We start from the raw sequence: 51,024 nt of genomic DNA, 5'->3' as shown, positions 1-51,024 counted from the left end.
ATGAACACTTGGAGAAGGCCTCTTTGTGAACTTGTATCCAGGAGGATAACCATGTAACTTGAAGCATTTATCAACTATGTGACTAGCAATGCCACAATTTGTACAAATTGGTCTTTCCTTTCAGTTGAACTGTTTAATAAACCTATTCTGTTGTACAGGTGCAGATTTGGTCATCAAGGCTGCAGTGTTGTGGATTGTAGATCCTATTGAAATCTCCCTTTTGACTTTCATCTTGGACAATGAACAAAAAAACTTTGTTGATTGGATGTAATGGATCTATCAAGAGGATTTGTCATTTGATATGTGAAAAAGACTCGTTGAACCCCATCAAGAATTAAAACACATATGGTTGATTAAAGTAACTGTTAACAGACTTCAGACTTCCACAAGAGCATGCAGGGACGCTAGTACATGTAGAAAAGGGCTTATAATTGCGCAATTCATCACTAAGAGATTTAAGGTGAGTAAAGTATGAGCATACCGATTGGCTATCCTGTGATAAAGTAGAGATGGATTTCTAAAGCTGAAAAGCATTTGGTCCATTTCTCTGTGAGAATCGTTCATTCAGATTCAACCACATATCTTGACAATTGGTGATGTAGATAATGTTCGTAGCAATCTCCTTTGACACCATATTGACAATCCATGAAAGTATCATATTCTTACACCTCATCCAAGACCAAAACTTAGGTCCATTCTAATTGGAAGGCTTAACGAGAGATCCATCGATAAACTGCAACTTGTTCTTTGCAATAAGAGCCATGATCATGGATCAGCTCCATGTGTTGTAGTTCTCACCAGCTAATGGTTAAGGAACTAACAACACACTTGGATTATCACCATTGTTTAAGAAGAAAGGGCTAGAAGTGTTATCTATAAGAAAATTGAAGGAGGATGAATAAGAGGAAGAAATGAGAATAGCTTCGGGAATCGCCAGTGATGAACCTTCAAAAAATAATGAAGAGCTCTGATACCATATCAGATCTAGTGTAAACAAGATGTAATGGGAGAAAAATCAACGTATTCTCATTGAATGAATCTAAATGTAAGCTTTATATACTCTATTTTCTTACACAAGAAACAAAGTATACAAATGTGTAAACAATTACAACCGTTAACTAACTTACTAACAAACTAACTTGAATACACGTGTTAATGGGAAAATACATTTTACCCCCTGAACTATCCACACATTTGCACTTTTACCTTCAATGTTTAAAACGTGACACTTGACCCCCTCTAAACTTTCAAATTGTTGCAATTCGATCATTCTTGCTTTTTTTTTTTTTCTTTTTTTTTTTCTTTTTTTTTCTTTTCCAAAATGCCCCATCCCAAGTTAAAAATAAAAAATTAAATTAAAATTAAAATTAAAATTAATTAATTTTTTTTTAAAACATATTTTATAAAAAAACAAAATCTTTAAAAAAAAAAAAAGAAGAAATATGCTGGGGTGGCCGAACCACCCCACAGGGTGGCTTGGGGGTGGTTCAGCCACCCCCAGACTGGCCGCTTAAGGGTGGCCCAACAACCCCCAAAGCCCAAGGGGGTGGTTCGGCCACCCCCAGATGGTCGGCCTGGGGGTGGCCAAACCACCACCAGGCCAAAGGGGTGGCCGGCCACCCCCTATGGGATGGTTCGACCACCCGAGCATATTTCTTCTTTTTGTTTTTGTTTTTTAAATAAAATATTTGATGGGGGCATTTTGAAAAAAATAAAAAATAAATAAATAAAAGCTAGAATGGTTGAATTGCAATAATTTGAAAGTTTAGGGGAGGGAGGAGGGGTCAAGTGTCACGTTTTAAACATTAGAGGTAAAAGTGCAAATGGGTAAATAGTTGAGGGGGGTAAAATGTATTTTCTCCCACGAGTTAATCTAGTCAGCATCATCAGTTAGGTATGTTAACCTGATGTTATGCTAACAAGCATTGTAATACCCAAGAAATTTATTAAGATGATAAAGAATACTTTGGTATAAATATTGGATTTAAGTTAAAGCAAATATATTCAAAAAAATATATTCGACATCTAATTTTATGTTCTCAGTTCAATTTGAGAAATAGTTGGTTCGAACTAGGCCCTGATTCGCATCATGAATGATTTATTATTTAAGATTTAATTAATTAAATTTGAAAGAAAAATGGATTAGTTAAATGAGATAATATATGTGTGTATATATATTACATATACACCAACTACACTAAGACATGGTTTAGAATAGTTTTATGGGAAAAATATAAAAAAGTCCCTTAACTAACAATTGTTTTTTAAAAAACCCATGAAGTGTAAAGTGTGGTGAAGTGGTACATCAAACTATCAAAATGTGCCAAAAATGTCACTTTTTTTTTTTTTTTTTTTTTTTTATTTTTTATTTATTTTTTTATTATATTATATTCCTATAATACTCTTATTCTCTTAAAACCTAAAATAAAATAAAAAACTAAACTAAACTATCTTTTTTTTTAAAAAAAAAGGGTGGATAAATAGAAAAAAAAAAGTTTTTTTTTTTTTCGGGGAAAAATAAAAAGTTAGTCATGATAGTTAGCTTAGATTACAAATTGTTTGTGCGATATAAAAAATAGGGATAAATGTAAAATTAAACCTAATTGTTGGCCTAAATTGCAAATCGCTTAATGTCGCATGAAAGTGACCTTCAAATGTCCATAGGATATGCAAAAAAAAAAAATTTTAGTCACTCGAGTCAAATTCCATTAAAACATTTGACGAATTATATTAAATGTTATGTCAATGCTAATAAAATGGCAACATTGACACGTGTCACTCTTAATAAAAAAATATATAAATATATTAAACTATAAAAAACTAAAAATTAATTTTCAAAATTTTTTTTTTTAAAAAGGGAAAAAGAAAAAAAAAAGGAAAGATGTGGCTTGCCACCACCCTTGGCCAGCACAAGCCACCCCAAAGGTGGGGGTGGCGAAGGCCACACCCTAGATCTGGCTTAGCCAATGAATGTGGTCAAACATCACCCTTGATCACACCAGATGTGGTCGATGAGCCACTCAGAGGTGGCCAGGGGTGGCGCGCGGCTACCCAACCAAATTTAGGGGGTGGCCTAGGCTAGTGGCAGTAGCCACCCCTTTCTTTTTTATTTTATTTCAATTTTTAAGAGAATAAGGGTATTATAAGAATATAATGAAAAAGTGACATTTTTGACAAACTTTAGTAGTTTGATATACCACTTTACCATCTTTTAAACTTCATGAGGTTCTTTTAAAAAGACGGTTTGTTGATGGGCTTTTTTATATTTTTTCCTTATACAAGTGTTTATTATTATTTTTAATTTATAACAAATACTGAATTGATAAATATAATTTCATTGAGACACATTATTAATCTTTCTTATTAGTCTCACAAATCTAATGATGAATTTGCAAAAATTGGACCGGAGGCGGAGAGGACCAATAATATTAAAAAAATGACTCCTCATTTTTCTCTTTTAAAGTTATCATATTAAATGTTATTCATGATTTTAAAAGAAAATGTAAAGAAAAGAAAAGAAAAAGAAATGGCAAAACCCGCCCGAAGAATCGGCAAGAAGCCCAGAAGTAGTGTCTAACGGATAAGATTCTTCCAATAAACATCAGACGCCACTCTCGGAGTCTGCAGCGTCTTCATACAGATATCCTTTCTCTCTCAATGCCTCAAACGCTATTTCTCAAGCCCTTTTTTTCTTCAGCTCCGCTTAATAATTGGGGGTTTGCTCTCTCTCTCTCTCTCTGTGTGCAATTTGATAAACCCCAATAAAACCCAGAAAAAGAAGTGAAAAAAGTAATAATAATTTTCAATATCGTATTGCTATCTAGGAATTCATTTGTGGGGGCTCTTTCTTTCAGGAAATCGAGTGTAAATGTGAATTCTTTGGACGCCAATGTTAAGATACGGGGAAGAGTTTCGGTGGTTAGCATGGGAATGTTGGCGCCGAGGAAGTTGTTGCAGAAGCGGAAGAAAACGGAGGTTTTCCGGGACGCGGCCGACGAAGCGGACCAGAAGAATTGGAGGAGACTGATGAACGAAATTGAGGAGACGGGCTCTGCGGTTTCGGTGCTGAGACGTGAGAGGGATGGAAAGCAGGCCATTTCTAGAGACGTTGTGCTTGGGACCTTGGTCAGATTTAAGCAGCTAAGAAAATGGAACCTTGTTGGGGAGGTATATGCACTGACGCTTGTTTTTATTTTTTATTTTTGTGTGCTTTTAGAGTGTCAAGTGTTAATCTTTTAGTAATTGGAATTGGAGTGTAATTGAAGAGATAGAAATGCACGAAATGGTAAATCAAATTTGTTTATCTTGCATCAAAATGCTGTGAAAAAGGATTCGGATACCTGCTTGAAGTCATTTGTAACTTTTCAGCAGCCGAAATGGTAATGATACTCTTTAACTTTATAATTCATTTTTGTATCAAGGGGTATTTTTTGTTCGCATCATTTGGATTTTTTTTTCCCATTCATTCTTTCTATAAAGGACAATGACTTATGCTGTTCTTAAGCTTGTTATTTTGGTGGTGATATCCTTTTGATGATCTAATAGCTTGTTAAATTTTCTAATTTTGCTTTTCTAGATCCTTGAATGGCTCAGGACTCAGAGCTGGTGGGAATTCAGTGAAATGGATTTCCTCATGCTTATTACAGCTTATGGAAAGCTAGGGAACTTCAACCGGGCAGAGAGAATTTTGGGCTTGATCAGTAAGAAAGGGTATGCACCGAGTGTGATAGCCCAGACTGCTCTTATGGAAGCGTATGGAAGAGGAGGCCGATGCAATAATGCAGAAGCAATATTTCGAAGGATGCAGTCTTCAGGTCCTGAACCTTCAGCTTTGACATATCAAATAATACTTAAGACATTTGTTGAGGTAATACTTTTTAGCCTATAGCTCTAAAACCTTCTTCAACTGAACTTCTTATCATCTCTAAAAATCTATAATTTAGGCTCTAACCTTAAATCTTTTATTCTGCACTAGATATCTTGATGATTCAGGCGCTAGATTCCTCAATTACCTTTTCCCCTTTTACACTTGAAGTGCCATTTCGGAGTATGGGTTGTGTTTATCATCAATTGAACTCTGTAATTGCAATAAGATAAATACAAGCGTTTGCTCTTATAAATAATAAACAAGATTTAATATTGTTTAACCTGTTCTATTCTATAAACTTTTTTCTACTCAAACAAAATAGCTTATGATCTAATTATGTTTTGCTAGATTGTTTGTGTGTCAGGGTGGGTGGGTGGCTCTGTGTGTGAGTATGCGTATAACATTCCTATGTGGTTTTTGTAACACCCCCAGCCCGTTAAGGGTAGGTTTGTTAACCCTAAAGCCTCAGAGGCGCAAATGTTACATATTAGGAAACTCAGAGCATTTAAATAACCACTAAAATGCATGATATGAAAAATTTATTTCGGAAGCATAAGGTCAAAACATATCAAATGTCATAATAAAAATTTAAATATTTAAAGGTGGTTTTCAACTGTGCCCTATGGCACTTATTAATAAGAGAAATGCTAGACCTCATTCTCCTAACCATCTCCTAACTATCTTTTTTTCAAATGGATTCAAGTCCACCATTGGTTTTGAAGGTCTATATGTGGGTCCTACATATTCAATGGTAAATTTAAAAAAGATATGCATAGAGATGGTTGAGAGATGGTTAGGAGAATGACGTTTAGCATTTCTCTATTAATAAGAAACATAACATGTGAATGCAATTCCCCCCAATTAAGCCTAAGCATCCCGGCTTCCTATCTCGCTCGTCTCATAACCTAAAAAGGGAGAAAAACAAAATATGAGTGAAAGGTTCAACAAGTAATACTCCCAACTGATTTCAAAACAGTTGGTTTAGAAAGATCATTTAACAAAATAAGACAAGAGTTCAGTTGACATAATACATATTGTTATAACAAAACATGAACTTAAAACATTTCCATTATAAATCTTTCTTAACAAAAACATAAGTTCAGAAAAATATTTCATAAAATTAACTTCCTTTCATCAAACTTGACATAAATCATCATTTTTAAACCAATAAAGTTTCTTCTTTCTCTTGTTAATTATGGCCTCACATGGTATTATGGCTGTATGCATGCGGTTGTGCGATCCAACCTTTGAGGATCGAATAACACCCATGGCTACGGATGCATCGTAGCCGGCTGATTAACTACTTGGTGCACTCAGCATGGCAAACATAGCATCTCAATGTACTTCAGTATGATGCACTCCATTCCAGCTCAGTATTGTGCTTCTTTCTTTCTCTTATGCCGATTTTTTTTTTTTAATTAATTAATTAATTTATTTTTTAAATATGGTTCCAACTTACACATGCTCATTCTTACTAATTTAAACTTTCAATAATCATATAAACTTAGCATGTGAAGAGGGGTACCATTTCCCTGCATAAAAATCTCCTTGTTTGGAAATCCTCTTTCATACTTGAGCATACCAACTCATTTATGAGTGACAAACTTATTTGTAAAACATTGTAACATTTGACAAGATCTTCAATCCATTGAAAGTTAAGATCCAAATTTGTCATAATAGGCATTTTTGAGACTTGACATAACCTGCTCTAGAAAGTAGTAGTATTCTTCTACTACTTTGAAAGTGAAAGTTGATGATAGTCCAAGATTTGACAGATACTGAGCCTACAAAGAATTTAATGACTGTAAATCTAGAACCGGAAGTTGATGGAACTCCAAGTTTTGACTAGATAAAGGCCTGACATGTTTGGGGTATGGCTAGTGTACACCCCAAAATGGTGACAACTTTTTCAAAACACACAAATTGAACGCCTGGGCATGTTGCATACCTGACACCCATGCTCAACTCCATGTAGTACAGATCACAGTATATTTATGGCACCACAATATATGCATAGATGGGATGAGTCTTTGTTTTTTGTTTGTTAAATTCCCTCTTTGTAAGTTGTTTTTGACAGTGGTAGTGACTCTGTAACCTGAATATAATTCAGAATTGGAACTATCTTTATATAAGCCACCAATATTTACAACTTAATATATGGATTTGTTTGTCTCATCTTGCAATTTCATGACTAACTGGAGCTACTACAGGCAAGTAAGTTCAAGGAAGCTGAAGAAATTTTTGAGACCCTTTTGAATGAAGAAAAATCACCTTTGAAGCCAGACCAAAAGATGTTTCACATGATGATTTATATGCATAAGAAGGCTGGGAGTTATGATAAAGCACGAAAAATATTTGCACTGATGGCTCAGCGAGGAGTTCAGCAATCGACAGTTACTTATAATAGCTTAATGTCATTTGAAACAAATTACAAAGAAGTTTCAAAGATATATGACAAGGTAAAGTTAAAATACTTTCTGACTTCATATAGCTGAAATATATCATGAAATAAGTGTCAATAATGAAATATAGTTCCCTCATACCTGCTTTAGTCTACTTGCTGATAACATGTTCTTTGTTGAAGTTCTCAAATAGGGCATATGAAAATTTGGGAGGAGATCCTCTCTGTTATTTTCATTCTAAACAAGATGGTTGGCATTTTCTTTCTTGATGGACACAATTAATATAGCAGACCAATATGGGAAAAATGGGTTTGACATCTATCTTTACGGTTTTTTCCTAAAATGCAGTGTGTAGATAAGTAATACAAAAAGGTTTGTATTGAGATTTGAGGGATTGGCAAGCCTTAGTAAGCTTAAATTTTTTTATGGCCTTTTTCATCGACTAGAATTAGCATCTTTATGTGGTAGACATGGAAACGTGATAAGTTATTCGTGGTTTTTCACTTATCATGAAAAGAGGAAAAGGCTTATCATAATTCTATGTAAATAACCCCAAGGGGTTGGCCCAAGTGGTAGAGGCCTTGGTCTTGGGGTTTGCTCCTTTCAAGGCCCAAGGTTCAACACCTCATGGGTGCAAACAATTCATTAGGGCCACAGCCCCTGGTGAAAAGCCAGCGATTTAACCAGCCTCGTGTAGGGAAACTTTTGAGGGTGTGGTGCACGGGACTTGGGTTTACTCTGTAGGGATGGGTCCAAAGGGCCTTGCCTTGGAGAGGTTCCCCTACATAAAAAAAAAAAAAAAAAATTCTATGTAAATAGATGCAGAAACACATTCAGGTGAAGAGAACTAGTTTTTAATGGTCATCAAGTTGATATTTTTTGTGGAAATTGATACAAAATTCCTACCATAATTTTAAAGCACTGAATCTCTTATCCTGTGGCATTAGTGAATGACTTCATGTAGTCACAAGTCATAAGGGACGCACATGCTAATATCACATGACAAGGTTGTAACTATGAAAGAGCCGTTCTTGAATGTTTTCTGAGCTTTCTAAGGGTAGTTTTATTTTTATTTTTTAATACTCTTTGATTTTTTATCTTTCTGCCCTCCCCATCTTTTAATTTTTTGTTAATATTAAATTCATCAGATTTTTGAAGTATATGCCTGAATTTTAGATGCAAAGAGCTGGTCTTCGACCTGATGTTGTCAGTTATGCCTTACTTATTAATGCTTATGGGAAAGCAAGAAGGGAGGAAGAAGCACTAGCTGTTTTTGAGGAGATGCTTGATGCTGGTGTCAGGTGTGTAGGCACGTTCATAACTTTTCTTCTATTACAAGGACCGAGGTTTTGAAAGTTAAATCTCAGCAGAATGGGTTGTATATTTCTGCTGTATCAGTTAAACTCATATAACCCAATTTCACTGAACCTAGTGAAGCTAAATTGGTCGGTTGGCTCCTCTGCACATATTTTGCAGCGTGGCAATTTGGGTTCATGGGTCCGGTTTGTGTCATATTTAGTCATGATTATAGGACTATATGAGTCAATCTGAACTCGACCCATTTAATTAATTGTGTTAAACCCCTCAACCTTGACACAATCCATTTAATTAAATGGATTTCACGACACAACTCACATAACTCGTTTAATAAACAAATTGTGTTGAGCTGACTTGTTTCAAACTGTTTAATATAAATGGGTTGAATTGACACAAATATTTGATCTGACCTAATTAACACAAGTTCATATCTTATAGGCATAATTTTTTTATTAATGATACACCTTTACAATTGGATTCATGACAATCAATTTGATAATCGATATTCATTACTATAATTAATAATCAATTTGTAATTTAATTATACGGGTTAGTTTCGGGTTGACATGAATTTGACCTGTTTATTAATCGGGTCCACTGTCCAGCAAGTTGACCTGTCTTGACCTGAACCCAATAACACTAAAACCCTAACCCTCTAATTTTGTTTTGGGTGCACGAATCATGTTTGCTTTCTGAATTTGAAGGAATAAACTTGGCTTATCATCTCTGTTTTGTATCTTTTGGCGCTCTAGAAAGTCTATGAAATCCAATCCCCCCAAATGAGGTCAATGAAACAGAACCCAGTCTATAATCGCGTTATGAACTCTGGTTAAAACTTTATATTACAAACTTTATCTTGAAATTGGGTTAGGAGTGGTGGCCTTGTTTCTTGTCAATATTTGTTGTACAAAATTCTGAGCTTTTAGTTTCTGGGTTGTGGTTACATTATTCTAATTACTTTGCCGAGTCAAGCTGATGGAAACTGACTAGCCAATTAATGGCTAACTAAAATTTGTTATTAGAGATCACCATTGGTTTTTGAAGATTACAATACCTGTCATTGTGTCTTTTCCACAGACCGAGCCGCAAAGCTTATAATATCCTGCTTGATGCATTTGCTATTTCTGGGATGGTGGAGCAAGCTCGCACCGTGTTTAAGAGTATGAGAAGGGACAGGTGAAGTTTTCATTACCTGCATTGTGGTCACTCTCTATTTTCTAACCCATGTTGCTGTATACACTTTTACAAGTAAAGAATTCATTGGAAAATGTCGAGGCTTATTGTGGTTGATTTCTCAGAGACAAGACTCTTTCCATTGTGCTCAGTAATGTTCAATAGAATGATAACCTATGCTGCATCACCATGACTCTTTTTAGGAGATGACCTGTTTCAGAAATTAGATAAAAAAATTTAACTAGATATTTCAACTGTATCTTTCTTTCTTTCTTTCTGTCAAGCTCTGTCCAGATAAATTAAGTATATAGGTTGATGTCTGTAAACAATATTCTTTACAAAAGAAAAGGGCCTTAGGCAACTCTGACGTTAGTTGCTTGCTGACGTTGGAAAATGTTGAACCTCTCTTTCAGCGAGTGCTACAGAACCGGGTCACTCAAGGTCGACCGTCTCTCATCTGTCCACTCGTTGCATTGGCTGTACGCATTTATGCTACCAAGGCAGCCGAGGCCTTTTTCTTTTGTCGTGACGGGAAGTATCCGTGTGCTGGGCTAGTATACCCTACATTGATGATACGAACAACCCGTATACCCTATTTATCAAAAAAAAAAAAAAAAAAAAAAACGATATTCTGGGTAGGGCCTAGCAGATGTTTGGTAATAAGTGTCCTCCATGAGGCCATCCATGTTTAGGCATTACTGCCTCGGTCTTAAGTCTCAAACTTCTTGTGATAATTTTTTAATTTTTAATAGATGTTTGATATCAGCCAGGAAATTGCATTAGTGAATCATTTCAAAAAGACAGGTTTTACCACTCAAATGTCACCTGTCACAGCACATTTGCATGCATGTCTATGAGTGATAGGTTGATGGAAGCAATAACACATGGACAGGACAGTATTTCGGTCTTCCCTTGGGAGCTTTCTATGAGGCTACATCTATTTGGAATGGTATTATTGAAAAAAAATTGAATGTCGTTTGGCTGGTTGGTAGAGACTTTATTTGTCTAAGCCAGGCAGGTTGACTTTGATAAAAAAACTCTTTCCAATTTCCTACTTATTATTTGCCCCTCTTCCCTATTCCTGTAGGTGTGGCTAATAGGCTTAAAAAACTTCAAAGGGATTTTTTACGGGGAGGAATTGGTGATGAGTTTAAGTTTCATTTAGTTAAATGGTTGAGAATTTGTACTTCAATGAAGTCAGCTCGATTTGGGGTAAGAAACCTAATTCAGTGTAACTGAGCTCTTATGGCGGGGGGGAGTTTTCTCAAGTTTTGTTAGATATGAGGTGGGAGATGGGTCAAAGGTTAGGTTTTGGCATGATCTGTAGTGTGGGGAACAGCTTCTGAAGATTTCTTTTCTAGACTTGTTTGGTACTGCACGTGGGTGGTGGATCATATGCAGTTTCGAAATGGAAATCTTCAATGAAATATATTTTTTTAACAGACCAGTGCATGATAGGGAGGTAGATTTGGCCTCTTCTTCCCTTGAGTTGTTGTATCCTATCAGATTGAAGCAAGGAGGTGAAGATAGAATATGTTTGGATCCCTTCCAAAAGGCAAAAGTTTGAAGTGAGGTCCTATTATCATGTGTTATCCATTGCTGCTAGTTTCCCTTTTCCTTGGAAGAGTATTAAGAGAGTTAAGGATCCTTCAAGAGTGGTGTTCTTTGTGACGGTGGCATTAGGGAGAATCTTGACTTTGGATAACTAAGGAAGATGAACGTCATGATGGTGGATTGGTGTTGTATGGAGTTCGCTTTTCCATATTTTTGGTGTTGGTTGAGTTATACCTAGAAGGGTAAGAGAGTTGTGGTGGGTTGGAGAGGTTAGGTGGAAAGCTGTAAGATTTTGGAAGTTTGGAGGTTGGCTCCTTTGTGTTTAATGTGATGTATTTGAAGAGAACAGGAGCTTTGAAGATCAAGAGACTTCAGTGGTAGAAGTAAAAAGTATTATGTTTAAACCCCATTATACATGGATAGTGGTGTTTAATAGTCTACAATGTTCTAGCGTATCTAATTTTTTGAACTTTTTTTTCATCTTTAATAGGTAGTTCTCTTGTATACTTCATGTGTACTAGGGTACTAGGGTTGCTTCTGTGCTTTTCTAATAAGATTGAATTACTTGTTTAAAAAAAATGTAGTGAACTGATTCATTTTGTTATTCTCCTTTATGCTTCGATTTAGTCAACTATTTGTAACTTCTCTTTCAAGCACAAGGATTCCCTGTAAAAGTTCATTCAAAACGTTGATTAGTTAGATAAGTCCAATCACCCCTATATATAGTTGGTAAGTAGAAAGCCTCGAAAAATGTTCTTTGTTGTAATCCTTTCAAATGTGTGATGAAGCGAAGGATCATACAATATGATTATTATTTTTTTGTTAAGAATGAGGAAGTATTGATGCAAATCACCAAATGCATGTGCATCTAGATGGAAAATAATGTCAAGGAGTCTGGATATTATGATATTAATAGCAGTAATATATACCCCTGTAGATTTGCTCTGTTTTACAATGAGAAGGGTGCACTACTCTTATCGTTGTTTCTTATTTGCAGATTTACACCAGATCTTTGCTCTTATACGACTATGTTATCGGCTTATGTCAATGCTTCTGACATGGAGGGTGCTGAAAAATTCTTTAGAAGACTGAAACAAGATGGATTTGAACCCAATGTTGTGACGTACGGGACATTGATCAAAGGGTATGCAAAGATAAATAATCTTGAGAAGATGATGGAGAAATATGAGGAAATGCGGGCATGTGGTATCAAAGCAAATCAAACGGTCTTGACCACGATCATGGATGCATATGGCAAGAACATGGATTTTGGCAGTGCTGTTGTTTGGTATAAGGAAATGGAATCTTGTGGGTTTCCTCCTGATCAGAAAGCAAAGAATATTCTGTTGTCTTTGGCTAAAACAGCAGAAGAACAAGAGGAAGCTGACCAACTTGCAAGAAATTTGGATCAATCTGGCAACAAACAAAGAGTAAACAGGGTTTCCAGGTTTATCGATGAGAATTACGATGACGATCATGAGGATGTATATGATGCAGAAGAGACCATCAATGGTGATCATAGAAAAAGCTTAGAAGATCTACATACTTTAGATTCTTTACATTTGTGAAGTTGAAATTGTTGTATTTTGTATTACAGTTGTATTACTCACCCTTGAAAATTATATCAGCAATGTCATGATGCATTTGAAGGAGAGTCCATTCTGCTCTTCATGATACAAAAACAAAGTCATTTCTCATGGCCAGTGGATATCTTTAAAAACTACACTGCTTATTGCACATCTTTGGTCCAACTGCAGAACATCTTTGCTCCAACTGCAGCAGGTAAATTTGAGCGTTCTCAACTTCTAGGGCAAGTTGATAAATTGTGCCTTCAGTAACTAGGTGACTTGAAACTATTTTAATTTGGTAATTAATGCACCTGTAGAAAGGTGATCCGGAACCCCAGCAATTTGTTGCCTGGCCAGGATTTTGATCTTGTCTGGGCAACAAATTGTTGAGGATCCGGATCCAATGAGTATAACTATTATTGTTTATGTGCTGAAGTATGAATGATAAAGTAGAAAAATTACAATAATATGAGCCGAAGCAGAAAGGGAAAGGCAAAAGGCAAGGATTTTAGGTTGTTCAGCATTAGATGCCTATGCCTACTGTTGTAATATCCAACTCCGCACCATTTACGTCCCCAAGGAGTAGCTTAATCGGTTGGAGACTATGCTTCATGAAGCGAAGGTCACTAGTTTGAATTCTTCCTCCCTTTATTGTGTGGATATGTCAAAAAAAAAAAAAAAAAAAAACTCTGCACCATTCAATTGAGACACCTCTATGTCTTGTCTAGCAAGGGAAGAGAGAGAAATAATAAAAAGTTAAGCATTGAGCTACGGTCTCAATTCAGGTGGTGAGCCATTGTAACATAAATGCATTTTTGCATTTGCTTTACATATGTCAATGGAGGTGTTTATTGGACTTTTAATTAGCCATTTTAAATACAAACCCCAAATACATTACCCATTGGGAATGCCCAATGAGTCAATGGTGGTATTTAGACTCTAGAGTAGAATGGTAGGTGAATGTGCTAAGATAGGCAAGAAAATCCTCAATGATAATAATGGGGACAAATATAAAAAATAATCCTATAGATTTAGCACTCCCCTCAAATTTAAAAAGTAGCTTTGAGTTTTAGAAGGAAAATTAATTGGGATTTTAATTTGAACAATGGGTTTTATCATTATAGCCCTCTCTTAATTAGACATTCCTTTCTTCAATATATGTTCAAGTTTTTGCACAATGTTCTGGATAATAATAAAACACTCACACAGCTCATTAGGGATACCTCAACATGTTTCTAGAATAGGAAGACATCACATTCAAAAAAAAAAAAGAATGGAATAGGAAGACATCACAATATCCCTTCTAGAAAAATATACATCTAACAGTTTGTTTGGCATTTGTTGAGACCCAATTATGATGGATTTGGCTTAGGTACTTTAATTTTTTTTTTTTTTACAGCACTTATGTTGTAGTTCTTTTAAGGGCCAGGATTCAATTTGGCTTTCTCTCTCTCCTTTTCATAAAATAATGAAAATTGAATCCAAGCCCTTAAAAGAACTAAAGCATAGGTGCTGTAAAAAAAAAAACATAACAGCACCTAAGCCTGATCCAATTCTGATACGTTTCAATTCAAAAATTTCCTAAACCACTCTTACAATAATTGTTTCAAACCATACAAAGCCTTTTTCATACTCATCCTTACTTTCTCTGATGAATAAACCATAGGGCTCACTAGATAAGGATATTATGTGGTTTTACACAAAAGGGAAAAAAGTATCCAACTTTTCGTTTTTCTTTTTCCCCTGATTGTATCATCATTGATTCTGTATGCCTAGATGTTTTTCCCTTGGAGTCGATTATATGCCACCATTAATGAAATAAATTGGAAAATTTCGTGAAAACATTTGTTTTGTCAAAGTGAAAAAAAAAAAGGTAATGAATGCTTGCAAATAATGCTCACCATCGGTAGCCTAATCACATGAGAATTGCCTTGATATCAATGAACCACTGCCACCGATGGTAAGCATTTTTTTTTTTTTACCATCGGTGGCAGTGGTTCATTGATATCAAGGCAATTCCCATGTGATTAGGCATGCATCAGGGAATGAGTTCGAAACCTGACATGGAAATCATTTACTCTTGATTAGTGTTAGCCACCTAACCTACAGTTCTTCACCGTTTATGCCTTTAGGTCTTCCTAAGCAACTTTCATAGGTAGAATAACCACAATTGGTCGTCCTCTCATATTCTTTAATTAGAAAAAAAAAAAAAAATACATTAAAAACATGTTTGTCTTGAGAGTAGTAGTAGAACCTCGACCCAATCAAATCGGTAGGGTGGGCCATTTTTCAGAATTTTTTACACCACCCTAGGGATATCTGTGACAGTTGACATTTGTGTGTTCATTGTTTTAATCGTTATCATAGGGTTGTATATTAACGGATTGATGAGATGGCATAATCTTGATCCTTCATTTTGCTTAGGAACTCCAGAGGACCTTGGTCCTTGTAAATGATCTTAATCCTTGTAAGATATATTTGACACAAGTTGACCTTTTTTTCTTTCGTAAGTAACTCATAAAAAAAAATTGTGCAAAAAGAGGAAACCCTAAAACTAATTTCGAAAAGAACAGAATTTCCTACGATTAGCTTTGCCTAAAACTCATCTCTCTACTTTTGCTCAGCACATGCTCTTTGCCTTTTGGTGTCTCCTCCCAGTGCTGTTGCTTTATATGTCAACCACCAAGTCTAAATTCTCTTCATCTGCAGATTTCTTCAATCTTTCAGCAGCTCTTACAACCTACAAAAACATTATAGAAAAACATGTCAAATGCAATCCAAATCTGATATTTGCATTCTTTTTATAGGGAATGTAGGTTCATTGAAATAGCGCAATGGGCGCAACCGAAGCACTCAAGAACTATATAAGAGAAAACACCCGGTAAAGTCAAGAACAAAACTCTGATATATATAGTTACGTTACAGATACCTAAATGAAAATAAATTAATTACCTCAGCATTCCAATTTGTTCTGGCGGTAAGAATAATTAGAGTTACCGTTTGCAAAAGAACTCCAATGATCATGCCCCACCAAATTCCCTGACAAATCCCGCCACCATTCCGTCGTTAGATATTGATTAAATAATTAAATTTATTTATTTTTATCCGTGTTTTTGGAACAAGTGGTGATTTAACACCCATCCCATTACGATTTAAGTGATAGTGAGAGAGAGAGAGAGGAAGCTAGAGATTGGACTTACTGCCACTCCTAGACTGGTTTTGAAGCCAAGAACACATCCAATTGGAAGACCAATAATATAGTAAGTGGCAAGGTTAACATAAGCCACCACACCTTGCCATCCGCTCCCAATCGCCACACCTGAAATTTCAAAGCAAATGTAAATAAATAATAATTTTTACTGTCACGTCATTTCAGTCTACTAAATAACATTTTCTCTTATTTCATTTCATCTGCTGCGAGAGAGGATAGCATGTTATTAAATAATACCTGAGAGTATAGGTTGAATGCCATTCAAGAAAACAGAAACGGCAAGCAATGGAGTCAAACTAGAGACTGCCGCAATAACCTCAGTGTCACTTGTAAAGAGTTTGCTCAATCCAACTTGGAAGATGAGAACAATTGCACTGAAAACTATGCTAATCAGGATGCTGGTTGCATTCACCACCACTACTGAAAATTTTGCAACCCTTGGATGCCCTGCCCCAAGCTCATTACTCACTCGAACACTGCCAGATCCAACAGAAACCCATTATTTTTTACTTTGTAATTGTATTACTTATGTTCAATAGAACAAGCAAAAGAGCAATATATATATATATATGGAAATTCTATATATTGTGTCACAAACCTGGCTGCAGCACTAAGGCCCAACATAAATTGCATGTCCCAGTTCAAGTAATTCATGCTGAATTATATGCACATTACAACTTTGTCAAGTTAGTTTACAATGTTTGCAAAAAGGAAAGCAAAACAAAAACATGAGTAATGTAATTTAGTAGACTGTTATACAAGGTAAAGCTAATTTTTGCTGCCACGTCATTCTAGTTGTATGGCAATCGTATAACGGTCTGTTAAATATGATTACTCAAAACAAAAAACAGAGGAGAGATAAGATTTGACATACCAAATAGAAATGGAGTCTAGTGAGATTGTGGGGTTAGGGAGGAGCCCTGATATGAGTACTAATCCTTGGTTGTACCATATCTCCAAACTATATTAAAACACATCATGATAACTATTAGAATCTACAGAGAAAAAGAGAGAGAGAGAGAGAGAGAGAAAGAGAGGCAAATTAAATGTTTGTAACATACCACAACATGACAGCAGAAGCTACAGTGAGCTTGAAATAAGGCCAAATTCCTTTGAAGGCTTTCATGGAGAAACCAGTCCATGTTTCCTTGCAAGAGGGGCTCAAAAGAATGTAAAGTCCATTGAGAACGACAAGAATCCACCAAGAGAAGCTTAGTGTGAGAGCAGCCCCCAAAAGGCCATAATCCAAAACATAAACAACCAGCCATGTGAGCAGAGTGTGCAGCAAGAACACTCCCACAGACATGTATGCCAGAGGATTCACAATGTTCTGTGCTTGCAGAAACCTCTGCATTGGGCAGCTTATTGCAAATGCATAAAGCTGGGGTATCAAGCCGCGTGCAAAAATCTCTCCTTGCTCAGCTATGCTCTCCGACTGCCCAATGGCCACAAGGATTGGGCCAGAGAACCAATAGAGGAAGGTGAGGATCACTGCTGCTCCCAGGTGCAGAATGATTGCTCTCTGGCATATGATGCCCATTGCCGCTAGCTTCTTCGCCCCGTATGCTTGTCCGCACACTGTCTGCACAGCACTGGCCATGCCCAACTGTCGACGCGTGGCAATGAAAATCAGTTTTTAACTTTTTACTGTCATGTTATTCCAATTTATATCACAGTTGTATAATAGTGTACAGAGTAGAAAGCATACCATAATCCCGTAAGCAAGACCTTGAATTCCGACGCTGGCTATTGATGCCCCAGCTAGCTCGAGCGCGCCCAAATGGCCAGTGAACATGAGGGTGACAAAGCTAAGCATGTAATTGAAGATGGAGACAATAATGGATGAGCCTGATAGAAGCCAGAGGAGCCTGGACTCCCACCCGACTAAACGCGGCCACCATCGGACGGCCACCGGCTGGTGCTCCAAGAACTCTTCAATTGCGATGGACGACAAGTCGGGAATCCGGGAATGCGAGTCGAGGCCGAGTAGCAGCGGCTGGTACTCTGCGGCGCCCATTTTTGTTAACCCAACGGCCTTGCCCCCACTACTTGAGCAGTCTAATTTGGTGTAGGAAACAAGTAGAGCGGATAATTTTGAATCTCTGAGAGCTGAAATGGGATATGGTATTATTAATATACATCCCCAATGAAGGATTGAAGAATTGAACTACTCTTCCCATTACTCAGGTCAGCTACCAACCAGTTTTATTCATGTGCATGTGTGGGGGTTTGACTTGTAGCTAAAACTAACCTCTATATTAAGACTTAAAGATGTGCAAGTTTTTGAATCTTTATTATTATTTTTATTATAAATAATGTTCCTAACCCCTATATTAAGACTTAAAGGTGTGACAGTTTTTGAATCTTTTATTATTATTATAAGCAGTGTTCCTAACCCCATTTCATTGGCTTTATGGGAACGAGACCTCGTGTTCCTCATTTTCTTATTCGTCTCTTTTTCAAATGAGAAAATGCTATAGTGTAATAAAAAGATTAGTTTTTGCCTATTAAAGTCTAAGATGGCAAGAAGTCATAGACCCCATTATAGTTGTTGTGGCCTCACTCACTGATGGACCTATGACCTTTTGCCACTTAAGACTTTTATGAGTAAAAAATGATCTTTTTATTGCATTATAACATATATCTTTTCAAATTATGAGAGTTTTACAGATCTAATAATGGGTTTGCAAAAAAAAGAGATAGATGAGAGATAGAGAAATAGCATTTCAAGATGGTAATGGCAATGTCCATCATTTTTTTTTTAAAATTTTTTTTTTTTACTAATGCTATATAGTACACTTTTATCTTATTGAGCTAATGTAACAGTTTTTATTAGCTCTTGAATTTTTATTTTTATTTTTATTTTAACAAGACTTGATCTAAAACTGATAGGCACTAAGATATTAATCCAATGAAATGTGGGTAAAATAAAAGTGGAATATGTAGCATTACTGTGTCTTTTTTTTTTTTTTTTTTTTTTGACAACAATTTCTTCTAAACTAATTTAGAGGAAATTCCTCTCCAGTCTAAACTGATTTTTGATGGGACAAAAATACTTCTCCACTATAACTAACTGGATATTCTTCAGTTCAAATGAAATGGAGAGGATCCTAATTCTCAAATGCCATATCTTATATGTTTTATTTAATATTTTTAACAGTCATTAACCTAGAAACTCAAACATTGAGATTTTTGAAAAATCCAAACACATTGAATTTATATTTGTCACTTATTAGAATAGATTAAAGAAAATTTCCTTCACACCAATTTAAGGGGTAGCTCAATCAATTGAAGATCACGCTTTATGAAATAAAGGTTACTAGATCGAATCTCCTATCCATTATTATCTGAACATGTGAAAAAAAAAAAAAAAAAAAAAAATTGTTGAATTTTTTTTTTTCTTTTCTTTCAAAGTGCATTGATTTGGTAAACAGAGTCAGAGAGTATTCAGCATTTTAATATTATTAGCATTAATTAGTAGTATATTATTATTATTTTTTTGGTCCCGAAAAACAGGGAATGATGTGGAAATTCAATTGAAAAGGGAACTTTCCTTCCGAGCAAGCCGCTACTGTTTCCGAGGCAACAAGCGACATGGGCATTCTCGGAGGAGACATGAAGATGCGGGGCCCACATAAAGATGTTTCTTTTAACTGACTGCTGTCCGTGCGGTACAGTCAACAGTGTACAGTTGGGATTCATGTTTCCACCTGCTGAGTTAGATTAGCACGTGCAACCTACCTCATCACTGGACCTTTGTCTTTTCTTCCCTTTCTTTTTTTCTTCTTGGATTGGATTCGCATGACCTTTTTATATATATATATATATATATATATACACGCATGCGGTGGCAGACGCGGGAAAAAAAAAAAAAGAAAAAAGAAAAGAAAAGATTGTCTAGTCTACTAGTTTTGACATATCATAAAATATATGAAGATTCGAATTTCTAATTTTAACAATAAGAGCTGCTATGAGTTTTGGTACCTATTATAACAAATAAGTTTTTTCCTCTAGCTTTTAACTAAAAAAATATTAATGTTATTTTATTTTATAAAAATAATGTGACTTTTAAAATTATTATTTAATTAAAATTTAATAATAATTTTAAAAATTACGGTCACTCTAGGATAATAAAAAAAGTGACAGATCCTACTAGTAGCATTTTTCAACAAAAAAATTTGTCAATTGTCTAGAGAGAGAGTGTGTGTGAAAATGGGTTACTTGTAGTGGGCCGTTGGAAGAAGAAATCATTAGTAAATCATGCTTACATAGGTAGGGCAGGGTGATGCGGTCACCTTCAACTAATTTCGAAGGCAGTGTTCAGTGGAGGAGGCGGATGTATGTGGATCTGGTGGTTTTTGTTGAATGAGCAACAATGCCACTTTTTTTCAATGATAAACAATGGGTTTAGTTTGTTCCAAACATCCGGTGTTTTCATGTTTATTCTATTTGGTGTCTCAAGTTGACACGTCAAACTCCTATTAGAGGTTGTAAAAGAGTGAGTTTATGATAGAAGTTATTTTCTTTAAAAAAATTGGTATTTCTTAATGGTCAGAGTAATGTTATATATAATACTAAAATGACAGTCTCAACTAACCATGATTTTTTTTTTTTACACGAACTGATCCAAGAGTTGATTTGGACGGACACTTCAACATTAAAAGATAAAATGTGATTTCTAACCGTACTCAAATAGTTGACTCAAGTTATTGTAGTATGCGAGCGAGAGAAACTAAAAAAAAAAAAAAAAAAAAGTGATTTTATATCGAGCATGCGTTGAATTTTGGGTCGATATAATTGGTGACAAGGCCCTGTAATGGTTCCTTTGTTCAAATAAAAGAGAAATTAAACAAATTGAATTGAAGTCCTTGGAGAATTTTTCATTTTATGATCTTATATTTGGAGCACTCGTATACCTCGCCACAAGAAAATCCATCAAAGGCCTAGCCGCGGGCCCAAAGACACATTTCAAAATTCTCATGGATGAAATTACTAATCATTCAAGAGAATTGGGAGACTCCTGGAGGATCCAGTAAATACCCATCTAAGAAGAAGGCCCACACCCCAGATCAAGCCTTGCCGTTCTATGACTCGATCCGAAACACTATGACTTCCCCAGCAAACTCTAGAGGACTCTAGAAGGCTCTATATGTCGGTATATAAAGCCCGTACACAAATCTTAGACCTACCACACTGTCAATAATATTTTATCCTCACCACAGAGCTCTCCATCACAACACCCCATACGAACTTGAGTGTCGGAGTCCCTTCAGCCCTTTAGGGCCAGCGGGCTTCTAATGCCTTCTACCTTTCTTCCCAGAAAGGCAGCTTGAGGCCATTGCTGATTTCATCCACCAAACAATATTATTCATTTCTTCCATGCTGCTGCTTTTCAGTAATGGAATTTGGGTTCCTGGGTCATGTTTGACCAAAGATGGAAGTGGCGTTTTGCTGTGGTTAGGCGACGAGGGTGAGGTGAGAGGTGTGTTGCTGTACGGTGTACGGTGTACCCTGTAGCAGATGGAGGTTGGTGGTGTTTTAGGTCTTGCCAGTCTGACCATGAATTCATAGTTGTCGGCAAGGAAATTTTCATAATTTGTAGGTACACAATCCACCTCGACACCAATCAAATTTAAAATTATAAAAATTTTAAATTCAAGCTCTCAAATAAGATAGTAAAATTTACCAGTAGTTAGGCGGTGTAATATTTTTTCTGGAGAGATTTGGCTCAAATGAAAAATGAGCGATGGTAAAAAAACAGTCAACAAGTTCAGAAAACCTTCAGCGGACGTTCAACAAACTACAGTGACCAGGCGATTTGAGAAAAAAAAACTCAAAACTCGAAAAATAGTTTACAAAATTTAAAAATATAAACCTTTTTTCAAAACTAAAGAAACTTTTTGGTCAACCCAAAAATATTTTCAGTGCCACCAAACACCGAAAAATACAAAAAAAAAAAAAAAAAACATTTTTTAGAAAATATTTTAAGCTGAATCAATCAGAAATGAGCCTAAGAGTCTATTTGAAATTGCGTTTGAGAAATAAAACTTTTAAGTCAAAAAGAGCTTTAAGGCAAAAGTTTCATTTTCAAACTTTTGCCAAAAGTGGTTTTTTTTTTTTTTTTGTCATTTTTAGACTTTTTGAACCCTTAAAAGCATTTTTAAATTTGTTTACCAAACGAATACTTTTTTCTTTAAATTGACTTTTTGAGTGTTAAAAGCACTTTTAGGCATTTCAAACGCAATCCCAAACATGCCCTAAGTAAGTTTTGCACTCAGTTAAATGCTATGGTGTCATTAATCTTATCTTATACAAGGGCTTTAATGCATGTGATAAACCAACAGATTCAAAAGAATGATGTAAAACATTAAATAATATCCGGATGTATAAAACTCAATTTGAAATAAGAGAAATGAAACTCACCATGTTACTTTCAGTCTTCAAAGTTAACTTCAAAATGTATAACAAATCAAATGAGACAAAACTAAATGCTTAGCTCTTCCTTAAATGTCATGATGTCTTTAATCTCCTCTAATAAACTACAACATAATATAGCAAGCAATCTGCTACCATTAAGATTTGATCCACCTAAACAATACATCTTGTACTAAGCACTATCGTGGTTGACACAGAAACAAAGTGTCCTATTATGTAATATACAACAATAACTGATATACAAGTTTTAATACACTTCTCAGAAGAAACAGTACCTGATATTTTTAAAATTTCATTAGCCGCTAATTCTTGACTCTATTTTCAAAGCATTTGCCTTAGTAGTCAAGAGGCCCCATAGATGCAATCCCATTGCTTGAATTCCTCAAGCCCTGTCGGCTCACAAAGTCATCACAATGATTGCTGCCATTAGAGAGTTTAGCAGAACTTCCAGGGTTGATGCCTTCTCTGCCCATTTGTTGCACTTCAAGTGGAGAGAGTATTTTTATATACCATACATTGTTTACAAACTCCCTGCAGGCAAAAAAAGTAAATATTAACTAAATCAAAACCAAAAATAAGTTAGAACAGCACTAACATTTAAATGTTGTATCAAGGTTTTTCACAGAAAAATGTTTTAACCAATCGGTTTTAAATTGGTTGAGAATATTATTCATTGAGCTTTTTTGCTCATTCGTTTTGTTTCCAGGTCAGGTTGAGACGTAGTAAGAGGTCGGACGCAGCTTAGATGGGGGATTTCATTTCATGTCATGATTTAAGATTCACTTATGTTCAATAAGTGCCCAAGGACATGAAGAGGAAACTTTTCAAACACTTATTATGCTATGTTTAGACCTTTAACTTTCCGCATATATGTTTAATAAAGGCTTTTAAACTCATGCATTTAGTGTTTTGTTGTCCTATGTGCCTCTGAGGTGTCTTACAACCCCACCCCCCCCCCCCAAAAAAAAAAAAAAAAAAACTTTTTTCTGCACACTACACATCAATTTATGCACAAGAAATTGGAAGCAAGTGTAATGCCAACCAATCATCGAGCCATAGATTTGCTTATTCCACTTACTGGAATAAGCAGATAACTGATTTTTTAATCAGATACCACCAAATATGCATGTAGTCATAACAAAATGTATTCATTCGGTCAAATAAATCCAGCCAAGGAAAATTGATCAAACCGCAAACTTGAATTGGCTAGTTAATTTGTGTCATGATAGCACTCCAACAAACAAGATGATATAAGTTATCCTACATTCTCCAATTAGCAAAATACATGCCCCCAGTCATCAAAGATGTATGATTCGTCAAAGCATCATATAAAAAGAGAGCTAGAAACTAAGAATTTCATATGTAAGCTGTCCCTAATATTTCGTTTTGACAACAAAGAAGAATATCCTTTAAATGGTTCAAGCACCATACTCACAGGCAGTTATCAACAATTAATGTGTAACAATCATAAGAACAACAATTCAAGAAAATCAGAGAGAATGAAAAAATAGATAGCTTTGTATTAGAATTATGAAAACATAAGAAAATGAGAGTATAGTTTGTGACTTACTGCCAAGGGTCATCACCCAGGAGAAGAACATCATTCTCCCGGTCAACGAATACAAGCTGCCAGCCTGATCTCTGTGGGTCCTCTAATTGGCCTTCAAGGCCAAACATGCGAGCGAGCTCACTGCGCAGCTCATCATAGCTGCTGAATTTGGAAATATCCAGTGACCTCCCAAAGGACCCTGACTTGTGAACCTGTTGAAATTACACCACTTATGAACGACCAAAAACTATTTGCCTTAATCCAGCATTGCATAATAGAACCACAGTAAAAAGTAATGGCCACTATAATTTGGACAAAAAATTTATGACATCAATGAGCACACAGACAATCATCCATTTGGCAGTAAATTATGCACATCACGGTACAAATAGACTTTTCAGTTGAAAGAAATAACTGAGCTAGGTCATGTTTCAATAGAAGATATCATAAATATTGCAATCAGCTGGTACAGGTACCATCCTCTAGAAAAATTTTATTTGTAAAGAAAGCAGATAATTTATTACATTGGAAGCATTTAGAAGCCAAGAAATTGATGTCAGAAATTAAGGGCAACCCTAACGAAAAGCTTCTGGAAGACACAAGGAGACAAACCCAGAAGAAAGTTTAAGGGGAAAAGATTGCCATAGGATCTGCATCTGCAACAACTTCTACAGCGAGAAAACTTAATAAGTAGACAATAAGTCACCCATTACCAACAGGAAGACTCCCAGATACATGACCTATGTATAATATAATAGGCTACGACAAATGCTTGCAAAAGAAGATGAACATTCCGTTACCTTCACAAAGGTTCCGGTAGATGGATTTACTTGGTCCACATTTTCTGAAGACTGCAAGAAACCTGATTCATCTATACAACTTGAAGTTGTCATGTCCGAATTTAGTGGAAAATCAGTGCCTGCAGCACTTGTAAAATTTGAAGCAGCAAATGGCATAGACAATGAATCATTTTCACTGCCAATATTTCTCAGGTTTGGCATCCCATTTTGCAGCATCGAGGAATCAATATTGACCCCAAACAAAAGATTGCTTTGTGGATCAGTAGCACCTTGGTATGCAGAGTACTCCCTCCCAGGAAATGGAGGCAAAGTAGCAAGTTCAGAGACATGTGACTGAGAAGTTCCCAACTGTCCCACCTGAGGCACTACACACTCGGCAGCTCCAGATGGAAGGCGAGGCTCAACTACAATTTGCTTGGGTAACATGGAAGAAGAAGAGATTGCAGTGTTGGATACATTAAAGTTAAGTAAATGGGATGCTCCATCTTGGGATAATGAACCTAATATACTGTGCATAGGAGATACACCAGATGTGGAAATAGGGTTCCCAACAGGGTCAGGAAAGCTCTGCTGCTGGCATTGTGAAGAGATGGGCTGCAGAGATGAAGCATGTGACTGGGTGGGTGCAAAATTAGATAGAGCAGAGATGACATTTGGGATCTGCTGCTGGACAGACAAATGGTGCAATTGCTGGGACTGTTGAAGTTGCTGCTGCTGCCGCTGATCATTATATGGGTGGTACCGCTGCAATGGTTGTTGCAGAAGCTGACCTTGGGTGGGGGCCTGATTTTCTTGGAAGCTCTGAAGAAAGTTATTTTGTGATTGGGAGTGCTGTAACATCTGCCTCTGAGTCAAGGCAGGCCCATTGGAGACATTCTGAGATTGCTGGAGCTGCAGGAAAGATTGAGAAGAACATTTGGAAGGATCCACTGTCCTCAAATCCTGAAGTGCAGCAGCTGCTACGGCTTGGTATAGATCTGGTTGTAGACCTGGCGCAGAAGTATCAAGCCTTGGCTGCATCCAGGGTGTAACACCAAACCCTTGGAAGTTCAAAGATTGAATTCCCTGATCTCCAATCCCACCTTGGAGCCACATTAGTTGAGAATTAATGTTCATATCACCGTCTTTGAGACCTGTAAGTACACATGCTAAAGAGATTCAGGATAAACACTAAAAGAATCAGAGATATAAGTCAAGAATATATCATGTGTCTTTTCCAGCTTCAAATAAGTAACCCAATCAAACCGTGGAAAGGGGGTAGCCCTGACGGCCATGGTCGCTTCAGTCTCAGGGGAAATGGGGAAGGGTACATTGGGAATGTTGTTAATGGTTCAATCTCCCACAATGAGACTCTCGGCTGCCTCTCCCCTGCAGTAGATTCATCCCATCCAACCTGCATTCGGAAGAAAAAAAGTGGAAAACACACTTCTATTACAATGTTGAAAATAGAACCAAATTTTGTGCAAAAATTCAGAAAATATATAAGCAATATTTCACAGTTATGATCATCCAAATCACCAAATGCTTCAACCAACCTTCACAGAGCGCCAATGTGAATTTGGCCAGCGAACAGGGTCTAAATCACTGATTCCGGTTATAGTACCCATATACCTGAACAAAACTATAGTCGAGTGAGTAGAAGGACCTACCAAGTTAAATTTGCAACTGGAACTTCAGAGTACGTGAATTTAATGGAATGAAAGAAAAGAGGACAAAAGTAAAAAAGCCAATCCTATAGCGCACAATATCCAATGATATTTAGTTTGTTCATATAGATTTAAAATTTATATTTACATAAAATTTGAACTGAGTGAAAGCATCTAGCAGGTACAGGAAGCATCTGCCACTAACATTAACAAAATTATTGAAAGGAAAGCCAAAGGGAGGAAGAAAAATAAAAATAATCCAACAGAACAATACACTACAGCATTACATTACCAACAGAAGACAACGAAAAAAAATCTTATTTACCTCAAACCATAGTTTTCTCCAGGCACAGCCAAACCAGAAATTAGATGAACAACGTATCAGATTGGTAAGTGTAACAGGAGCATTAACTGGAACTTGGAAAGTGATGCATACTCCCATGGTATAGTGACATTAAGAGCAATTATTAAAAGAACCAATTGGAATCTAATCATTAGAAATTTGAAAAAAAAAAATTAAAAAAAAAAAACCAATACTTCATCCCACAAGATAGGAACCTGTCAGTTTCGTTACCCTCTTACTTGATAAGCCAGTATTTATGCTTAAAAAGAGTTCATAGAAGAAAAAAAATTGAACCAGAATAATAAGTAACATCAGTATTCCAGGCTACCAAAAACCATTCTAAAATAAATTAGCCTGGGATTGCAAACAGAAAAGGAACTCTATTTCTTAATGAAACAATAGCACTTTGTAAGAAGGATGTGATTATTATATATCCAAGCAATTCGATGACTTACTCCTAAAAGATTACATCAAAATAGTGCTAGTACCACGTCATGTAACATCAAGAAGCTTTTTGTTTACTCTGTAAAATTTAAAGTAAATATATTTCCCGACTTCGTCAACCACAGGAGAAGTTAAACAGAGAAGGGTAGCACCATGAGAGAGACCACCACAACTTAAAAAGTGTAAAGAAAAGTAGAGCACTCAATTATTGGATCCAATGCCAGCACAATACTTTCAGGATGCATTAAAATCTTTAGAGTCTATTCGAAGGCTAACTTTGTTCTTTACATGTCAAAAGCCAAAAAACCAAAAAGGAACCATTATAGAAAGTTATCCTGGCTCCTTTTTCACTAGTATGGAAGAACATTGATTATTGCTTCATATAACTTCGAAGGCTAACTTTGTTCTTTACATGTCAAAAGCCAAAAAACCAAAAAGGAACCATTATAGAAAGTTATCCTGGCTCCTTTTTCACTAGTATGTAAGAACATTGATTATTGCTTCATATAACATCAATACGCTTCATCGTTTGCTCTGTCAAATTTCAAGTAAATAAATTTCCTGGACTTCCATCAACCATAGGGGCAGTTGTGGAAGATTGGTCAGGATAACAAAGTCACAAAACAGAGGACACCCCAACTCAAAAATAGAGTCAGAAAAGTGGAATGCCCAAATTAATGGATTCAATGTCTCGCACTACATTCTGAATGCATTAACATCTTCAATACTTTGCTGTCTATATGAAGACTAACTTTTTTTGTTCAAGTATCTCTATGACAGCTACCTTGAATTACATTTATCAATAAGCATTATGTAAATCAAAAAGAGAATTGAGACCTACCGTCGCACACTTGACTCTTCTGTTTCAAACAGCATTCTAAATCGCATGCCCACAGAAACCCTTGTGTGGTAGACTGCTTTTACATACTTGGCCAGGGGTATGACAAACTCTGATGGACTAGCCCTGCAATAAAGGCAATGAGAATCAATAAGATGAATATAGTAACCTATCTAACCTGTAAGATTCACAAATACTCCACCTTGGGTTATAAAATATAGTAAAGCGGCTATTTGTGGCAGCTGCATGAGCTGCAGCAGCAAGAAGACCAATATGCATGCTATCACTTGACAAAACTGATGAAGGCATGAAAGTCTGTGGACGATTCGCTCGCCGGATGCCCAGTAGCAGTTGATTTTTTTCATTCCTGATGGAAGTGAACACATTTACAGAATTTCATCTTATAATTACTCTTTCAATACATCAAAAATGGGACAATAAGAGAAGATGGCCACTCTGGGAGCACCACATACATGGCACATGCAGTGATTGAATTACAAAAGAGATCTAATTACATTCTCTAATCAGATTTGGGTAATTGCTCTGAATGAACTTTTATATTCAGATCTCTCTCACAACAATCATCGTTTTTTTCTAGTTTTCTAGAATTTATAGTTCTCCCCAATTCTCTCTTGTATACTTTTAGCATACTTAAGTTATGTCCCTTTGTGCTTTTTAATAAGACCGTGTACTTAGGGGCGCCTTATGCATTTTTGATATATACAACATTACTTATCAAAAAAAAAAAAAGAGACTGAATTACTTTAAAAAAATTACATTCTTATAACATGCACAATACTTCTAACCCAAACCCTCATAATAATGTTTTTTTTTTTTTTTTTTTTTTTTTTTTTCTACCAGGTAAAATGCAGATTTCATACCCAGCACCATTTCTAGCAAGGACTGTACAGTTATTGAATCACCTCACACTGCTTGACTCAACAGAAGTCTCGATTACCAAAAAAAATTGAAAACAAAAACACAAAAGAACAAATCAATGGCGGATCAGTGATATTTTTACCAGATGAAAAGGACTGAATCGCCAGCAACAAGTCTCTTTGCACTCACAAACACACTCCATCCCGTGGTAAGAAGATGCCTCTTGGGCTGCCCTGCAATAGTAAACAAGAAAGACTAATTAGAAGCTGGAACTATATCTTTCGAAGATAATTATCTGCTTAATTTGGGCAGAGAATGCACACTTTCCTCATAATAACATAAAAATTGATCAGTTAGCTTTGAAGTCATTATCCAACTGAAACAAAGAATCTCTAGCAACATCCCATCGCTTTTTAAGCATTCGCACTGGCGCAGTCATATCCAAGTATAATTGAAAGAAAGTCTTATTCAGTCAAGATCGACAACAGAAACATCTCTCACCTTTCTACCATGATAGTAAAAAAATCCAGTAGAATGTGAAGATTGCAAACAATTCATTTGGGCACCAAAGAAACCTCTGATCCATCAAACAGATATTTAAATAAGAAAAGCCACCTCTTTTCATCTTGTGTGCAAGAACATAGCAAGAGAAGAGACTGCAGGAAGAGTGGAGTAATTTACTAGCTATGAATGTGGTTCAGTTGCTTCATCACTGCTATCAGTTTCCTTTTTTCTTTTTTTCTTTTTTCTCTCTGCTAGATTTGTAACCCAACTTCTCCACATCTTTGACAATAGACATCACTTTATGACTCCCTATATGCAGTGACACGAGGGAGAGACAAAGAGACGGAGAGAGATATAGATTGAACAGGAATAGAAGGAAAGGATTCATTCCCCTTTTAGTTTGGTCTAGCTGTTAATAGGATTTTGCAACACAAACAAGCAACCCAAAGTCAACCATCCAAGACCTGACTCAGTTATTGGATTTAACTGTTTGGAGGTAAGTGTAAGAATTCATCAACCAAAGGCATATGTAACTGTACCCAACGGGTAGCTTAATCGGCTAGGGACCATGCCTCATGAAGCGGAGATCACTTTAAATCTCCCCTTCCCCCTCCCCTTTGGGACAAAAAATTACTTTTAACCCAAAAAAAAAAATAGGTCATTGAAGAAGGGTGATAGCCTGTTCTTTGCTATTAGATTTTTCTTTTTGTTAAAAGGGAAAAAGCACAGAAACTGTTTTTGTAAATCAAATGGCACATTAATTCAGGAAGAATGTTGAGCATGGTAGAACCAGAAGTTTTTTTTTATAAATAATTCAATTTCATTAAAAGTGCAAAGGGGAACAACTCTAGTACAGGAAGTATAAATGAGATAGGAACATCTAAGCCCACATGATGGATTCGAAGCCAACAATAGGATTTGATACCTGTGAAGAAAGTTAACTATTTCACCATGTTCTCCTCTCGTTAACTATTTCACAAAAGAAGTATACTCAATAATATAATTATAACCATAGATGAAGGTACTCACAAATTCTAGGTTTCTAGCTAATAACCAAGGTTGACTAGGATTCAACGAACCAAGGGTAGGACAACTACGTTGAAAAAAAGAAAAAGAAAAAAACAATACAAACAAGCCAATGCAGCCACACTTCAAATGATGCCAATTGAACACAGCAATCAGAATGGTAAAAGAAGTAGAATGGCCGTTACTTCATAATTTCAAATCCCAAAAACATTATTGTAGACAGTAAAACCAATGGATAGTGCTCATACCAGTAAAAAGATTACTCTTTGTACTTATCAAAAAAAAAAAAAAAGATTATTCTTTGTAAATTTTTTGTTGTTAGAACCTTAGAACACAATTTATGGAACACAACAGCTGTCACTGATAATAATCCCCTTTCATAGCCAGAGAAATGATATCATGAAACTTAGGAAAAACGAATGTGGAAAGGAAGCAGCATAAACAATAATAAAGTGAGACGATAGACAAACAATGCAAGTTTGAACATATATAATTCAGGGAACACTAATAGATTTTTGAACAAAGGCATATTTGAGAAAACTACCTCGAAATATATGTCTGAACTTCCATTCATTATCATGAAGATCCCTTGCAATTAATTCTTGAGCTGGAGGCTGCAGCGTGTAGTCCTGAAGGAAAAAAAAAAGAAAAAAAAAATAATGAATAAAAACAATTGGTACATGAAAATCAGAGAAGGGGGAAATGTCACCTACAAGAGGAGGAAAAACTTTTTCAGCAGCCCGACGAGGAACAGAGAATCCTCCATGAGTGCTAGTATCACTTGCAGTTAATGTTTTACAGAAATAGTTGCTTGGCTGTTTGCTGGGAGTACCCAATTCTGCAGGCAGTAGGTATACTTCTTTTTGCTCTTGCTACAAAATAGTTTATGTTACAACATGAAAGATAGAACAAAACTAGTACTCTCATAATTCCAGATAAGGAGAAGTGTAGTACCGGACTCAGCGGTTGCAAGGTCATTTGAGCATATACTTCATCTGTCTCCACATCAGCCTGTACATCACACAGTTGAAGGAGCAGCCCACAAAAATGTTTAAAGCAGATGTAACGAACAGATCTAGACTTACATGCATGGTCACATTGTGAAGCTGACAAATAAGTTGTGGGGGCAAGTTAGGGTAATTGGGAATATGTGCATCCACTTCTTTGTTGGTTGAGGCAGCAACCTGCTCAGGCAACAGACAGAACAATGGAAAATTAGGAATGAAGAAAATATGGAATATTTAAGAGATATCTTCTTCTTTTTTTATATATAAGTAATCAAGATCATATTAAAAGCGTAAAGCACCCTAGGTATACAGGAAATATACAAAAGAAAGCACCTAACTAAAAGAGATACAAATGCAGCTGTCCAAAGAAAGAGCATTGAAGAAAAAAGATTCAAGCTCCTTTAGGGACGCCTTACGCTTTTAATGTGATTGGTTTATTACTTATCCAAAAAAAAAAAAAAAAAAAAAAAGATTCAAGCTCCTTCAATGTCCTCTCACGGTTCTCAAAACATATCATTCATTTCCCTACAAAGACACCACAAAAGGCATGAAGGCAGCATCTTCCACTCACAGTAGCAATCCAAGTGCTACCAACAGTCCACCAGCAAGCAAACCAGTCAACTACTCGTCTACACATAACCCAAGAGAGCCCAAAGTGACTGAAAAAAGCATTTTATAACGCATAAAATACCTCACAATGGAGAAGAAGATAGTCCACGGACTCTCCATTATTCTTACACAAACAACACCTATCGGCCACAATAACATGCCGCTTCCTAAGCTGTCCATGGTAAGGATATTTCCTAGAGCCATCAACCAATCAAAAATAGCGTCCTTCAAAGGAACCTTAGCCCACCAAATATTCTTAGCCCGCCATATTTAAGAGATATCTATGTGCTGGGAGCGTTAGTTGTTGAAGCAACCACATTCATATTCACAAGTTTTATAAGATATATAAGCAGCAAGACAATGACTTTAAAGGCAATACCTAAAAGTTAGACGCTAACTGAAACTTACAACAGAACATATATACATAAGCAATTCATTGGAAACAGCAACCCACATAATGTTGGATTGGGGTAGACAAAGGAAACAAAAGGAAGAGGGTGGAGGGGAAAAAGTTGTGAGGAATGGGTGTTTCCTCCCTTTGTTCGGGGTGGAAAAATAAATGCAGGGATTCCCTTTCCCTCCAAGCCCACCATCATGTTTCTTCCCAAATTGGGAAGAATTCCCCTCGTTCTACTTATGAGGTGGGTGAATCGTTGAAGGGGAGTGTTTTGATTGGGACAGGAGATGGAGAGAATGGAGAGGTGGGGGAGGATGGCTACTCCGAGGCTGTTGTTAGTGCAATGGGAGCCACTCCCACTCTAGGGTTGTCTTTTGGGGGTGATGAGAAAAGGCTTCTGGAGCTGTTTTCTGCTACTGATCTTCTAAACCAAAGAGGAAAAGGGAACTTAAAAATTTAAAATGATCCATTAACTTTGATGCTAGAGGCAGCGGCTCAAGCTGGGGTAAAGGCAGGGTTATGTTGAGAGTTTAGGGTTTTGTTGTGGGTGTCTTGGCATTTCTCTTTCTTGGGGTTTCTCTTTTTGTTTTTTTGGCGTTCTATTGTATACTTCAGGTATATTGGGGTTTCGCCCCTCTGTGCTTTTTGATATGCATAACAATACTTATCAAAAAAATGAAGGGAAGAGTTGAGAGAACGAGTGTTCACATTGTACAATCATCATGGGACCCACTACATCTTTTTCCTTCCTCTCCAATATTCCCTAATCAACCAAACTTCAAAGTAAGGTACCTTTCCCTTCGCTTTCCTCTCCTTCCCCCTCCCCCTTCATATTACCAAACATAGCTAAAAACTATAATAAATTATAGATCATTCACATCATAAGTCAATAAATTTGGAATTCAACGAATGAATTCCTTCTTAAGATATTTTTTTTTTAATTTTTTGCTTTACTTATCAAAAAAAAGATATTTTTTTTAAGTAAATCAATCTTATTAAAGTGCATAAGGACACAACCCAAGAAAAATGGAGTATATAAGAGAAACACCCGCTCAGGGAAAGGGAAAGGGAAAGGAGTACATATCTAGAAACTTAACAAAGCTTGCAAAGTGAGAATTATTAACTATTGATAGCAACCATCCACCTATAGAAAGTCTTTAAGAATAAATCTTTTAAAGCTATCACCATTCTCCCACAGTCTTCAAAGTTACGGGAATTGTGTCCATTCTAGATGCACCACATCACGCAATGGGGGGGCCATCCTCCAAGCTTCTAAGTAACAATGACTACCAAACCGGCCACTCCAACTAGCCAATAACTCCACCACTTGATTGGGCATTACCCACTCTACCCCAAAAAGGCGAAAAACCCATACCCATAACTCTCTAGTAACTATGCAATGGTGCAAAAGATGATCGATGGATTTCTCGTTGTTCCTGCACATGCAACACCAATCCATCACTATTAAGTGCCTCTTTCTTAGATTATTCAAGGTCAGAATCCTTCCTAATGTTGTTGTCAATACAAAGAAAGCCACTCTTGTAGGTGCCTTATTTTTCCATATACTCCTCCAAGGGAAAGAAACACTAGCAGGGGGCTAAGAGCATGATAAAAATATCTTGAATGTCAGCCTTTTAGATGGGAACCAATGGATTCTATCCTCACCCCCTCTGTTCAACCTGATAGAGTACAAGAAGTTGAAGAAATAGTGACCACCAAACTCTCAATCATGTATGGGGTTTGATAAAGGTGATATTTCACTAACAAATGTTGTTCGCCAACAAAATATGGTTTGCCACCAAGGCCTCCTTAAAACGGGCAATAGTATATAAAATCGGAAAAGCTTCCATTAGGGTTTGATCTCCACACAATACGTCATACCAAAATCGAATCTTAAGCCCATTCTCACAGATCTGGAAAAATCCCCCCATCCCCTCCTACTGTTTTTCCACACCCACACCCCATAGGACCCGTTCACTGCATTGGAGTACCACCCTCCCACATGCTCTCATATTTAGCTTCCACCACCAATCTCCACAAACCCCCAACCCACAAAGCATCCCTCTTTGTGCTCTTACTATCCTTTTAAGAAAACTACCTCGAGTTTGAATTGAATTTCAGTATCTCACCAGCTCTACATGCTCTGCTGCCCACTCCTTGGTGCTACATGGTGTACAATTGAGCCATTACGGGCATAATTAGATAATGGTAACAAGACCAGTTCCTTAAAAAAAACAGAGGCTCCTATATATATATATAAGTACATCAATTTCAATAGAAAGCAGAAGGGGTGCAACCCAAGTACAAAGGAAGCATACGAGAAATAAGAAGTATACAAGACAGACCCCCAATTAGAGAGAAAAGAAGGTAACAAACCCAACATATATCCTATTTTCTGGACTAGCAAACCCAACATATATCTATCAGAAGGTAATAATGCATACCCTAGTTCAACAGCATATAACACATTGGTCCCCGTGCACTAACCTGCTCACTGTGACCCTGTGTAAAGTAGACCACCCGGCTTCCTACAGGAGGCAGTGACACCAAAGGGCCTGCACATGCATGCCATAGCTCCGAATTCAAACATTTCTTCTCTCCTGCACAAATTTTCCATGCTTGCATCAATACGCATGACATAACATTTGTAGCATCAAATTTTATACATCTCAAATGGACAAGCTAAGAACACAGCACTGGAAGTCAAGGCTACAAAAATAGAGTATCTGTGATAAAGACATGGAACTATTTGGTTCTTCCATGGTTCATGCCTCAAGTTTATCCACCCGTTTATTCCCAAACTCCAGCATACAGATTGGCAGGAAAATATTAATAATAAACAGATGGAATGTGGCTTCAATCAGCACAAGCTTTCCCCTCATTCTCAATTGGTAAGTAACATATATACACAGAAACTAAACTCAATCGCTTCCAACTAAACCATAAACAAGCAGGAAAATGCACACGCACATGAAATACTTTAGCATGACCAATGTGAAAGAACATACAAATGCCTCAAGAACTACCAAAAATATATCACTAAGAACTATGACAAATGGATGAAGCTCATTTGCTCTTTTCTAATTGTTCAAACGCCTCAAGTGCATATACCCATTTCAACCCAAACCCCAACATACAAGTTGGCAAGGAAAATGGTAATGGATAAGTGGAAAGTGGGCTCACTAACGATTGCAACCAATACAAAGAATGTGGGCTCGATCACTTTCAATCTTAACAATGAAGAAAGACACAAGATACAAACGCTTACAGAAATTACAAAATTCAGCCGAAAAAAATAAACCAAAGTTGCGGAAAATGAAGAGCTCACCTTCCTGAGTCTGTTGATTAAGCCCCGACGAAGAAGAGTGTCTCATTCTTCAAAACCCAAAAAAAAAACAACAAAAAATGCACTTCTTTTCACCTACTAAAACCCGCCCTTATCCCCAACAAGATTTCAACTATCCACTATCCAAACCACATTCGTCATGCAAACATAAAAAAACATCAAACCCCCCTCTCTCCCCCCCACCTCCCCCCCACCCACCCACCCACCCACCGAACCACCCAAAAAGAAACCAGAGAATCTCACCAACACCCTCCCCAAATATCATCCGAAGTCAGTGCCAATACAGAACACAGCCACTCTCAGCCTCATGCGCACCAGATCTTCTTCTCCCACCAACCCCTCCAAAAAACCTCCCAGAAATCCCTAATCCACAAGCTCCAACTTCAAGAACCCCCCATACAAACCCTAACCCACCAACAGATCTCGAAGCACAGTACCCCCGAAGAAGAAGCTGCACCACCCCAGCTCACTGAAAGCTTCACTGAGAGAAAGACGAAGTCCAGCTTCTCCCCCCTCGTTTTCCTTGCTGCGGAAGAGAGAGAGAAAGAGGGATTGGACGCCGAGCTCTTTCGGGTCTTCGGGGGAGGGCGTGTTTGGTCTACGGGTTATGAATAAATGGAGAGGTAATAATTGCGATGGATTGAGACTTTTTTATATTGGAAAATGAGAGTGAAAGAGATTGGGGATGTGGGCCCCCGTATTTGTAGAGAAGCAAGCAAATACAATACAAACAACTGTGAATCTATGATGCCCCAAATCTAGCACTTCTTCTTCTTCTTCTTTTTCGTTAGATTTTTATTCCAAAAACGACAGCACATCATCGACTTCCCCGTCGCTTGTTATTTTTGGACATGAGCGGCCGAAGAAAAGTGAAGGTGACAAAACGGTTTTCCCTTATCATGGTAAAGGAAACTTCAGATCAGATCTGTTGTTTGTTTGTTTCACAATTTATGGGAGGAAGGATTCATCATTCATTATCCTTTATATCTTTAAGGGTGTGTTTGTCAAAAACGACTTGACTTAAAAAAGAGAGTTGACTAGAACTGTAGCAGATTTGATTGATATGAGAAAAAAAATAAATAAATAAGAATGTTTTGTATGAAAAAATACAAAATAAAAAGTAATGATTTTTTTTATTTGAATAGTAATAAAAAGTGATTGATGTGATGTAAAAAGTCAGAATGTTGAAGTTGATTTTGAGATGAATTTTTTGAATCTGTGTCTGGTCCGGTCCAGTCAAATTGCTTGTAAAGAGTAAGAATGAAGTGTTCCAAGTGCTAAAGAAATCAATATAAAAGGCCTTCTAGCATCTTTTTTAATTGCTTGTGAAATCAGGAAATTGGTTAGTTTGACCATCAAATTGCTTGTGCATCTTTTTATGGACACAAATTCAGCTCAATTTGCTTGGTTGATAATCAACTCTCTTGTCAAAGGAGGCCAAATAGCTCATGAAAGCTCAGTTTGTGTGGTGGCACTTTGTCATAGTTGAAGTAAATCGTGCTTTCCACCAAAATTGCCAAGCTGAAGAAACTGTAAAAGGCTTGAGAATGCTCATGTGTGAATTAGATACCAATGCTCAAGAGAATTTTCCAAATGGGTATAGATTTTCTCTCCACAAACTCACACAATTCCATTGCTAGCTTGTAAAGAGCCCTATCTACAAACAATATGTGGATGGGCAAGACAACACTTTAATATGTCCATATAATGGAAGGTGTTGCATCATCATTTGTACCCCTCATATCTCTTATGATTTTGAACTTGTCAACTTTTAATTATCTTATAATTAAGATGTGTGTTTAATTTGTTTACAGTTATGGCTCCAATAAGTTCGGCCACAAGAAACGGGATAAAGAAGAGGAAGTTGACTTCAGTGTTGATGTTTTTATCCATTGTTAATATGACTTTTCTAATTATTATGCTTTATGGTAGAATACCTTATTTGAAAGAAATCTTTGAGAGCTACGTACATTAATGATTTTTATTCAAGGTAAGGGGATCTTCTTCATTTAGAACATGTATGGGTTGTATTAAGAATGGTAAAAAAAAATACTTTTAATACCTAAACAACTGTGCCAAACAAAAAGCAAGCATATTTGGTAAAAAAATTCAAAAATATTTCTTTGACTTTTTTACTCTAAAAATGTCAAAAACACACTTTTAGGAAAAAGCTTAAAAATAAGGGTTAAATACTTTTTTGCCCCCCATGTTTTAACAACTTTATTTTTTGCTTATTTGGTTTTTGTTTTTATCATAGCGGATACCTTGGTTATGAATAAAGACGAAAATGGTACCTCCGTCTAACTTTCGTCCAAAATTTGATGGAAATACATTTCAGCGTCCCTAAAAACACAACAAGTGTCTATATACGTAATTAAAAATTAAATTAAAATAACTAAATAAATAAGTGTGGCCGGCCACCCCTAAGTTGCAAAATGGGGGTGGCCGAAACCACCCCCCAAGTCTGTTGAGGGTGGCTCGGCCACCCCCATTTGGCTTCGGGTTGTTTCGGCCGGTCTAGGGGTGGTCGAACCACCCCCAAGGACCAACCTTAATTTTTTTTTTTTTCATTGGCCTTCTTGGTGGTTCAGCCACCCCATATCGGCCGGTATGAGTTTCTTTTTCTTTTCTTTTTTTTTCTTTTTTTTAAAAAAAAATTAAAGGATTTTTAATCATTTTTATTTTTAATTAGGTATATGGACACATGTCAAATTTTTAGGAGAGCTGAAGTAGATTTCCATCAAATTTGGATGGAAGTTAGACAGGAGTATTATCTCTGTCTTTATCCATAACCGAGGTACCAGTAATGATAAAAACCAAAACCGAATGGGCAAAATAAAGTTGTTAAAACATAAAGGCAAAAAAGTATTTAACCCTAAAAATAAATATTTTTCTAAAAATATCTATTTCCACTTTAAAAGCTCTACTTTTCAATGTAATTTCAAACATGATCTTAATATATGAGAGTGATGAAACTTGCATTACCATATTAGAATGAATAGAAATGCATTCAATAGTTTATGCAATATGCTTGAAATGTATATTGTTGTTGCATTGTACTTTGCAGAGAGAGAGAGACTAATAAAAGTTTCTTATTAATTTGATTTAACTTAAGATCACATACAACAGAAGGTTCTGTTGATCCCACATATCTCTCATGACAACCATAACATTCAAGCTACATATAACTGCTGATGGAAAGGGCAACATCCATTGCTCCTCTTTATTCTTGAATCTATACCCTTTATTCTAAGAAATGCTGCCAAGTAAACAAAAAAACAAAAACAAAAAATGTATATTAATATCCATTGAAGAAAGTTTGACGAGAAATTTCACTTACCCTCGAAATATTAGCATTTTTGCAATCATAACTTCAAACTAATAATTTTTGCAATGTCAATATCCTACTAATTTTTCCTTTTAATTTCATCCACTTTTTGTTAAAATGTTCAAAAAATGCCCGCTTTTTTATTTTTTATAAACAATAAATGGGTGAATGAGTAATGCTTAAAAAGAAGACCCATGTCTTCCCTGTGTCCTCCCAAAATTGATCTATCACAAATTTAATGGTACTTTTAAAAGTCACATTAATTTGGAAGAACATAAGGAGAACATGAGGATGTCAGTTAGCATGACTCGGAATTAAAAGGAGGAATTTTTTGAGAATAATGATAGATGTCACCCTTGTGCCCACCTAAAATTGATGTGATTTTTAAAATTACCATTGGATCAAGGGAGACATAAGGGTGCCGTCTATCATTACTCATTTTTTAGATACCAACATTGCAAAAATTAAAAGTCTAAGGCTATGATAGCAAAAACACTAATACTTCCCTGAGTAAATGAACTTTTCCAAAGCTTTGGAAACGAGAAAAAAGAAAAAGAAAAAAAAAAGGGTTAGTAAATTGAAGGGAAATTAGTCAAGAACTCACTCGTTGCAGTCGACGTCCCTAGAGATGGGGAACCTTGTTTCGATACCACATATAGCCAGGAGCGCGGAGGCTGTATCATCTCTTATGTTCGGGTACTGACTTGCATTTTGCTTCAGGCAATAACAAGTTGCTCGTCGGTCAGCAGATGTCTTCGCCATCGCTTGTAGATTCCTCAACCCACTACAGCATCTGTCTGTTGGGTAATCACTCCCAGTTGTCAGATAAGATATGCAGGGGACGAGGTACGAGTGCACTTGTGAGCAATTGATGGCTGCCTCCCCTGGCATTGCCGCAAAAAGCACCATTACTAGCATCGCCATGGCAGCAATAACTACACCCACCTTCATTTTTGGATATCTTTTGCTCCGGTTTTTGTGAGCTACTCTGTTTATGGTTTTGGTAGGGAAGATGCGAATGCGGGTATTTATAGATAGTTGGGATTGTGTGATATATGCATTCAAAAGGAGCCGTTAGAAATTCATTTTCTTTGGCTTCAAATGTCTCTCTTTTTCTGAATTTGGTTTACCGTTTGCTGCCTCTTCTCTTGTTGAATAAAATTTGGAGACGTTACAAATTTCTGTTGAACAAATAGTGGAGAGAGAGAGAGAGAGAGAGAGAGAGAGAATGTTCAAAATGTTCTTTGTGCCTCCGGACACTTACAATTAATAAAATAAAATGCACTAACCATGATCCCCTTTACTAGGGTCTCTAACCTCCTAACTCGCTTCCTTGTTGCATGAAAAAAGGGGAGAAACAAAATGAGTGAGCGGAATCACTCAATTCAGAGCACTAGCAGTAACTTTTTTATAATCTCTTCCCTTCCTTAAATATAGGAAAAATCAATAAAAACACAACAAGTCACATGCAACAGCTTTTGTATTGCTTCCCTAAGTTTTGAGCAAAAAATTGTCTTTTCATTTTTAAAGAAATGTCTCTTCAAAAGTGAAGAAAAAACATTCTAGGATGAAATTTTTTTATTGGTTGGATTGGTAACATGTCACATTTTTAATAGGTAACATTTTCAAGCCGCTCAATGCAGTAAATAGCCTTAATTTGCATAATTTGAGAATCTGCAATTTCTTTGAAATTGTAGTTGTAATACCTCAATAAAAACATCAGTTTTAAAAGGTTAATGACTAACTACGAACACAGTTAATAATTTCATAAAACATAGTTTTAAAACAAAGAGACCTAAGCCCTTATGTGTAATCCAACTCCTGAAGCCTTTTGACGCAAAACCCAAGTCTCACCCCTTTCTAACTGAACGTACACCAAGGGGACCACTCGAATGTACGCACCTGGCCCTTAGTGAGAACATACGCTAGGGCACCACCTGAACGTATGTTGACCAATCCTTGGTCCAATGGGCAATACCCCAGAATGTACGCTTAAACATTTTTATTCAATGTGTACTAGTACTCGAACGTTCGCTGACACCTTGAAAAACAGTTTTAACCCATTCTCCACTTTTACAGAGCAAGGCACTCCCCAGGCTCTTATATAAACCCTGCCTTCGACCCTTAGCCTCTCCTAACCTAGAGAAACCCTAACACTAGTGTGAGAAGTGACTTGGAGAGAGAGAAGAAGAAAGCTTGGTGCTCTTGCCATCTTCTAAGGTAATCCCCTTATCCATTCCATAATCTCCTTTTTAATGTTGTTACTGGTATTTCATGTTTGAAGATATTTTGACAAACCCTCACACCCATTTCTTTATAACAGATAAGTGTGTTTTGAAAGAGCCTTAAATCCTTCTTCCATTGCTTTGAGTTACATGATAACGTGTTATGTACTATGCATGTGCCTACTTAGTAGCCTAGGATGAGATATATCAGCTCTTAGATTGGATAGAAGCCTCAAAACATAGTTTTGAGCTTTTGGCCTAAACACCTAACTCACTAGCCAAATGTACGCCCTCGAGGCTGAACGTTCGACTAAGAAGCAAGGCCTTTGTCCCTTAGCTCCAAATGTGCAATATTAAGGTTCAACGACCCTTTTTGTTAGATAAGACTTCAGTGCCATAACTCGTAGGTCTTCTCTAGTGCTGTGCATAACGATATGTCATATTTCGTTATAGTAGAGTTTTGTGATGTCGGAAGACTCAAGCGAGTGTGCAAGGTAAGTAAACACTTATGAACAATTTCCTTAAAAACGTGGGATATGTCAGTTGACTGACCACGAGTATGATATGAGTACGTCTACATTTTTGTAATAACTTGTTAACTGCTTTAATAATTGGTTGATAAGATGCATCACATGTCATGGTACACTGGTACGTGCAGTATAATGGCCATGGGCTTATTATATAGACTTTATTCTATGGTCAAATGTGTGTGTGTGTTATATGGGCCTTGAATCCAATGGTTAATCATGATCGGAGAAATCATTGCCTGATGGTTGGTCACTACATGACGTACATCATTAGTAGCGTAGGCCACCCGAGGTCTGACTTGGTCGGGCTGCTAGTGCTATGGATGGTAGCGTACAATGGTCGAGGCACTAACATTGTATTACAGGTCCTTCGGGGTAGCGCCAACCCTGTTGAGAAGGGGTAATATCTCGGATAGACCATATATGATAGTTATGACCTATAAGCATTAGTTTTCTGCATTAATATACTTAGACGATTGCCGATGGGAGTACACCACTCTTTTATTAGTCAAACAATACTTTTATGATATATTAATAGAGACATCACCTCCCTTCAATGTTTACCAAAACTGCACGTTCACTTCTATTTAATAATAATGATCTCATATCATACCCGATTGTGAGGTTTACTTACTAAGTCGTTAGACTTACGCGGTTATTACTCTTATAGGGAGCTTGTTCCTAGAATCCAAGAGTGGAATGGTTGCCACTACAGAATTTATTTTAAGATCTTCATGCTGCAATTAATTTATTCTTATTGAATGTTCTCTCTCTCTCTCTCTCTCTAGAGCAAGCATGTTCTGAATCAACAGAGGCGCGTGCAGGCACGTTTCCGCTAGTCTGTTCTTGAAGCTGTAGGATGCGCTTGGTTTGGTTTGGATGGAGCGATGATTTTCTGTAGAAGCTAAATCGTTCTCATTTTCTGCGAACGCAGGTAAGTCAAAGCTGCGTTTGGAGGAAAGAAGAAAAGGGTTCGTTGGATCTTTAGATCTGAGTCCCCAGTGCTCGGATTGGCTGGCGGACGCGGTGGAAGCGGCATTACGATCTCCAGGGAAGGAGGAGTTCCTCAAATCCTATAGGGAGAAGGGGAAGGACTTGAAGGTCCATAAGGGTTTCAATAAGGCGGGCCGTTTCTTAGTGGTCGTTGTATTTGCTGAGGGTGTTCGGAGAGGAGGGATTTGTTTCCCTGAGGGTCGTGAAGGAGAGGGTTGGCGTTGCATCGTGGGTGAGTTGCGGAAGATCTTGGTTTTCCTTGCAGCAAAGGAGTGGCTCTCGGTCTATGATGTTTACGCCGAGGGAGGTGTCTTGTGTTCAGATCGTTCCTTCGCAGCTGTGGCATCCTCGAAGTCGGGTTGTTCAAAACAGCAGTCGCTGTCTGACTGCCATTTGGACATGTTCCCTGCAGCGTCTTGGTCCGAGCCGATTAGCGGTGGGGAGGCAAGTTCGCCGGTGAATTGTTTTGAGTTTGAGAAGGGCAGAGGTGGTCGGTCTAGTCCAATATGCGACAGTGGGCGATCTGGTCTTGGGGGTGGCGACTTTCCTTGGACGAAGGGCGCTAGGGTTTCTCGTCTCTGGAAGAAGCTTCTTGAGAGGCTTGGGTCGGGCCTGGACCAGGTTTGTTCCAGGATGGGCCTGAAGCCCAAACTTCTTATTGGGTTTAGGTTGAGGGCTGGTCGCAAATCCGCTTTTTGGCCTCGTGCGAAGCCTTGCGCTGGGCTGTCAAGTTCTGTTGCGGGTCTTGGGTCAGCCCACCCGGAGCCTTTTTCAGGGGATTTGGAGCCGCCATCTAGGTCTCCTTCGGATTAGATTGTTAAGTCTGTGCCGGCGAGTTCTCCTGTGTTGGTTTTTGGGTTTGCAGGGCCGACGGGTTCTAGGTCTGCAACTTCGGTGTCTTCTCTGGCGATTCCTTCATCTTCAGAGGTTCTTCCTAGGTCTGTTGCGTCGATGCCTTCCGAACCTGAGTTTGCTTTTCCGGCGGGTTCTCAAAGCATGGCGAGTGCGGACCCAGGGCAAATGGAGGTTGTGGTGGATTCTGTTTCCCCAGCGATGGGGGAAGCCTCCGTTAAGACCGATTGGAAACCCTCTCCGGCAAAAAGTATGCTTTGGCGGGGGTTTTTTGGGTCTAGATCTGTGGCTCCTCCTCTGACTAAGGTGAATGAAGTGTCCTCGTCGACCCTTGTTGGTTCAGAATCTAGATCGGAACCAGCTTCTGCTTTGGTTCAACCTCCTAATTCTAGTCGCTGTATGGTTCCCGGTTCGAATTCCTTGTCGGCGTTAGAGTTTCCAAAGACTACTGGAATGAACAGGTTCATTTAGCGAAAACTTCTATCCCTTCTCATTCTTTTTCTTTGATACCCATGGCTGCCCATTCGTTAGAGGCGCTAGCTTTGGGAGATAGATTACGCTCAATTTCTGGGTTATCGGAAAATGGGACTCCCATAGTTCTGAACAAGCAGATGTTATGCTACTATCGGAGAGCTAAGAAAGAACGAGGAAGCCGGGTGAATGATTATCTTCTTCTTGAGACAATGGAATCCCTTAGTGCTCCGCTAGCGCAATATCGTTCTGACCCAGTCGTTGAGTTCGCTGGCTTTGCTACTTACAATGCTCAAGGGAAGTTTGTTCCTAAGAACACTAATCCGATTAGGGGCATAAGTTCAATGGAGAAGGGGAACTTTGTAACATCTCGATATTTCTTTTCTTTTATCTTGTAAATAAATCGAGTGTTACGCTGAAATAATCTTACACAGCGAAAAATCTAAAATTTATCAATACAAAATAATACTCTTAAAATACTTTTCTTTATACAAAATACCCACAATTATGCCAAACAAGGCATTTATACAAATCTATCTGACTCTATAAACTCTAGACAAACTCCACCAACTTAGAATCTTTGTACATCTCAAATATGAAGCTCTAATCACAACTGCATAATTACCTTGACTTTCTATTCCTGCAAGCACTACAAAAACTGTAAAGTAATGAGTCAATTAATTCACGATAATATAAATCATTGTCTAAGTAATTATATCAAAAGAACAGATATTTAATAAAACTACAAAGATCTGTATTATTGAATATCAATATCACTCTCAGTAAGTAAGAATACTTACAGTGAATTACATGAATGGATCGTCAAAGGTAATTACTTGTTGAAACCATTCTGCTGCAATTGAACATTACCCATAACTTTCTCAATGGCTGACTTTCTCTCTCTGTCGCCCAAACTCTTTTTCTTCTTCCTCAGCTCTCTGTCTCAATCCTCCCTTCTCACTCTTGGTTTCCCTCATTTCTAAAAATTCTCTCTCTCCAGCTCTCTCTCTTTCTCACGTATATTCTATGATTATGCAATATGTTGAGTAGGGGAGAGGAATTAAATAGGCAAAATAAAGTAAGATGGAATGAAGAAAGAAGAAGGAAAAATTAAATAAAGGAAAAGTAGGTGTGTTGTCGGCAAGAGTGGGTTGGTGGAAGTAAAGAAAAGAAAAATGAATAACTTAAAAGGTAAAGAAGAAAGAATATGCATGATTGAAGGGAAGAGAGAGAAAAATAAAGGAAAAGAGTGTTGGTAATGTCAAAAATGGACAAAGAAGAAAAGTGGACTAATTTTGGTACATATTTTCCAAAATCTGAACCCATCATAATCTGTCTAATGTCCTCACTTAATCAATCACCAAATATTATAATCATACTCCAAAATATATTAATCAGTCTTCAATTATCATATCTCTTAAATCACCAAATAAAATAGCCAGATAAAATCAATATCATATGATCTAATAAATTCCTCAAGAATAAATATCATTACTTAATCATCATCATCAAATAAATATCTCTAAAATAATACTTTTAAAATCTGGGGCGCTACAAACTTTGTTCCGGAAGTAGAGGTTGCTCAACTTAGGACCAAAGGCATTTCTGACACCATAACTGTTGAAAATGGTTTGACCAAACCCTAAAAGTGGCTGATTGAGTGGATAAGGGCAGGTTTAAAGGACGATGATCCGCACATGGCGAGCTTGAAGGTCATGGAGGAGGACTTTCGTCGGGCAAATAAGGTAGCACGCAATGGGAAGCTATCCCCCGATCCTCCTAATCAGGGGCTGGATGGCGGTGAAGAGGATGATCAGAAGTTGGTGTTGCTGAATGAGGTGAAAGAGAATTTCCTTTGGAAAATTAAGGTCGCGCAGCCTAGAGCTAAGGGCAAGAGAGAGCTGTTAAATTTAGAAAGCTCTATTAATTACGGCATTGCTAGCGCGTCTCCTCGGAGAAGGAAGGGCAAGACTATTGTGAAGTAACGATTCGTGTGGGTTTTGAGGGCTTAGGGATTCTTTGGGTATTTGTTTCTTGAGGGTTTTTGGGTGGGTTTGTTGGGGTCCTTTTGTGGGTGAGCTTTGGCTTTCTCTTTTCTTTTTCTAGTTAGGCATTTCCGCTTGTATGCTTCCAATGTGTGTAGGGGCGCCTTACGCTTTTAGTAAAACTTCTTATTACTTATCAAAAAAAAAAAAAAGATCTTCATGTTGTTATCAAATTTGCCTTATATTATTGTTAGTTTCTCCATGTCTCTTTATTTGAAGATTATACTTGTACTTATAATGACTATAGACTTCTCAGATTTATTTTACCTTCCTATGCATTAACTCCGATGATGCTAGAGGGGCAGTTCCACATTTAACCATCGGTTGGTTAAATTGTGGTAATTGCAATAACCCTACCAGGCTGGGCAAGGCCAGTTTTTGAGAGCATTACAGTAGTGGTTCCTGATCCCACTTTTGTTTCCCTATAGCTTTTTTATTTATATTTTAACACTAAATATTTCTCTTTCCTCTCTCTTCTTCTAATTTTTTTTTTCTTTTTTTTTGCCATTCATCGAGGATTGTGTTGAAATTTTGTTAAAAAAATGTGAGTGTAAGTAAGGAACTTATATTTTATATAGAAATAATATTTTAATGCTATATGCAAAAATAAGGGAAGCCATTGTGAAGTGTATTTCGATAGAGAAGCACAAGATAGTTTTGTTTCCTAAATTTAGGGAAACACAAAGGCAATTTGTTGTTAGTGGGTAGGTTAAAATCATTTTTCTTGAAAGCCTTTTGTAACACCCCTAAATATGGCCTTTACCAGTCTAGTAGGGTTACTGGTAATTACCTCAATATAACTAACTGATAGCTAACTGGGGAACTGCCCCTCTAAGCATAATTAGAGTAATTGCATAGGGAGGTGAAATAAATCTGAGAAATCTAATAACCATAAAGGAAGCATACATTATCCTCGAACATAGACATGAAGCAATTAATAGAAATAAAAATAACTTGATCAAACCTGATAACAATATGAAGATCTCTGTCTTAAATAAAGACGAAGTGGCAACCTCGCCACTCTCCCTTTCCAAGAAAGAGGATTCCTACAAGATGTAATGACCGCATAAGTTTAAAAGCTTAGTGGTGTACTCACTACTGACTTGGGACTGCTTCCCTTAGATCAAACTGGACTTAGGTTACCTACTTACTCAAGCTGTGAGTCCTCATAAGAGGAAAGCAGCAACTTTATATTTATAGAAGGTAGATTAGTTCTTTCATATCCGATCATCAACTACATAACTAGAAAACCTAAGACCAACGAAAGCCACTTGGAGATACAAATTTCGTGAGAGCCAGCAATTTATCCATGAACGATTGATGCTACGAAGAGAGACAGGGCTTTTAGTCTATTGATGTTTAACCCGGGTGGGTCAAAGCTCTCCTATGGTCCATGCATCAGTATAGTCCGTTGATCTCGTGGTAGAGGTCAAATAGTCTTTAGTTTATGTTTTGGGAGTGGGGGCCTAATGCCTTAACTCTACTTTTACGTATGGGAAATATTGAAACCGCCATTTCCAGTAGTATCGCTGCTGTTTTTTTTGCCGCTTTTGTTGTTGCTGGAACTATGTGGTATGGTTCAGCAACTATCCCGATTGAATTATTTGGTCCCACTTGTTATCAATGGGATCAGGGATACTTCTAGCAAGAAATATATCGAAGAGTTGGTGCTGGGCTAGCTGAAAATCAAAGTTTATCAGAAGCTTGGTCTAAAATTCCTGAAAAATTAGCTTCAAAGGATTCAGGCACGACTCCAATGCTTATAGAACGAACTACGACTTTCATTGAGTTACAGAACTACAACTTGCATTGATCCTTTCTTATGAAATGGAAGATCAGGGCTTATTCTCTCCTTGATGTAGAAATGGATATTTTCTTTCTCGTACTCACTTTCCAAAACCGTACTTGAGACTCTTTCTCGGCTTGACTAAACCTATCTTTCTTACCGTGCAAGCCCTTGCTCGCTTTGAGAAAAGGAATTGGAACTTCTTTTCTTTATTTGCCTTGAGCCTTGCTTATTCAATTACTAGTAAACTTATAGTTGGGTACGACATTAGCCAGTTATTAATGTGCAAAAATAAATGTGTAGTTTGACAAGAGTTTAAAAATGCGGTGTTGTCTCTGTTAATACACCATAAAAATATTGTTTTGTAGAAATAAGAGGTGTACTTCTAGCAGCAATCACCTAAGAGTTTTAATACAAAAAATTAATGTTTTATTAGATCATAACTATCATGTATGGTCTACTCGATATATTACTCCTTCTTAGCAGGGTTAGCACTATCCTGAGAGACCTGTAATATAATGTCGATGCCCCAACCATTGTATATTACCATCCATATACTAGTAGCTCGACCGAGTCTGATCTCGGGTGGCCCACACTACTAATAATGTACATTCTATAGTGGCCTGCCACTTAAGGCTGTGCTGGTCACGAAATAATCATTGGATCCAAGACCCATATATCACATCCACACGCATATGATATTGATTTTATCTGATTGTTTTATTGGGTGATTTAAGAGATATGATAATTGAAGATTGATTAATATATTTTGGAGTATGATTATAATATTTGGTAACTGATTAAATGAGGACATTAGACAGATTATGATGGGTCAGATTTCGAAAAATCTGTACCCAAATTAGTCCACTTTTCTTCTTTGTCCATTTTTGACATTACCAACACTCTTTTCCTTTATTTTTATCTCTCTTCCCTTCAATCACACATATTCTTTCTTCTTTACCATTTAAGTTATATCATCTTTCTTTTCTTTATTTCCACCAACCCACTCTTGCCAACAACACACCTACCTTTCCTTTATTTAATTTTCATTTCTTCTTCTTTCATTCCATCTTACTTTATTTTGCCTATTTAATTCCTCTCCCATGCTCAACATATTGCATAATCATAGAGTATAAGTGAGAAAGAAAGAGAGCTGGAGAGAGAGAATTTTCAAAGATGAGAGAAACCAAGAGTGAGAAGGGAGGATTGAGACAGAGAGCTGAGGAGGAAGAAAGAGAGCTTGGGTGAGAGAAAGAGAAAGTCAGTCATTGAGAAAGTTATGGGTAATGATCAATTGCAGCAAAATGGTTTCAACAAGTAATTACCTTTGTCGATCTATTCATGTAATTCACTGTAAGTATTCTTACTTACTGAGAGTGATATTGATATTCAATAATACAGATCTTTGTAGTTTTATTAAATGTCTAGCCTTTTGATATAGTTGCTTCAACAATGATTTATATTATTGTGAATCAATTGACTCATTACTTTACAGTTTTTGTAATGCTTGTAGGAATGGGAAGTCAAGGTAATTATGTAGTTGTGATTGGAGCTTCATATTTGAGATGTAGAGAGATTCTAAATTGGTGAAATTTGTGTAGAGATAATACAGTCAGATAGATTTGTATAAATGCCCTGTTCGGCATAATTGTAGGAATTTTGTACAAAGAAAAGTATTTTTAAGAGTATTGTTTTGTATTGATAAATTTTAGATTTTCCGTTGTGTAAGATTATTTCAGCGTAGCACTCGATTTATTTACAAGATAAAAGAAGAGAAATATCGGGATGTTACAAATGGTATCAAAGCATTGCCCAGCCTGAGATGGTGGGAGCGTGCACAAGCCTATGAGGGCCGCTAGTGGACATACGTTGGTGATGCCAAAAGTGGGCTATATTATAAGGGTGTCAGTTAAGACACAATGAAATGTATAAGGGCCAAAATTTAGGGGCCAAGAATGAAGAAATTTCCTGAGGATTGCCAACAGTGACACAGGTGCCCAAGAAGAGTGCTTGTGGCGTCTCATATCGCCTGAGTATGGAACATGTTATGGTATTTATTCTATGAACGGATTGAATTTTAAAGTTATATAGTAACTTGGGTAAGTTATAGTTTAAGTGTGATTTGTTTTAAACTGGGTCGCTCAATTTGAAAATAGGTGATAATTTATAGGTTTTAATTTCGAGGACGAAATTCCTTTAAGGAGGGAAGATTGTAGCGCCCCAGATTTTAAAAGTCTTATTTTAGATATATTTATTTGATGATGATTAGGTAATGATATTTATTCTTGAGGAATTTATTAGATCATATGATATTGATTTTATCTGATTGTTTTATTGGGTGATTTAAAAGATATGATAATTGAATATTGATTAATATATTTTGGAGTATGATTATAATATTTGGTGACTGATTAAATGAGGACATAGATAGATTATGATGGGTCAAATTTCAGAAAATTTGTACCTAAATTAGTCCACTTTTCTTCTTTGTCCATTTTTGACATTACCAACACTCTTTTCCTTTATTTTTCTCTCTCTTCCCTTCAATCACACATATTCTTTCTTCTTTACCATTTAAGTTATATCATCTTTCTTTTTTTTATTTCCACCAACCCACTCTTGCCAACAACACACCTACCTTTACTTTATTTGATTTTCCTTTCTTCTTCTTTCATTCCATCTTACTTTATTTTGCCTATTTAATTCCTCTCCCCTGCTCAACATATTGCATAATCATAGAGTATAAGTGAGAAAGAAAGAGAGCTGGAGAGAGAGAATTTTCAGAGATGAGAGAAACCAAGAGTGAGAAAGGAGGATTGAGACAGAGAGCTGAGGGGGAAGAAAGAGAGTTTGGGCGACAGAGAGAGAAAGTCAATCGTTGA

General features: G+C 36.9%; 4 protein-coding genes across 5 annotated transcripts; 1 reads left to right on the top strand and 3 right to left on the bottom strand.

The window, feature by feature from the left end:
• The first annotated feature begins 3,530 nt into the window (after nt 1–3,530).
• Nucleotides 3,531–13,045, top strand: LOC132181183 (Tetratricopeptide repeat (TPR)-like superfamily protein). The gene is made up of 7 exons (XM_059594288.2): nt 3,531–3,716; nt 3,855–4,167; nt 4,577–4,867; nt 7,078–7,326; nt 8,446–8,570; nt 9,664–9,762; nt 12,311–13,045. The coding sequence occupies exons 1-7, from the start codon at nt 3,658–3,660 to the stop codon at nt 12,879–12,881; spliced, it is 1,707 nt and encodes a 568-aa protein (XP_059450271.2). The 5' UTR covers nt 3,531–3,657; the 3' UTR covers nt 12,882–13,045.
• A 2,289-nt stretch (nt 13,046–15,334) lies between these two features.
• TT12 (MATE efflux family protein) lies at nt 15,335–18,206 on the bottom strand. Its single transcript, XM_059594005.2, has 8 exons — nt 17,801–18,206; nt 17,154–17,698; nt 16,967–17,053; nt 16,691–16,747; nt 16,330–16,568; nt 16,082–16,200; nt 15,834–15,920; nt 15,335–15,621 (listed from the first exon to the last, which is right to left on the bottom strand). The coding sequence occupies exons 1-8, from the start codon at nt 18,107–18,109 to the stop codon at nt 15,550–15,552; spliced, it is 1,515 nt and encodes a 504-aa protein (XP_059449988.2). The 5' UTR covers nt 18,110–18,206; the 3' UTR covers nt 15,335–15,549.
• A 4,360-nt stretch (nt 18,207–22,566) lies between these two features.
• Nucleotides 22,567–36,077, bottom strand: LOC132180366 (auxin response factor 6). Of its 2 annotated transcripts, XM_059593162.2 has the most exons (14): nt 35,898–36,076; nt 35,057–35,169; nt 31,642–31,740; nt 31,511–31,567; nt 31,270–31,428; nt 31,101–31,185; nt 29,169–29,259; nt 28,350–28,514; nt 28,151–28,273; nt 26,412–26,487; nt 26,122–26,269; nt 24,877–26,009; nt 24,098–24,288; nt 22,567–23,058 (listed from the first exon to the last, which is right to left on the bottom strand). In XM_059593162.2, exons 1-14 carry the CDS (start codon nt 35,941–35,943, stop codon nt 22,863–22,865), a joined length of 2,682 nt encoding a protein of 893 aa, XP_059449145.2. In that variant the 5' UTR covers nt 35,944–36,076; the 3' UTR covers nt 22,567–22,862. The 2 variants fall into 2 exon arrangements, with proteins under 2 accessions (XP_059449145.2, XP_088373023.1); XM_088516897.1 differs by having other exon boundaries at nt 31,101–31,428; nt 35,898–36,077.
• A 3,766-nt stretch (nt 36,078–39,843) lies between these two features.
• On the bottom strand, nt 39,844–40,194 carry LOC132181937 (non-specific lipid-transfer protein 1-like). Its single transcript, XM_059595159.2, has one exon. The coding sequence runs from the start codon at nt 40,192–40,194 to the stop codon at nt 39,844–39,846; it is 351 nt and encodes a 116-aa protein (XP_059451142.2).
• Nucleotides 40,195–51,024: the final 10,830 nt, after the last annotated feature.

This window comes from Corylus avellana, chromosome 5 (genome assembly GCF_965113065.1).
Source record: "Corylus avellana chromosome 5, dhCorAvel1.hap1.2, whole genome shotgun sequence".
In the NCBI taxonomy this organism is placed as follows: domain Eukaryota; kingdom Viridiplantae; phylum Streptophyta; class Magnoliopsida; order Fagales; family Betulaceae; genus Corylus; species Corylus avellana.
Note: the sequence above shows the minus strand (reverse complement) of the source record. Positions and strands in the feature narration are given on the sequence as shown.

Bases quoted from the DNA above. Each gene is read 5' to 3' on its own strand.
- LOC132181183 (XM_059594288.2), top strand. From the start codon at position 3,658: ATGCCTCAAACGCTATTTCTCAAGCCCTTTTTTTCTTCAGCTCCGCTT. The intron at 4,868-7,077 runs GTAATACTTTTT...GAGCTACTACAG, and splicing joins TACTTAAGACATTTGTTGAG to GCAAGTAAGTTCAAGGAAGC. The intron at 8,571-9,663 runs GTGTGTAGGCAC...TCTTTTCCACAG, and splicing joins ATGCTTGATGCTGGTGTCAG to ACCGAGCCGCAAAGCTTATA.
- TT12 (XM_059594005.2), bottom strand. From the start codon at position 18,109: ATGGGCGCCGCAGAGTACCAGCCGCTGCTACTCGGCCTCGACTCGCAT. The intron at 16,748-16,966 runs GTATGTCAAATC...CATATAATTCAG, and splicing joins CTAGACTCCATTTCTATTTG to CATGAATTACTTGAACTGGG. The intron at 16,569-16,690 runs GTTTGTGACACA...TGGATCTGGCAG, and splicing joins GGCCTTAGTGCTGCAGCCAG to TGTTCGAGTGAGTAATGAGC.
- LOC132180366 (XM_088516897.1), bottom strand. From the start codon at position 35,943: ATGAGACACTCTTCTTCGTCGGGGCTTAATCAACAGACTCAGGAAG. The intron at 28,274-28,349 runs GTGGAGTATTTG...CCTTTATTGCAG, and splicing joins ACTATATTTTATAACCCAAG to GGCTAGTCCATCAGAGTTTG. The intron at 23,059-24,097 runs GTAAGTCACAAA...TTTTGCCTGCAG, and splicing joins CTGGGTGATGACCCTTGGCA to GGAGTTTGTAAACAATGTAT.
- LOC132181937 (XM_059595159.2), bottom strand. From the start codon at position 40,194: ATGAAGGTGGGTGTAGTTATTGCTGCCATGGCGATGCTAGTAATGGTG.